At 43.5% G+C, this 72,089-nt stretch overlaps 3 pseudogenes; all 3 read right to left on the bottom strand.

Annotated features, from left to right (window-relative positions):
- Nucleotides 1-15,863: 15,863 nt before the first annotated feature.
- Nucleotides 15,864-16,886, bottom strand: LOC142840418 (Y-box-binding protein 1 pseudogene; annotated as a pseudogene).
- Nucleotides 16,887-34,179: 17,293 nt separating this feature from the next.
- Nucleotides 34,180-35,202, bottom strand: LOC142840417 (Y-box-binding protein 1 pseudogene; annotated as a pseudogene).
- Nucleotides 35,203-64,354: 29,152 nt separating this feature from the next.
- LOC142840416 (Y-box-binding protein 1 pseudogene) lies at nucleotides 64,355-65,377 on the bottom strand (annotated as a pseudogene).
- Nucleotides 65,378-72,089: the final 6,712 nt, after the last annotated feature.

The raw sequence follows: 72,089 nt of genomic DNA, 5'->3' as shown, positions 1-72,089 counted from the left end.
TGAAGGAAGGGAAAATACTTTGTATTTTGAATTTAGCTGGCCTCAAAGCAATGTATTTTCAAAAATTTCCAATTTTCAACAGCAATAAGGATTATAAAACATGAAAAGAAAGCAGAAAGATGCTTTCTGTCGACAAGAAAAATATAGCCGCCAGAACCTCTTCTGTACGGTGGACTTAAGAGATGTGCTTCTGGAGGCGGGAGAGATGGCTCAGAGCTGCTTGCTCTTCCATAGGACCAGGGTTCTATTCTCAGTACCCACAGAGCAGCTCACAACTGTCTATAACTTCAGTCTCAGAGAATCTGACATCCTCTTCCAACCTCAGAAGATGCTGCCTGCATACGACACACTCACATGCATGCAGACAAAACACTCATATACATAAAATAAAAATAAAGAAAAAATTAAATAGAAAGGCAATGTTTAAAACTTGTTGTAAATATATTGAAGAGAATAAGGAAAGTGCATCTGAAGAGGCAAGATAAAGCACAGAAATTATGTCTCTCAAAACAGACAATATGAAACATTGAGTTAGAAGTTTTCTAAACTTTAAGAAAGCACATAGGAACTCTGGAAGGGAAAGCACAGTGACTGAAATGAAAATTCACTGGCAGAACTCACCACCATTTGAGCTCTTGGGAGAAAGAATGAGTAAAATTGAAGATAGGTCAATAGACACTATACAGTCTAAGGAGCAGAACAATTAAAAAATGAAGGAAAATTAGCAGAGCCTCGACCTACCTACAAAGTGGCACACCTTCGAGTATGCAAATATGCATAATTGGAGGGCCAGAACTAAAGCCAACAGTGGAAATTGCCTCCCAACGTTCATGAAAAAGAAAAAAAGAAAGCATAAGCATGAACATTCAAGAAAATCATCCACCTCCATGGAAGATGAGCTCAGAGACACTTACATGATTATCACAGTGGCAAGAGTAGAAGATGAAGAAAACTACTTGGAAGAAGAGAGACGTCAACTCATATATACATAGCCACGTGATCCTAAACAGATGATTTGTAATCGGAAGCCATAAAAGGAGCAAGGAAAGTAAGAAGATATCTGAAAGTGCTAAAAGCAAATGTTTTTTTCTAATAATGTTCCCCCTCAAAGTCAATGGAAATTATGACACTCAGGTAAAGATTATCTGGGTCCTCTACAGAGCTCGTAACATGAAAGAGATTCTTTCTGGCTGATTTAATCATACAGTATACTGACTGAATGGAAACTAAAAAGCCCATAACCATTTTTAAGGGAAGGTGGACCATTAATATAAATGTATAGATAAATATGAAACACAGAATGTAAAGTATTATATAGCTTTCCATTTGCCCAAAAACATAGAAGGCGTTATGCACCAGACTAGAATAACAGAATTAGATATTCAAAGATGTAATTAGTCCATTAGAAATAAAACAAAAGCAAGGGGAAAGGATAATTGGATGTTGGAGCAAAAATTTTATGTATCATTGAATAAATTTAATGGATTACAACTGGGCTGTTTATATGACAATGCTCATTGTAATCTGAAAAATTTATAGTAGAAGAAATGAATAAGATAATTACCTTGCAACTATAAAAACTATTCATTACAAAAGCTAGGAGTATGAATGCCTAGAAACCAAATAGACATATGATATATCAGAAATAAATAACAAAAAGTCAAGTATAAATGTTATCTAAAAGAAGTTTAAGGGGGCTGGAGAGATGGCTCGGTGATTAAGAGCATTGCCTGCTCTTCCAAAGGTCCTGAGTTCAATTCCCAGCAACCACATGGTGGCTACAACCATCTGTAGTGAGGTCTGGTGCCCTCTTCTGGCATGCAGGAATACATGTAGACAAATATTGTATACATAATAAATAAATAAATATTTAAAAAAAAGAAGTTTAAGGCTAAGTATTGCAAAAAAGAAGCCCCAAGAAAGACGAGCGGTGGTGGCGCACACCTTTAATTCCAGCACTTGGGGGAGGCAGAGGCAGGCGATCTCTGTGAGTTCGAGGCCAGCCTGGTCTACAAGAGCTAGTTCCAGGACAGGCACCAAAGCTACAGAGAAACCCTGTCTCGAAAAAAGGCTAAGTAATGCTTTGTGGTAGAATGAATGTAACAAAGCATTATAGTAAACTCTGTATCTTGTGTGCTTTTACTGAAACAAAAGGAATTAAAATAGCTTACCATGTGCTGTCTATAAAATACATCTTTTAGCCGGGCGATGGTGGCGCACGCCTTTAATCCCAGCACTCGGGAGGCAGAGGCAGGCGGATCTCTGTGAGTTCGAGACCAGCCTGGTCTACAGAGCTAGTTCCAGGACAGGCTCCAAAGCCACAGTGAAACCCTGTCTCGAAAAAACCAAAAAAAAAAAAAAAAAAAAAAAAGAGTAAAATACATCTTTTAGAATCAAACGCACTAATAAATTGAGGTAAAACAGTGGAAAATTTATACCATACAAACAATAATGATAAGAAAGTTGAATCTGAGTAATAATATGGTTTGAAATGGAAACTAATCTTACTAGTGACAAGGAAGGATGTTCTGTGATGGCAAAAGCAAAAAGATCCAACCAGACATTGTGGCACACACATATGATGCTATGGATTAGGAGACTTCCATGGGACGATCACAAGTTTGAGGTTAGGTGTGATCACAATAAAGAGCTCTATAACATCCGTGTAACAGTAAATTTTCAATCAAAATTTAAAAGAGCAGGAAAATAAGCACAGTATGTGTTCTGACCAAAATGGAATCATATCACCAATGAATAGAAGAAGGGAAGTTTTGGAATTTACAATTGGAGAACGGAGGACACTTTAATAACCAAGGAGTCCAAGGCAAATTCATGTGGAAATGAAAACAGAATAACAAGAATGAAAACATTGTGCATGGTCAGGAATGTAACCGGACAAGGGCAACATATCAAACTGCAAAGAGGTAATTAGGAGGACATAAAAGGGTCCCCATGTGCACATTATATAAGGGGAAAAAGGAGGACTGGAAGTTAACAATATCTAATTTCTAACAGCAGCTGTGGTCGCCCATGCAAGGCTGCACGAGATGAAGGAATTGAAATCCACAGAATGGCGGTGAGAGGGCTCCTGAGGCCCTAGACCTAGCTGAAGAACTACTGACAGTGGGCGGCTGCTTCGGGAGGAGAATCACTTTTCTTTAGGAGTGTGGGCCTTTAAGGAGTACATCGAGAGGGGGGGCAGTGGAAGCCCGACACTGAGAGCAGGGGACCAGGTGACACAGACAGCAAGAACACACCAGTGAGCAAAGCATGCTTATGTCGGTTAGGTTTCAGCTGGCCAGCAGTATGACTCAACCAAACCTGTGTTAGCTTGGGGACCAAATACTCTGTGCCCTCCCTGAAGACACCAGCATTCCTTTCAGAAAGGAGGCAAGAGCTGGCATTTTTCCTCCACCTGCAAGCTCACCACTAGCGCACTAGCTTTATGGGTGTTGACAGAAGAGGATCGACTCTTGGGCCAGAGTTTGTCATGGTTCTTGTTCCTTTTTTTAATGGATTTTATTTTTTTTTATTGAGAAAAGGAGAAAAAAAAACAAGTTTCCACCTCCTCCCAGCCTCCCATTTCCCTCCCCCTCCTCCCACCCTTCTCCCCCTCCCCCCACCCTTCTCCCCCTCCCCCCACTCCTTTCCCCCTCCCTCTCCAGTCCAAAGAGCAGTCAGGGTTCCCTGCCCTGTGGTAAGTCCTAGGTCCTCCCCTCTCCGTCCATATCTAGGAAGGTGAACATCCAAACTGGCTAGGCTCCCACAAAGCCAGCACATTACGTAGGATCAAAACCCCGTGCCATTGTCCTTGGCTTCTCATCAGCCCTCATTGTTCACCATGTTCAGAGAGTCCAGTTTTATCCCATGCTTTTTCAGTCACAGTCCAGCTGGCCTTGGTGAGCTCCCAATAGATCAGCCCCACTGTCTCAGTTGGTGGGTGCACCCCTCGTGGTCCTGACTTCCTTGCTCATTTTCTCCCTCCTTCTGCTCCTCATTGGGACCTTGGGAGCTCAGTCCAGTGCTCCAGTGTGGGTCTCTCTCTCTATCTCTATCCATCACCAAATGAAGGTTCTATGATGATATGCAAGATATTCGTCAGTATTGCTCTAGGATAGGGTCATTTCAGGTTCCCTATCCTCAGCTGCCCAAGGAACTAACTGGGGACCTCGGCTTGGGCACCTGGGAGCCCCTCTAGGGTCAGGTCTCTTGCCAAACCTAAAGTGGCTCCCTTAACTAAGAATTGTGGTTCCGTGCTCCCCTGTCCAACCTTCCTTTATCCCAATCCTCCTGTTTCCCCAAGGCCCCACCTCCTTCCCTTCTAACTTTTCTCTCACCTTCTCCCCTTACCCCCATCCCACCCCACCCCCAAGATCCCAATTTTCTCCTCATGGTTCTTGTTTCTGTTAGTTGCTCCTTGCCACCAACCTCAATTTCCACATGAGAAGTGAGGGGCGCCCATTCACATATAGACAGGCAAATGTTATTCAGAATGCTTTGAAAGCAAGAGCTGCTCCACCACACGTAGAAAGGCCAGGATGGCTCATCCTTCCGCTATCCAGCTTCTTTCCTACTCCATCTTGGCCTCTGCACTTTTCTAATAATTCGGAGTGGTGATCTCAGGGACTTAAAGACAAGGAAAAAGACATGACCACAAGATGGCAGCAGCGTGGCAGCAGCTTGCACCAGAGCAGTTAGTACTGTGTGTTAACTGTTAGAGCATCTGTAACATTTGAGACAAAGGAGTGATGCTGTTCCTGAGACCAGGCACAGCAGACAGTGGTCCACTGCTTGGTGGGTTAACGGCAGGAATTGATGGCAGGGGTATTTTGTGAATTGAAACACAAGGCGTCTCCACACGGTTTGGAAGGGCATCTGCGACTCACAAGGCTTATTGTGGAGTGGTCTCAGCTGGAAGGGAGTTGCTTCCTAGTAGACAGAAGTACTACCCGGTGTTGATGTCTCTGGGTGTGTCAGTAACATGGACAGACACAATGGATGATTTCTCTTGTTTCAGTATGACCTGGATCGTGTCATCTTTGGATGTGCTTTCGTACATGCATTGACGCTTACAGGGTACTCACCACCAGAAATAAGGGTGATGGTCACCAGGTTCAGGCTAACCACAGATCAGGGTATAGTACTCACCACCAGAAATAAGGGTGATGGTCACCAGGGTCAGGCTAACCACGGATCGGGGTATAGCGGACTTTGTGACAATAGGAAGTTCTCATGTAAGGAAAGGGGACAGCTAAAGTGCACAGGCTTAAGAGTTGGAGCTCTTCTGTGTCCAGAAGACACAGGGGACAAGTGGGCTTGTCCCTTGGATGTCATCTCCAGGGTGTTACTGGGTCGAGAGGCAGCTGTTTCTGTTTTCTAGCTGTCCAGATGAGGACAAAGTCTGTTCATGGAGCCCTTGCATAGGGACATGCACAGGCAGAGTGTGAGGCTGCTCCTCTAGCCACATGCTGCTGACTCCTGTTCTTGGCTGGTGCTGCACGATGAGGAGACCAGACAGAGAGTGGAGGCTGACTCGGGAGTTCTCAGGGGGACTGGGAGAGAAGAGGCTAGGCTCTGGGTGTTCTGTGAGGGAGAAGGAAAAGCTGAAAGTGCCTGGGCCCTGGGTTCCCTGTGGGAGAGAAGGAAGCAGTGTCAGTACCAGGAAGGACTCCTTTGTTAATGGCTACACTCCCATGCTCATGAAAACTGGCGATTGTGTAGTGATTGGTGTCAGCACATTCTTCAGTGGTTTGTTTGTTGCAAATTAAAATGCAGTGGGTGCATTTCTGCGTTATGGGCATGGACCCGATATAACTATGATTGTGGTGTTTGGCTAACTGTTATTGTCCTTCAAATTTTCCCAATGGTCTTAATTTTTATATCATATTATACCCTTCTAGGATACCTAAAACTGAAGTACCATAAACTCCGTGGGGAAATTCCAAGCAAAGTTGTCCTGCAATGCCCTTGTTGCTAAATTCAATTCTTTGTGGCCCGCTAAAAAGAGAAACACACACTCCCCTTCCCCCCATCTCCAACATATCAGGGTCTCACCTAGGGTGCTGATGAATGTCAAGCCTTCAGCAGGTCAGAGAAACTGAAGATGAGATGCAGAGCATGTGAACCAATGGACAAAAGGTCATACGAGGACTTTTCTGAGGGCAAAAGCTTAGTTCTTCATTTTATTATTCTTGTTTGACTCTATTCCTTTTCTGTTCTGTTCATCTCCCCTGATGTTTCCATTCTGTGTCTTTATTTTTTTATGCTGTGGAATAATCCCTCTGTACATGGTGTGAATATGTCACCATGATTGGTTTAATAAACAAGCTGACTGGCCAACAGCTGAACAGGATAAAGTTAGGCAAGAAAATCAAACTGAGAATGATGGGCAGAAGAAGGACAGAGTCAGAGGGGTCACCAGCCAGAGGCAGAGGGAGCTGGAGATGAACGTGGCAAGCTAATAAAGGTACCACCCAATGGCAGAGTGTAGAAGGAATATGGGTTAACTTAAAATATAAGATCTACTTAGTAATAAGCCAGAATTAGTGGCCGAGCATTTACAATTAGTATAAGTCTCAGTGTGGTAATTAGGAAGCAGCTCCCAGGACAGGAAACCTCTGCACACATTTTCCTTACAGCTACAGCTTATAGACCCCAGAAAAATCTTTTGAGCAATATAAAAGTTATAATAAGGCTACATTCTATTTTTTTTAAAGATTTATTTATTATTATGTATACAACATTCTGCCTCCATGTATGCCCACGTGCCAGAAGAGGGCGCCAGATCTCATTATAGATGGTTGTGAGCCAACATGTGGTTGCTGGGAATTGAACTCAGGACGTCTGGAAGAGCAGCCAGCGCTCTTAACTACTGAGTCATCTCTCCAGCCCACTACATTCTATTTTTAAGTGAATTTATACAAGTCAAAAACAACATGTTACCCATTCCCTTACATGATTAAACATTTTGTGTGTTATAGGTGAAAAAATGATTTCCAAGAATCCACATAGAGTTAAACGTTTATCTCTTAGACTTCTCATAGGTCAGGAGCCTTCCAGCCATAACCATTTACAGAGGCAGTAGTTTTTATAATCGCCAGAAGCCAGGTAGCTAGTTTCAGTTTTCAGATTTTAGAGTCCTGCCCAATTATCTTAAGAAACCATCCAGCTCCTGGTTTTCTAGTTACAGAAGTCAATTGTGTAAAGCTTTGTTTTAGCTATGATGCACACTGAAACTCGTGAACACATTTCTCAACATCAGAAAGAACTTGAGCTAACTCATAGGACTCAGTTGTTTTCCTTAATCATTAACCTAAACCGTAGTCTATATGGCTTCTCAAGAGAAACTTGTAATCCTAGCTGTGTGACACTTTCTTGTTCTTATTGTCTATCTCCAGCAGCCTCTGCCTTCTAGGGCTGGGGACACACTATGACCCACCTTTACCTGTATTACTTTTCCCACCAGACTAGCTACCATTATAATCCCTTACTATATTTGTTAGAAAGCCTTAATCATAGAAAATTGTATTTGAACTAACACTATTATTGTATAAAAGTCATTACTTCAATTAAACAATACAGCTTAAAAGGAAATTATCTTTATAATAACCCACAGGTAAAAATGCCCAGTAGAATGGGATATTTCCATGAGATAATCACACCACATTAAAGACAGTGGAGATCTCCCAACCCCATTCCCATCATGCCGGATACCAGAGAAAAATGACAGTGGCAAAATAGGCACAGAGATATTCTGGAACTGAAGCCCTCAGGGCCTTGCCTGTCTGAGATTTCACCCATTGCCTTTCACTCTGGTGGGGCTAAATTCCCGAAGCTCAGCTGCCACCTGCTACTCCTCTGACACGCCATGGGCACTAACTAGTTAACTTTGGCAGTTCTAAAGGATTAAAAAGTATTTCATGGGACTGGAAATATTGCTCAGGGGTAAAGATCACTGACTGCTATTCCGGAGGGTGAAGTTGGTTCCCAGCATCTAAGTTGGGTAGCTAATGATGGCTGTAACTTCAGGGGCTCGGATTTCCCCCTTTAGCCTCCAGTAGCTATTTGCACACACGTGAGAGGCACTCACATGGACACACCCTCGTATTCATGTGATTACATAAAACCTTAAAGAGTGACCCGAGTTCTATTGCCAGCCCTCAGGGGCAGCTGGCAACCCTTTCTAACTCCAGTTCCAAAGGATCCGACACCCACTTCTGGTCTCCAACAGCACTACGCATGACCACGGCCCACAGACATACACGCAGTTAAAACACCCATACACATAATTTTTCTCTAAATGTAAGTTTGTTCACTCATCAATAGCATTAGTAGAGGGTGGTGTCTTAAGCAGAAGGAAGTCTGTGTAGGTGCTACTACACCATCAGGGCATATGCAGCAGCTCTGGCTTCCTCAGAGACAGCCTCAATGAAAGGGACTTGATTTACAGTTCTGCTGTGGGCCCTCTACGCCCTATTTTCTAGCATGCAGTATAAACCCACATGACTCTGTGTCAGTGTCTCTCGGCTGGGTTTGTTCCTCGATAAGTCTCAACTTGAAAGAGCTCACTAGCCCCAAAGCTCCCACCTCCTGTGAGATGGATGTACCCAAAATTCTAGGAAATGAGCATCCTCCAAGAGGCTTAGCTGCATTGGTGGATTGCTTACGTCATCAGCTTCAGTGTTGTTTTCCATACCCCACATTCCGAATTTTGCTATGAGGGAGCTAGTGTGCGATGTAAGGGAAGAACAGACCAGGATGAAATAGGTTGACTTCCCTACCTACCAACCACACTTGCTCATCCAAACATCTGAGCTTTGTGCTTACTAGATTTCATTTTGACTCTGTAAAGACTGGACAGTCAATCCGTTAACCACTGACAAGAAGTTGACATATATATATATACACATATGTATATATATGCACATATACACATGTATATGTATAATTTATGTATGCATATACTCATATATCATAGGCAAAAACTATTGGACAAAGGTACTCTATCTGCACAGAGCCTGACAAGCAATTTGTTATATTTTGCTCCTATAAATTGGAATGGCTCCCTCAATTCTTGTGCTAACACTATTGTGATTTTTTTGTGTGCTTTAAGAAATAAAGCTTGCCTAAAGATCATAGTGCAGAGCTTGCCACACTAGTTGGTCATAGAGGCCAGGCAGACACATTTATCCCAGCATTCAAGAGACAGAAGCAGATGGATCTCTGAGTTTAAGGGCCCTTGAGCTATAGGAGATTGAATAAATCTAAAAGAGAAACAGAGCCAAGTAGTGGTGGCTTACACCTTTAATCCAAGCACTTGGGAGGTGGATACAGGAGTAACATGACTGGGCAGAGAGAGGAGCTCAGGATTTAGCAGAGGCACAATGCACTCTGCATGTTCTTACAGTGTTTTTTGATTTGTTTTTCTTTCATTTCTTTCAAGACAGGATTTCTCTGTGTAACAGCCCTGGCTGTCCTGGAAGTCACTCTGTAGACTAGGCTGCTTTCAAACACATAGAGATCCACCTACCCTCTGTCTCCCTAGTGCTGGGATTAAAAGTGTTCACCACCACTGCCTGACCTCTATGGCTAACTAGCTCCATACTCTGATCTTCAGGCAAGCTTTATTTGTTAAAGCACAAACAAAATATCACCACACACCACTGGCAAAAATTCAACTACAATGTTACTTTTCTTGTTTTGAAAATGCTCCATCCCACATCAAATAAGAGCCTGTGTGGGGAGGAGGTGGCAGTTTGCCTGGTGACCTGGCTGATATGGTGAATAGCTCATTCCTGAGGCAGCAGTGACACCCAAGCAGGGCTCAGTTTAACTCAGTCATCTAGACACCGTGCTCGTTTTAATAAACAGGACTTTGTTGTCAATCCAATTTTGTGCTCGTTTCTGCCCCTGACAAAGCACGATAGAACTCTTGATGCAGGGAGTAATTGGGACTGTCCGGGTAAGGACTTGTGTTGTGGCAAGAGCACTGTCTGCTGTGAGGATGTTTCTCCAGCAGTGAGTCCTTCTGACTGAGTCTGGGAGCTACTTGAACTGACTTTCCCCATGTAGGCTTTACCTGTCCTTATGGCCCCGATGCTTCAGGAAGCATATTTCAGAGTGACAGAATGCTTTTGGAGAGCCACGGTAGCAAACCTGCTTTGCTCATCTAGTACCTGTTGCTCAGATCCAAGCAGAACAGTGAGCAGTTTGCCTGTATACAGGTGTTTTGTTATAGATGTCTCGATAACAGCAAATGCCGAGAGGACTGGGTTGTGCTGGAATCCAGTCATTACTACCAACCGTTGTAGCTGCTTTGTCTCTGTGGCTATAAGGGAGCCTTGTCTTTTGTTGGATTAGGAAGAGGTCTCTTGCCCGAGTTCCAAATGAACACACTGCCTACCAACAAACTTAACAGACTGGCACTCTCTATGGCTTGAATGCTGGCCCTCTGTAGACAGGTCATTTATTCACTGTGTCAATGAACAATGTGTAGATATTGATGTCCATGACCACAAGATGGCAGCGTCACACAAGAATTGTGTTTGGCTGTACTTTATTAGGTTGCTAGAGACTTTCCAGGGGTAGTGGCAGGAGTCCCCACCAGAAGGGTAAGTAACAGAGTGATTCTAGCAGAGCAAAGGAAATGGGGGAGGCCTGCTCTGTCCATCCTTGAGGAAACTTTTCTCCTCCAGGGCGCTGAACATCTGTTGGGAGGTGAGGATGGGGAGGTTAGCCTCACCAGCTGCACACGGGTGTGTGTGTATGTATGTGCGTGTGTGGGGGCGCACACACATGGGTATCCTTTCTCATACAGCAGCGTCCTCCAGTAGGGTAGAGCTCAGCTATTTATAATAAGATGCCAGTACTTATTTAAAAAACAAATTGCTGTTCTCAGTCTAGTTTTATGGGTACTTTTCCCCAGGGTATGAAAGGAATTCTCAGTCCACAGAGTAATTGGTAACACATCAACTCAGTTTTCCTTAGTTGTGAACTCGTATTTCTTCCTTCTGAAAAGTATGGAATTCTCTCCCATGCCCACAAGGCAAGTAAGGGCAGAACGGAGGCCTGACATCTCATCCTTCTCTACTTTGGCTGAAGGAACAGAGACGCCTTAATCTGTCCTTTTGAGTCACTTTGTGGAGTGGAGGCAGCAGGAACACTCGGGACAACCGCCCTCCCTGGAAGAAGGTACTTATCCAGGACATAAGGACCACACAATGGAGGAGAAGCAGTCCTCTCCTGAGAGTCAGGCTGATCTCTTTCAGTCAAGACAGATCAGGACTTCAGAACAGCTTGCAGGGCTCGCACTGATACAATGATTGGCAGAGCCGCGTCTTGACTAGTACTGCTTAGTTATGCATACTTGTACCCTAGGCCCCAGTTCTCCTCTATACTCAGCCCAAGCTCTTGTTCAGTAACTCCAAGCTAAACTGGTAGGGACTGTAATCCTGTATTTATTAATCTTCCCAATATGGCCACATTGAACAAATCTGCTCTCTGCTTGTCATCATGACTCATGTCCTTAATCCCTGCATTGCAGGCGGGTGCCAAAGCCTAGCTTGCTGAGGCTGCTAGATCCCAGGCTTTTGTATCCCACTCTAAGGTAGCACTGAGAGTTGTGCTGATGCACAGGACCCGTCCTTCCTTCTCCAGACTAAGTAGAAAAAGAAGGGCAAAGTGGGGAATTTCAGCTCCTACTGTTACTCTCTGACACTGCCCATAGCACACAGACAAGATTCTCATGTAATACATTTCTGCTATCCCCTGTAGTGTGTGTGTGACAGAGAGAGGGACACACACACACAGGTGTAAGGTGATGTTTACTTGTCTCTCTGTGTGCACTCATATGTGGATGTCAGAGAGTACATTTAGACACTGAATCGTCCACCATGACCATCTAGGCTTCATCCTAGAGATGTAGGGGTGATTCAGTATACAAAATCCAATCAATATAATCCACCATATAAACAAGTTGAAAGGAAAAAACATACAATATCATCTTAGATGCCTCAAAATCTTGACAAATATCCACCATCCGTGAATGATAAAAGTCCTGGAGAGAATAGGACTACAAGGAACATATCTCAATACAATGAAGGCAGTTTGCTGCAAGGCTATATCCAAAAGAAATTAACTGGAGAGAAACTCAAAGCAATTCCTCTAAACTCAGGAATAAGACAAGACTGTCCATTCTCTCCATATCTATTCAATATAATACTTGATGCTCTAGCTAGACCAATAGGCAAACTGAAGGAGATCAAGTGCATTCAGACTGGAAAGGAAGAAGTCAAAGTATTGCTATTCACAGATGATATGATAGCATACATAAGCAGCCCCAAAATACTACCAGAGAACTCCTACAACTGATAAACACCTTCAACAAAGTGGTTGAATACAGGATCAACCCCCACATCAGTAGCTTTCTTATATACAAATTATAAATGTGCTAAGAAAAACATCAGGGAAATAATATCCTTTACAACTGCGACGAATAATAGAAAATATCTTGGTGTAACTCTACTCATCTGGCAAATGAAAGACTTCTATGATTAAGACTTTATGTTTTTGAAGCAAGAAATTGAAGTAGATATTAAAAGATGTACATGGATCTGTAAGATCAACATAGATAAAATGGCTAGCTTACCAAAAGCAAACTACAGATTCAATGAAATCCCCATCAAAATTCCAACATAATGCTTTATAGAACTAGAAAGGACAATATTCAACTACATTTGGGACAAACAAATAAAAAAAATAGAATAGCTAAAACAATCCTGAACAATAAAAGAACTTCCAAAGGTATCACCATCCCTGATTTTAAGATGTGCTACTGAACTACGGTGATAAAAAGCCCATAAACACAGACAGGTTGATATATGGAATCAAAGAGAAAACTCAGCCTGAAACACAAACACCTATAGACACCTGATTTTTTAATTTAAAAAGCCCAGAAATACACAGAGTACAAAAGACAGCATTTTCAGTAGGTGGTGCTGGTGTAACTGGATGTTGACAACAAGATCCATATTTATCACCCAACACAAAACTCATGCCCAAGTGGATCAAAACCTCAACATAAACCCAGATAGATACACTAAATCCGACAGAAGAGAAAGTTGGATATAATCTCAAACGAATTGGCACAGGGGATAATTTCCTGAACAGAGCACCAATAGCAAAGGTACTAAGATCCTCAATTAGTAAATGGGACCTCATAAAACTGAAAAGATTCTGTAGGGCAAAATGGTGGCATACAGATTGGGAAAAATCTTTACCATCCTACATCTGACAGAGGGATGCTTTCCAAAATATATAAAGAACTCAAGAAACAAAATATAAACAAAACAAACAGTCTGATTAAAATTGGGGTACAGATCTAAATAGAGGATTTTCAACAGAAGAATCTCAAACAGCCAAGAAACTTTAAAGATGTTTCAGGGAGGGCTTCCAGCAAATACTGTAACAAAAGTCCCAAGTTTATTGTTCACTGTCTTGATATACCACAATCAAAAGGGGAGGGCAAAACACTTCCCTCCCATGACACAAGGACCAAACAAGCATAATTACCTCCATATATCTCAATACACGCTGTAATTTTGCCCTAAATCAAATATTCTGTTGCCTGGTCCTTGAGAAGCAAGAATAGGTTGTAACTCTTTGGCCTTTGAAGATCAACTGATTCAAAACTGTGGGTTCCAACAGCAATCTTCAGGTCAATGGCTGGATGTAGAAAATAGTGTACTGAATAAGGGTATTGGACTCAGAGCAGCAAATGTCAAAGTTGCCTCTCCTCTGTGTTGCCTTAATCAACATCTTTAGGTGTTATTATATGACCTGTAGTTACTGTAGACACCAGGAAAGTAAATGAGACCTTGGTGGGAAGCAGGAGAAGGCGCTGTAGAAAAGGGACATAGGTGCCAGGAAGAGTGAAATTAGAAAATAGGGGTTTGCTTTTTCAGAACAACAAAGTTGCCGATGATGGAAAAAGCCAGAGGAGAGATAAAGAACTCCTGGGATGATTGAAAAAGCTTTAGGGAAATTCTACTTTATATATGCTTAAAATATATGTATTTATATACAAGAGGGTCTATATCCATCTTCACATATTTGAAATGAATTCATGTCACCTGTGAAGTAATGCCCTTCACCCTTAAGAGCCATGTATGGTCTAGGTATCGAAAGATAGTATGCTACACATGGGAACTCTGACTTGAGTTATTGGTAGGGGTTTCAACAGACTCCCCAATCTGTAAAGGCTATTTTATTGGTTGCCTCTTGTAACTAGAAAGTAAATCCACATTGCAGAAGATTCCACAATCTTCAAACACACTACTCCAGCAGGCCAATTCCCACCTCAGCATTCAGGTTTCTTTGTACTTGAGCACAAACCCTGCTTCAGAGAGCATGTCATCATTCCTTATCCATAACCTGTAAAGTTTTCCTCTTTACATTTTTTTAGCACAGCTTCTCCATCCTCAATCTCTGGGATGGAGAACTCTCAGGATTACTTATTCAGGTAAACCTGTTCTTTCATTTATTTAGTTTGACTTGATCTGTCTCATTTTACTGATGGAGAAACATGTTATGGGGGTAGAACTGTTACTATCATGGACCACCTTCAATCTTAGGGTTTTTTATTGCTGTGAGGAGACACTATGACCATGACAGCTCATATAAAGGAAAACTTTTAATTGAGGGGTATAGCACATAATTTCATAAACACAAATGCTTATCATCTTGGTGGGAAGCATGGTGGGATGCAGGGAGACATGTGCTGGAGGAGTAGCTGAGACTCCTACATCTTGCCCATAACAGTAATTTGGCGGAGAAAGTGGGTGGTATCCTGAGCATAGAAAACCTCAAAGCCCACCCCACAGTAACAACCTTTACTTCCTCCAAAAAGGCCATAGTCACTCCACCAAATCCACCCCTTCTAGTAATGCCACTCCCTGTTGTAATTGGAGCGGCGGGGCAGCATCCCCAGCACCCCAGCCGCCTGCTAGCTTATGCCCTGAAATAATTACACGGACACTGTATTCTTTTAAACACTGATTGGCCCATTTCTATCTAGCCTCTTCTAGGCTAATTCTCACATATAAATTTATCCCATTTCTAATCATCTGTGTATCACCTCCAGGTGTGCTTACCGGGAAGATTCTAGCCTACGTCCATCTTGGGTTGGAGCTTCATCGCGTGTGCCCCAGAAAGCAGAGCTATCGCATCTCACATCTGCCCAGGAGAGGGGAACATGGCGTCTCTGAGCTCACTTACTCTTCCTCCCAGCATTCTGTTCTGTTTACTCCGCCCACCTATGTTTTAACCTATCAGGGCCAAGCAGTTTCTTTACTGCTTAACCAATGAAATCAAGAGATTGATATATGACACTCCCACATCAACTCCCCAAGAGATTATGGGGGCCAATTACTTTCAAACACTTATACCCACAGATTAGGACCACTCCTTCAAAACCAGGTAGAAACACCCTACCCCACCCGAAGCCCAGGGCACTATGTCACCACCAGAGCCCAGCCATTCCAGTACAGCATGTCCTGATATTCCAACACAGCCTAAGCACAAGAAATGATCTTTTGGAATTAGTATTTAAGACCTTTATTTAGAGGTGTTTGCAGTTGGTTGGCATAATTTAAAGAACGTTGAAGGTGTATTGAGAAAAACCAAATTAAAAATACACAACATATTTGTTAGGTAAGACATACTGCATAGTTAATGCTGATATTTCTATTGTATCCGGTCAACTGTCCAAAGAAAACACTTGATGTTCATTACTTATTGTTGGTATTTCATCTCTATTTCATCTTGGATTTGCAGACCACGTGATGGTATCGATGGTAACCCGGCATTTACTCAGTCACGCCTTGCTTGGTCTTGGCTGCAGACACATTCTTATATGGTAGATCACAAGCCTTTGGTATCTCTTTCCCACTCTGTGGCTTGGAATTCTTTGGGCGTCTTTGTTGGTGATTGACGTTGCAGTGATTATGACATTGAGGTGGCTGCTGACCTTGGGTCTCCTCCCCGTGATTTTCCTCATGGTGCTCATTGTTGTCCTGTCTTTGTTGTCTTTGGCGAGGAGGGCCCCTGTGAAACTGTGGTCTGTAATTGCGATACATATGCCGTCTCACTGGTACACCTCGCCCTTTTGTACCTTGTTGGCCAGCATCTTCCATCACTTGTCTTTGCTGGTCTTGTTGAGCTTGGCCTTCATGAGTGCATTCTGATTGCTCCTTCCTTCCCCCACTCTTCCTATTCCGGTAATATTGCTGGGAATTACGTGGAGGACCCCTACGACCTCGATAGCATCTATACTCGTTATGCTCTGATGCATATTTACCACCTCGAATTTCTATTCCACCGGGGCCTGTAACATTTAACGCCATTGCACCCTTTTCTCCTTCAACAATATCAAACTCCACAGACTCTCCGTCTCTTACCTTGCGAAGGTACTTCTTGGGGTTATTTATCTTTATGGCAGACTGGTGGACGAATATGTCTTCTTTGGTGTCATTTACCTTGATGAAGCCGTAACCCTTCTTGACATTGAACCATTTAACTATGCCCAAAACCTTCCTTGCGATTTGCTTCTTCTCCCTGATGGCCGGCACTGCTGGTGTGAGACCATCTGGGATGTCACTGCCTGCGCTGCTGCTCGTAGAGCCAGGCTTGGTATCTCCAGCCCTGAGGATGGCATCAGCGGCATCAGCTGGCTGCTGGGTCTTTGCCTCACTGGTAGTGGCTGCTGTAGTGGTGACTCCAGTCTGCAGGGACTGCTGTGTCTCCTCCAGTGGTGGATTGGTGACTAGATCAGCAGCCTCAGTGGTGCTCTCGGGGCTCTCTGGGGCCAGCTGTCCACTCTCGGTGTCCATCGACCTCTAGAAAACAATCGTAAAACCAACTTTGTGATGAGGATTGAGGCCCTTAAAGAGAGAAGAAAGACATTCTTAAATAAACCTAGGAAAAGACAACTACAAAATTAGAGGTTAACAGCACCTCACTTAACCTTCTCCAAAACTGATCACAAACTTGGTCACAAAGAAAGTCTCAACAAATAAAGGAAATCTCAAGGTATCCTTGTCACCTTACAGACCGTCATGGATTAAAATTGGGTTTCAACAACAACAGAAACATCAGAAAACCTACAAACTAAAAGAAACTGATCAGCTCTCTACTTAATCACCACCCAGTCAATGAAGAAGTAAGAGAGAAATGAAAGACTTCCTAGAATTCAATGTAAATGAATGTACAACTTACCCAAATTCATGGGACACAGTGAACGTGGTGCTGAGAGGAAAGTTCTCAGCACTAAGTGCCTGCATAAAGAAATGAGAGAATTCTCATACCAGTGACTTCATAGTACACATGAAAATTCCAGAACAAAAAGAAGCAGCCACACCCAAGAGGAGTAGACAGCAGGAAATATTCAAAGTCAGGGCTGAAAAAAAAAACAAAATAGAAACAAAGAAGGCAATGTAAAGAGTCAATTAAACAAAAGTTGGTTCTTTGAGAAAATCAACAAGAAAGACAAACCCTTATCTGTACTAACTAAAAGACAGAGATTATCCACATTAACAAAATCCAAAATCAAAACGGAGTCATAATGACAGAAACTGAGGAAATCCAAAGAATCATTAGGTCATTATTCAAAAATTTTACTATACAAAATTCGAAAATTTGAAAGAAATAGACATTTTCTCTATGTAAACCATGTACCAACTTTCCATCAACATCAGCTAAGTAATGCAAACAGACCTATAACCCTCAAGGAATAGAAGCATCATTTAAACATCTACCAACCCAAAAGTGCCCAGGGCCAGATTGTTTCAGCACAAAATTCTATCAGATTTTTAAAGGAAAGCTAAAACCAATACCCTTCAAATGAGTGGTTCAGCCTTAGACCCATGCCAGGAGAGTGAGTCCACTCCTGACTTTTCCTACAGCACCAGGACCCAGACACTGGATGGAGACCTAGGATGGACCCAAACACGCCTGGAGGAAAGAAATGTCAGTGTGATGATTGCTAGGGATTTTCTGCCCAGCTCACAGATTGGTGCCTAGCTCAGTAGTCATCAGAGAGGCTCATCCAGCAGCTGTGGAAACAGAAGCAGAGATTCTCAGTCAAACGTTAGACTGAGGTCAGGAAATCCTGCTGAAGAGAGGGTAGAAGGACTGTAGAGACAGAGGGGTCAAGGACATCCCAAGAAAACCCACAGGATCAAGTAACCTGGCCTCATAGGGTTCCCAGAGACCAAACTGACAGTCAGGGAGCCTGCATGGGACTGACTTAGGCACTCTGCATATATGTGGCAGTTGTGTAGCTTGGTCCTCTTGTGGGACTCCTTACAGTAGCAGCAGGGACTGTCTCTGACTCTTTTGATGGCTTTTCTGACCCTGTTCCTCCTACTGATTTGCTTTGCCAATTCTTAATGCAAGGTGCGGTGCTTAGTTTTACTGTAACTTGATATGCTATATTTGTTGATATCCATGGGAGGCCTGAACTTTTCTGAATAGAAAGGGGAAGAGTGGATAGGACCTGGGCAGAAGAGAGGTGGGGGATGTGTTGGGAGAAGAGAGGGATATGAAGTTATCATCTGGATGTAATGTAAATATTTCTAAAATGTGATAAATAAATAAAATAAATGAAGAAATAAAATAAATTTAAAATGCTGTGGCCATAAAACATCTATTAAAACCTGGAGGGTAGTGTATCACAGGCAGCTACCTGAGAAAGCACAATTTTTCGCTTAGAGGAAGCATATAGACTGTGTTTGGTTTTATTTTTGTAGTGTAGGAATCGCCAGGTTTTCAAAAAAAAATGCAGGTAGTTCTTAGAAAGAAAGATGGAAGTACCTCTCCCACTTACCTGTATCCGTCACAGGACTTTGGAGACCCTGACACATGAGGCAGCCTGGCCTATGCCCTAGCTATGAGTCCTCTGCTAGAGTCACCTAGATGATTAGGGTGGGCGATACAAAACAGCAAGGGGTTGTTTCTGGATCCTTGGTGTGCAAGTTCAGGAAGGAGACATGACACACTCAGGTCATGTGTGTAAATAAGCCATGACAGATTTTTTTCCGGTCCCTGACTCATGGCCAACTTGTGAATTCATTGCCCCACAGATGGGCCTACTTCATTTAACAAATGCAGGGTGGGGGCATAAGGGTCACAAAATCCTGATTCTGTATCTGTTTGGCTCTGTCTAGGGAGAATGGCTGATTGAATACCCTATAGTGACTGAGACCCTGGAACTGGGCTAAAGACTTGCTCTTGATTGAATTTCAGATTTCATATATCCAAATTGCCACAGCCCGAGTAATCCACTGCCCAAGTCACAGCTGTACCAGGCAGCACTGGGAAGCAGCATTTAAAGGATAAACCCCTTCCTATGGTGCAGTCTGTCATGAGGTTCCTGTCATCTAAAGAATGTGGAACAACATTAATTCAAACTGAGAGAACAGGCAGAGGGATGGCATCAGCCTCTTCATTTCTTCAACCTCTCCCTGTCATTGTAACTTGAAAGCAAAACAAAACCAGGAGTATCCAAGGGTCAGTCGTGCAGAAATATTAAAAAGAGTGGATGAAGAAAACCCAAAAAGAAAAAAATTTTGTAACAGAAATGAAGGATCCCAAGCAGGTAAATAATTCTCTTTCTCCTTCAGTAATAAATAGGCTTGGAGATACAATGGAGAAAGAGAGGCTTGAAGAGGCAGCAGAGCCTCCATCCAGCATCCACCCCAAGTAAGATGGCTCTGGGCCTCCAGCTGTTACAGATGCTCCCTGCTACATCTTTTCTAGCCCTGGCTTTTTATCCCTTGGGTCCTATGTGGGGTGTCCTTCCCACGTTTTCCATGGGCTCCTGAAAAATCACAGGAACTTTCCTAGTCTAGCTGTCCAAAGGACCAGTTGCATTTGTTACCTGGCTACTGTTTGAGGTAAATGTCTGGGAAAACTGTTTTCAAACCTGCAACTCTAGCATGTGCAGCAATGTATCAAAATGAAAACAAAACAAAGCTGAAAAACTAAAAGCAAACAGGAAACCAGAGTTCATCTTCCTCTTCCTTAGTTTGACAGAAATGGATGAGGTGATCTCCTGATGGATCAGTGGCACTGGGAAGTTTTGTGGGTGCCACCATTATGGTTCATTGCATGTGTTTGCATTAATCTTGGCGGCAGTGGAGTACCTGACATTAGCTATGTTCATGGTGTCACCAACCTATATGGTGCCCTTGCATGTGGTTGTCTCCATTGTGATGTTGTGGCCAACGAAAACCCAGCCAAATAGCACAGTGGACTCCATTTTGATGATCTCTCCATCACGATGGAGAGACTGCATGGCTGTTGTGATCTTAGTGAGCTCTGCTCAATGATAAAATGAGCCCATTTCCCCATAAGGACACATGGTCCTGTGGGAGTCACACCTCTGACAGAATAAATGTGGACAGTCATTCCCTTTCCTTAGCATGGATAGAGGAGGGGATGTTACTAGGTACTAGGTAGCCTAGCCATTTGGATCAAAATAAGACAGTCAAGAAACTTCAAAGACAGTTTCACCTATATTGACAGTTTGTCAGTCACTCTCTTCTGTGTCCTTCAGAATGTCTAGAAGACTCTTTCGTGAAGCAGGAACCCCAAAGGACTGTCTCACCTTCTCTTGGGAAGTTCATCAGTCATTTCTCTGTGGGTCCTGCATGTCCAGTACAGCATAACATCAAGAAGACCAGGCGATAGCATTTTCTTGTCCAAATGGACAGCCTCTTCAATTGAAAGCAAATCCATAATGGTTTCTTCAATGACCATCAACCTCTCTGAAGCAATTGGTGCTGCCAGAAGCAGACGTCTCACTGATGAGAAAAGTCTAAGTTTTAAAACGTTTTCAAAGCCATATGCTGTAGCTCTTTGAAGTTTTGAAGATTGTGTATGTAACTGAAATATAATCTCTGCATATCCAAAAAATCTAACATGCCTACAAGTTTGACGATTATAAATGACTATCTATTAATCTGCGACTTTTAATTATACATTACATTTTTAAATGAGCTGCACAAACAAAATACCTTAAAGAAGTGAAGAAATACATATATAGAGTATCAAATTTGACCTTATATTTGTATCAATATACTTAAATCCATACCAATGCAAATTATTGATCTCTGTATCATAATTCCCTTATTTTTGTATTTTATAAATGTACTGTGACCATTAACCGTTCATAAGCAACACAAACATTTACAAAAGTCATTTGGGATTATAAGAAATGTCCTACTTGTTCATTATACAACCAAACACTGCTACCTGCAGGACACAGAAGAAAGTGACTGACAAACTGCCAATACAGGCGAAACAGTCTTTCAAATTTCCTGCTTCATGGAAAAGTTGCCAGATACTATGGACCTGTAGGCTGAAGATGGATTTTTCCAATGGTACAGAATAACTGTGTGTATATTTCCATGCTGGCCTCGAACTCATGACTTTCCTGCCTCTGCCTTCTTCGGCAAATCCTACTGACATGCGCCACCACAGCTGGCTTGTTATCTACTTTATTCTTGTGCTAAGAGAATTGTGGTGATATTTAGTGTGTAATCTAATGAATAAGGCTTTCCTGAAGATCAGAGTATGGAGGTAGTCACAGTAGTTAGCCATAGATACCAGGCAGTGGTGGCACACACCTCTAATCCCAGCACTTGGGAGGCAGAGGGAGAGAGATCTCTATGAGTTCAAGGCCACCCTGGGCTAGAGGAGATGGATCCAGTCTAAAAGAGAAACAGAGCCAAACAGTGGTGGCTCACACCTTTAATGCAAGCACTTGGGAGGTGGATACAGGAATGACATGACTCGGCAGAGAGAGGAGCTCAGGATTCAGCAGAGGCACAATGCACTCTGCATGTTCTTACAGTGTTTTGTTTTGCTTTTCTTTCATTTCTTTCAAGACAGCGTTTCTCTCTTTAACAGCCCTGGCTGTCCTGGAAGTCACTCTGTAGACTAGGCTGCTTTCAAACTCATAGAGATCCACCTACCCTCTGTCTCCCTAGTGCTGGGATTAAAGGTGTGCAACACCACTGCCTGACCTCTATGGCTAACTAGCTCTGTACTCTGATCTTCAGGCAAGCTTTAATTGTTAAAGCATCAACAAAATATCACCACACACCATTGGCAAAAAGTCAACCACAACCGTACTTGCTTGTTTTGAAAATGCTGGTCATTCCCTGCTCCATCACACATCAAATAAGAGCCGGTGTGGGGAGGAGGTGGCAGTTTGCCTGGTGACCTGGCTGATATGGTCAGTAGCTTGTTCCTCAGGCTGCAGTGACTCCCAAGGTGGGCTCAGTTTAACTCAGTCATCTAGACACCGTGCTCGTCTTAATAAACAGGACTTTGTTGTCAATCCAATTTTGTGCTCGTTTCTGCCCCTGACAAAGGCACGATAGAACTCTTGATGCAGGGAGTAATTGGGTCTGTCCGGGTAAGGACTTGTGTTGTGGCAAGAGCACTGTCTGCTGTGAGGATGTTTCTCCAGCAGTGAGTCCTTCTGACTGAGTCTGGGAGCTACTTGAACTGACTTTCCCCATGTAGGCTTTACCTGTCCTTATGGCCCCGATGCTTCAGGAAGCATATTTCAGAGTGACAGAATGCTTTTGGAGAGCCACGGTAGCAAACCTGCTTTGCTCATCTAGTACCTGTTGCTCAGATCCAAGCAGAACAGTGAGCAGTTTGCCTGTATACAGGTGTTTTGTTATAGATGTCTCGATAACAGCAAACACCGAGAGGACTGGGTTTTGCTGGAATCCAGTCATTACTACTAACCGTTGTAGCTGCTTTGTCTCTGTGGGTGTAAGGGAGCCTTGTCTTTTGTTGAATTAGGAAGAGGTCTCTCGCCCGAGTTCCAAATGAACGCACTGCCTACCAACATATTTAACAGACTCATACTCTCTATGGCTTGAATGCCGTGTGAATGAACAATTTGTTTGATACTGATGTCCTTCTCTAGAAGTCATAAAATGGTGACATTTGTGTGGTAGAGTAACAGAGCAAAGACAAGACGCACAGATGCCTACAGAGTTCTATCCTCAACTTCACATGGAGATGAGCTGTGACACCATGTCTCTTCTTGGGGAAGCTTTTATTGCCTAGTACTCTCCAGGGACAGGAAAGGGTCACGTCCCAGAGTTTTCCAAATGCTCATCTCATCCAGAGTTTCAGGGGTTTTTGACAGTCTATGTTGGCTTTGGATTCAGAGGCAGTCCATGCCCTGTTCTGGAGGCTTGTTCTACCCCCTCCCTTCTCTGCTCAGGTGCACACATCTCTCAAAGACGGATGGCCGCTTGACTGAGGACCCATGTGGACAGCTTATCCCCCTCACTGGGGATCTCAGTGCCTCTGTTCCCAAAAGTCTGCTCTAATGATACCTGTTCACATGGATTTGGATGCTATTCCTCTGCCATGCCAATGAGGAACAGAGGGAAAATGAAAAAAAAAAACCTGTGAAGCAGCACAGCAATGGATGTCCATCTGACTCGGGGCCATGCAAAACATGGATTCCTGGCATCTGTGGTCACCCAGCGTTGTTTTGTCAGCAGACTTTTTTTTTTTTTTTGGCCAATTAACTAGGTTAATCTCTTGTTCCTCCTCACTACTGGAGAACCAAGATTTGAGAACTGAGCTAACAAAATGACATGACCACCAGATGGCAGCATCACAGAATGAATTGTGTTTGGCTTTATTTTCCTAGGTTGCTAGAGAGGTTCCAGTGGCAGTGGCAGGAGTCCCCACCAGAAGGGTAAGGGATCAGAGTGATTCTAGCAGAGCAAAGGAAATGGGGGAGGCCTGCTCTGTCCATCCTTGAGGAAAGTTTTCTCCTCCAGGGCGCTGAACATCTGTTGGGAGGTGAGTATGGGGAGGTCAGCTGCACACGGGTGTTTGTGTATGTATGTGCGTGTGTTGGGCACGCACACACACATGGGTGTCCTTTCTCACACAGCAGTGTCCTCCAGTAGGGTAGAGCTCAGCTCCATCCTCCAGATGCCAGTTCTCATTTAGGAAACAAATTGCTGTCTCCAGTCTAGTTTTATGGGCTCCATCCCAGATTGGTACATCTACAATACAATCCTAACATTAGATTCATAAAACATCTTGGGGTAGACTTTAGTGGGTTCATGGGGAAAGGCAATGTGAGGGAGTATCTCAAAGTAGCCTCAGGGAATCCCAGAACCTGACTGGATTGCCTAAAGTCCTCTCTGCCAGGGTAATCAATAAAAGCTGAGAATGGCTTCCAGACCAGCCAAGCAGCAAAGAAACTCAGAGTCCAGACCAATGGCCGGAGGAACAGGAACTAGCTGAATTGCCTGGAAGAGATTAGACCAATGAGTCAGATTGAAGTGCCATTCTCCAGACCGATGAGCTGCCTGCAGGCTGTGCAGTGTGCTCCAGGTTCCCAGCTTTGTGACTGTCACTGAAGCTGAGGTAGGCCTTGGTGATGCAACTGTCTTTGAGTCATTTCTGCTGCTGTAAGTAACCTCTTACCCACATTCCTGTAAGTAAGCACAAGAACACTCATTGGTTCACCAGGCTGGACGTTGTTGGAAGCTGTAATTTGCTCTGTCATGGGCTTCTTAAGGACGGGAGAACAGACATGAATGTCGGGCCTTCCCAGCCAAAGTTTTGTTACACACAACGGGCATGGGATAGTTTGGGGGATGATTAGAAGGCCCGAGGACCAGGAAGACTTCTAGAAGATTGTGTCCTCTCTGTGTGAGAAGAGTGGCAGCCATGTAATGTTAACAATATGATTGCCTAAACGTGGCCTGTACATTGCTAACTCCAGTCAACATCCACCATGACTGAGGGAACTCTCATAAGGCTCACCCCAGAAGAAGAGTCAAGGGCAATTCATAGTGGAGAGAAGGAGAATCAGTCTTCCCAGAGACAAGATTTAACCCCAAACAAACAAAAATACATGAGCATAACAACATAGACTCTGTAGGATGGCTATCTCTAAGTCTGTCTGTTTCTCTGTCTCTGTCTCTCTGCCCTCTCTCTCTCTCTCTCTCTCTCTCTCTCTCTCTCTCTCTCTCTCTCTCTCTCTCTCATTACAAAAGAAGTTACGAACTTGTGAGGGAGTGAAGAGTGGAAGAGAGGGGAGTTGTTGGAAGAGGAAAATGTGGACGCAATATACATTTCAAAGAAATTCTCGAAGTAGTAACACAATAAATGTTTGTAAAAAGAAAGAAACTTTGTGCAAATTTAATACTAGAAAACTAGTAGATGCTTGGGCTAAGCCAAGCTGTCTGTCACACCAGGCTTTTGATAAAGTTGTTTGTCAGTTTCTGCTTTCTTTATTGTTGTTTTTTTTTTCAAAATATACCTAAGAAACAGTAGAAAATACGTTCATCTACACTGGATATCAAATAAGACAGAAAGAAAGAATTGAAATCACAAACACTAGATAACATTACTGCATTCATAGACTTCATAAACTTAAAAGAGCGATGAATGTCAGTGGTGAGCTAATAATTTCTTTGGTCAACAGAGCCTAATGGAAAGGCAAATGTAACAGTGAAGTCATGTCAAAGGTGATTACCTCATAGTCCTTGAGCAGTGATGAGCTCCATTCAAACTAGCAAGTCCTGTCAGTCTGTTTTGTGCCATTACCAACTCATGGCTCTACTTCCTTTCCCCTTCTCCCTTTCCATTGCCAACTAGACCCTGGCATACTTTGCTGTCAAACACACACATCATGACATATACATACATAGATACACATAGATAGATACAGAGATAGAGGGGAGACCTGGAGCAGGGAGAGAATGAGAGATTGTAAATGATCAAAATTACAGGATTCTTCTTTTCCTGAGTATTGTTCTATCTCTTGTCCTCGAAATCACAAAGTTTATTTCCTCACGGCTGAACAGACTTCCATTGTATAATGGTGTCCCCTTTACATCATCCGCTCATCTGTAGATGGATAAGAGCGTGGAGTCAATGGCCTGGCTACTGTAAACGATACTGCTGGAGATACACATACACTTGCATGTCTGTAGTACACGGATCCTTTTGGTACATTCCAGGGAGAGTTACAGCTGGATTTTATGGTAGTGCTATTATTAGTGGAATTTGATAGTAATGCTCAGAGAGGCTGGACTAATTTAAATTCCCACTGGCAGCCCATAAGCGTTCTTTCCCCAGGATCTTTGCCCGCATTGCTGTTGTTTTCTTAATGATTATTCCATTCTGACCAGGGTGAGATGGAACTGCAGTGTGGTTTTGAGCCATGTATCCCTGATGACTAAACATGTTCAATGTTTTCATGAACTTATTGGCCATTTGTACTTAACTTCTGGAGAAGTGTTTGCTCATTTCATTTGTGCATTTATTGATTGCCTTATTGGGTTTTGGTGTTGAAGTCATTCAGTTCTTTACTATCTGTGAACACTAAACTCCTCTCAGATGCATAGTGACAAAATTTTTCCCTTCTTATAGGCTGTCGCTTCACCCTGTTAAGCGAAGTGCTTTCCTGTACAGGAGCTGTATCATTTCATGGGGTCCCATTTGTCCACACTTGCTACCATTTCCTGAAATGTTGTGGTCTTTTTTTGGAAGTTTTGTCTTTGCCTAAACCTTGAAACGTTTCCTTTGGCGGGTCCAGAATTTGGGTACTACTTTAAGGTCTGTGATTAAGGTCTCTAAACCCACACCCTGCTAGGTTCCATCTTCAGTGTGCTGGCTGTTCACATTTTCCACACACATATTTCAGTGTTCAAAATTCTGAGGGACTGCATGCTTCCATTGAGCTTTGCAACTGGATATTCTCATCCTAGCAGGATCAAGCTGCTTTTCAAAACCTATTAAACTCCTGTATCATCAGAGTGGAAGGGCTGGTCCTGCCCCACATGGGCTGCAACACTAAGGGATCAGGCCCTACACCTCTCCATGGCATCAGAGTAGTGCTATCCAGTGGGTGGGGACATGGGTAGCCTTATCTGAAGGGGCGTAAACGACCAACAATTAAAATTAACCAGACTAGCTTTAATATAAAATATTCAGCTTTAATAAGGGGAAGAAGGGGAGCTTACAAAGCCAGGGTTCCAATGGAGCACAGGAAACAAAGAGTAAGCGGGAAGCACACCCACAAGATTTATAAATAAATCTTGGCCTTAGGGGAACACACCCCACAAACAAGGTGATTGGCTGAGCTTCCTCTTCACTTATCAGAGGATATGGGATTGGGAGAGCTGGCCCTGCCCCCTCATCTGACAAGGGTAAGCAAGGGTGAGAAAAAGATGCCCTTCTCTGTAGTGTGAATTCAAATTGGTCTTAATAATAAAAACCTGGTGTCAGATATTGGGGTAAATGCTGGAAAGTCAGAGAGACAAAGAGCATTTTACAGCCTCTTCTTACCTTGCCAACCCTTCAGCCTGAAAAGGGGTGAGCTTCTGTTTGCTCCTGCCTTATATTACTGTCTCCACTTTTCTAGTTCTGCGATTAAACGTGTAAGCTTCCACCATCTGGCTCTGTTTTTCTTTTACTTAGACTGGATCAACCTCTTGTAGTCCAGGGTGGTCTTGAACTGTTCATCTTCCTGCTTCCTATTCAAAGGTGCTGGAATTAAAGGTGTGTGCAACCACTGCCTGGCCTCTATAGATAACCAGTGCCTAATGCCGCCCTCTGTTCCTCAAGGAAGCCAAACTTGTTAGAGCACAAAAAATATTACCATAATTCTCCCTTATGCCTTCCACCTGCAACAAACCAGAGCTGACCTGGACCCTCAACAGATGCAGCCCTAGGGAGAGTAGGCCCTGCCCCTTTCCAGGGCACAACAGTAGAGCTGGCCATGTTCTTGTCGGGGAGGGGAACTGGTGAGAAAACTCTATGAATGTAATTGTGAGTGATCTGGTCCGGGCCCTTCATCTAACATACAGTGGCATGGGCAAGGGACAGAACCCCCTCCACACACCTCGAGGACTATTTAAGGTGAGGGAGCTGGCTATGGGGTCAGAAGCCCAAGAGAGCTGGAGTTAGCCCTGCCTCTCATCAGCTGCAGTACCCTGCAGAGTGGAACTTACATGTCACCTGAGCAACACAGTAGAGCTGGCCCTGGTGCTCTAGGTTTGGGTGTGCTGGCCCTGGTAGTATAGGTTTGGGCAAGCTACCCTGGAGCACAGAAGAGCAGGAGAAACAAGCTTAAACCTTGCTGCTTACTAAGTAAGGTGAGCTAGCCCGGGCGTTGCTAGAAAGAGCACCCTTGTTTTGAGGATGAGGGAGAGCTGACATGCTGACCAACCCAGCAACAATCCAGACCCCCAACATGGCTAAGTGTTGGCCCATCCCATCATCCACCCCTTCTGTGATCTGCTCCAGCACGTGAAGGGCCAGCCCTGCAAAACAAAAATTACAGGATCTTCATGACAACAACAGGATATTCAAGAGGAGGCCTGGGGAGAGCTGATGTCTATGGTGTAGCAAAAACCAGAGGCCTGGGTCCAGACTAATGACTCATTGTCCTGAACACTCACAAGTGCATATGGACTAAAGGTTTACTGTGTGACTCCCTAGTCACTACATCAGCTGCAAAGAGATTTTCAATTCCTTTCTTCCTCATAACTTTTCTTGTAAATTTCTTTTATTTTTTTATGTTTGGTGGAGGTAGCAAGGGTAGCAGGGAGATTGGAAGGGACAGGGACATGAGTGGAACTGGGATCCACGAAGCAAAACCTACAAAACTAAAATAAAAATTTTAAGTTTGGAAAATCATATGAAATTGGACCTAGAATTGTGAAATAAACCCATTTCATAACTACAATACCCCTGGAAATGAGCACATCCATCAGAACAGAGAAGATTATGTAGCCATCTCTGTGGGAAGACACATTCCTTTCCACTGGGCCAAATACAAAATACCTGTATGTGTTCATGCTATTTAATCTCCTAAACTCTTTTTATTCAATTTCTCAATTTTGTCAGTTAACTCAGAGTGAAACAAAGTTTCTCCTAGCCCCTCAAACATACTATATTTACTTATCTATTTAAATATTTGTTACCATATGTGTCTATGTGTCTGTGTGTGTGCCTATATTCATGCCTGTGGCTTCTCATGGTGAACATGGACAAGTCAGAATAAAACATCTGGTAGTTGTTTCCCTTCTTAATACCATGTGGGTCTCTACCATCAAGCTGAGCTTGTCATTGGTGGCAAAAGGCCTTGAGACCAACAGCTTCACTTGTGTGTCATCTTGGAGAATCTCAGGGTTCCAACCAATCCTCAGTGTTTGTCTAAGTACACTTGCATCCATAGTCATATTTACATTGCTCTCAGGTCAGCCATTCACATAGGCACTGGATGGGGCCTGTTTGCAACCTGGAGAATTAATAGTTCTGAATGTAGTCAGTCAGCAGTAGACCACACATTTAACACGAGCACTCTGGTGTCAGAAGCAGATGGATCTCTGTTAGTATGAGGCTAGCCTGATCTAAAGATGTAGTTTCAGGAGAGGCTCAAAAGGTACACAGAGAACCCCTGTCTTAAACAATCAAAAAAATATATCTGAATATTGTGGTCTCCCAGCAGCAAGAGTGGAGTGTAGAGATTCTCAGAATCAGTTCCCTTCAAAGAACAAATGTTCTTGGAAGAACAGCAGCTTACTCTGAACCTTCTGCAAGTCTACCCACTGATTAGAATTTCTGTAATAGTGGAGATCTTGGGACACTGCAGCTCAAGGCTCAACCACACTTTGTCTTGGGATATCTTTATCCTCCATGGTAGACATTCACAGACCAGCCCTGTGCCTGACCTCACATCCTTTGACTGGCTTGTGACTTGGAAATGTGCTCACAAACCAATAGATGGCACCAAGTTAGGGCCTTCCAGTGTCACTAGATGGCAGCTCAGGCCCATAGCACAGATTTCCCCAATGTGTTGCAATCACTAGACATATTTCTTCCAATGCATTTCAAAATGGCTTTGCTCTTCACTATTCTTTCTTCTGGTATTATAAAAACATAATGAGCAAGTGGCCACATTGGAACATGGAATTCAGGGTTACCCAAATTTGAGATCAAAGGCTAAGGTCACTCAAATGTGGGTGCAGAATAAACTAGAGCCTGTCTCCTGGGTGGTGAGAGTTGTTTCTCTATGGAGTCTCTTCTGTACCAGCCTCAGTGGTAGTGTTAGGGAGTAGCCTCTTTTCTTTATCTTCTTACTGAATTTTCCTTTTTTTTAAATGAACATAAATTTTATTTTTTTTATTCAAATAAGTAACACTTTGCATGCACATCTAGGCCTGTGAAAGACCAGAGACTTAGAAAGGCCTGAAGATATACCTCAGGGGTAGAATGCTGGCTCCAGGCCCCAAGTTTGCACACCAACATACAAACAAAATCAGAAACCCATGTAATACACCTAACTGTGTGCCTGCTAAACGTCTATTGGAACCTCATAATGTCGCTGACAGTTTTTTTTTTGGATTGTCAGTAGATTTTTTTGTCTTAACTAATCTGAGAGTGTTGCGTGATGTTTTGTTCTTTTTTTCTGTTTTTTTTATTGTTCGGTTTCCTTTTTTTTTAAATTTATTTATTTATTAAGGATTTCTGCCTCTTCCCCACCACCGCCTCCCATTTCCCTCTCCCTCCCCTACCAAGTCCCCCTCCCTCATCTGCTCAAAGAGCAATCAGGGTTCCCTGCCCTGTGGGAAGTCCAAGGACCGCCCACCTCCATCCAGGTCTAGTTTGGTGAGCATCCAAACTGCCTAGGCTCCCCCAAAGGCAGTACGTGCAGTAGGATCAATTTTCCTTTAAAAATTAATTAGGCATCAGAATCCTGATGGCTTCAGTTGTACATATCTGTTCATTGTAATGTGTATTTTCTACATTCTGAGTCTTATTTCCTGCATATTTGTTCACTTTCTGTGAATATGATTTTCCTTTACTGTTAGCAGGGATCAGGTCAGACTTATGGCCCTGCTTTCCACTGTGAGGATTAGGAGTAGCTTCCCTCAGCTATGAACTCCAAGTGCGTCCACGTCTGATCTTGACAGCAAACTCTGGAGTAGCCCAGTCCCTGGGACAGTGACAGAGTCATGAGCAGATAATGCAAATAACCCTGGGTGAGACCATACTTGAAGGAACTAACTGGTCACATTTCTTGTTAAAAAGCTCGCACCAAATCAGTTGACAGTTTCCCTCTTTTTCAAAGGTGTCTTCTTCACTTGGTCTCCTGTCTTGTGAGATCTTGGGTAAGGAATTTGCTTTTGCCGCGTTCAGACTAGGGCACAATATTCTGAGTTGAGAGGTAGAGGTGAGAAGCAAATTTCTCACCCTGATCTGCCCCGTTCTAGAGAATGTGGAGAAGCTGGGGAAAGATGTTCACTGAAGTCGACCTGTTTAGACAGGAAGACCTTGTGCCTGAATGCCTGTGACAGATGGGTGGAACACCAGGGGCTCCAGGTGCAATCTAGGCAGCTGCAGGACAGAGCTTCTTACTGACAAAGGTGACTCTCTGGCTTATCAAACTTGTTGCCCCAGGCCCTGACTTTTGATTTGACCAAGAGCACACACATCACCTCTCAGAGGACAGGGAACTGAACTGAGCAAATGAGGTCCAAGAACAAATGAGGATGCCTGACTATTGCTTGCAGCCTAGGAGGGGTGAGGTTATTATTAAAGACAACAGTCAACTGCCAAGAAGGGGTGAGGTTATTATTAAAGACAACAGTCAACTGCCTAGAAGGTGGATACAGTAATAAAGATGCCGTGATTACCCAGTTGTGCCCCCCATCCCGTCTCAAAAAAGAAAACCTAGTTTGATAACTTCCTTTGCACCATTCTGATAAAAGAAATTAGTAAATGGGAGGGAACTGAATGGTGAACAAACCAAGAAGTCTTTTTTCATTAAGAAGGATTGAGGAGACCATATCGTGGCCTGTACCTCTGGCACAAGCCTTCCACCCCATTAGATTTCAGACCAGCTCCCTGAAAACCAACCCCACATCTCTGGAGGGAATTTTCCATTCCACAGAGTCCAAGCCAGCACTCTGAACACCTGGTTAAATCTTCCTAACTCTTCCGGTGTCTTCCCAATTTAATCCCAACCCTTGGCACCATATCCTAGCCCAGAACTCTGAAACAAAAAGCCCTCTTCCACCAGAGGCCAGCCCAGCACCCTGAACCCCAGGTAAGACTGCCCCTACCATGTCCATTCTTGAGAACCGTATTCCAATTGCCCTTTTTCTCCTTGTCACCATATCTAGGCCCACTCCTCTGGTGCAAGGCTTCCTCCCCATCAAAGACCAGGCCAGCTTTTTGTAATCCTTGTCACCCACCCCCATTTCCCTCGATGAGTGCCCAACATAACTGCTCCCCTCATCCTAGTCACCACAACTTGGCCCACACCTCTGGTGGAAGCCCCTCATTCTCCAGAGGCCAGGCCAGCATCCTCAACAAGACTGCTCCTGACATTGTTTACTCTGGCCCTGCCTAGCACTTATTGTCCCTTCTCGATCATCAACATCCTTGTCCGCAACTCGGGAGGAAGCCTTTCTCTACATCAGAGGACAGGCCAGAGTTCTGATACCCAGAGATCAATTCAGAATCCTGAATCTCAGTGTCTTAGGGTTTATGCTGTTCTGAAGAGACACCAAGACCACAGCTACTTGTATAAATAAAAACATCTAATGGAGAGGATCACTTATACTTTCAGAGGTTCAGTGCACTATCATCATGACAAGCAGCCTGACAGCTTGCAGACAGAGCTGGTGCTGTGGTGTAGCTTAGAATTTTACATCATGTAGGCTACAGGAAGGCATCTGAGACATTGGGCCATATCTTGAGCATAAGAAACCTCAAGCCCACCCCCATAATGACTTGTTTCCTTACACAAGGCCATGCCTACTACAACAAAGGCACACTTACTAATAGTGTTACTCCCTGTGCGATTACGGAGAACAATTATATTTAGACCACATTCCATTGCCTGACCACATAAACTTAACAATATCATAACGCTAAATTCATATAGTTCAAACTGAAAAATCTGCAGAGTCGATCACAGTCTCAACAGTGTTTTAAAGACCTAAGTTTCCTCTGAGATTCATGTAATCTCTTAATTGTAATACCTTAAATTCAGAATAATCTGGTCACATCCTTCCAACAGGTAATGGCACATGACATACATTGCAATTCCAAAACGTAGGGAAGGGAGTATAGTGAGGAAATTCTAGACTACTGAAAGACTGACAGCCAGCTGGGCAAACTCCAAACTCTGCATCTCCATCCCTGATGTCAATTCACTCTCAGATCTCCTACTCTGTTCAGCTTTGCTGACTTCAATAGACTGCTTTCTCTTGGGCTGGTTCCACTCCCTGTTAGCAGGTCTCCTTGGCAGGTATCCCATGACTCTGACATCTCTAAAACATTGTGTCTTCAAGGCAACCCAGGCTTCAATTCCCCAACTTTACACAATGGTCTCTAGGCTTCTATTTAGGGACATGCCTGACACATGCCTGACCTCAGCAACATGGTGGGATGCAGGCAGACATGGAGCGGGAGGAGTGTCTGAGACTCCCACATCTTGCAGATAACAGTAAGTTGACGGAGAAAGTGGGTGGTATCCTGAGCATAGAAAACCTCAAACCCCACCCCACAGTGACAACCTTCACTTCCTCCAAAACGGCCATAGACACTCCAACAAATCTACTTCTTCTATTAATGCTACTCCCCATTAGATTATAGGGGCCAATTACATTCAAACTCTTATACCCACAGATCAGGCCCACTCCTTCAAAACCAGGTAGAAACACCCTACACCACCAGAAGCACAGGGCACTATGTCACCACCAGAGCCCAGCCATTCTAGTACAGCATGCCCTGATATTCCAACACAGCCTAAGCACAAGAAATGATCTTCTGGAATTAGTATTTAAGACCTTTATTTAGAGGTGTTTGCAGTTGGTTGGCATAATTTAAAGAACATTGAAGGTGTATTGAGAAACACCAAATTAAAAATACACAACACATTTGTTAGGTAAGACATGCTGCATAGTTAATGCTGATATTTCTATTGTATCCAGTCAACTGTCCAAAGAAAACACTTGATGTTCATTACTTATTCTTGGTATTTCATCTCCATTTCTTCTTGGATTTGCAGACCACGTGATGGTATCGATGGTAACCCGGCATTTACTCAGTCACGCCTTGCTTGGTCTTGGCTGAACACAGATTCTGATATGGTGGATCACATGCCTTTGGTGTTTCTTTCCGACACTGTGGGTTGGAATTCTTTGGGCATCTTTGTTGGTGATTGAGGTTACAGTGATTATGACGTCGAGGTGGCTGTTGACCTTGGGTCTCCTCTCCTTGATTTTCCTCATAGAGCTCATTGCTGTGCTCTCTGGGCTGTCTTTGGCAAGGAGAGCCCCTGCGGAACTGTGGTCTGTAATTGCGATACTTATCCAGTCTCACAGGTACACCTCGCCCTTTTGTACCTTGTTGGCCAGCACCCTCCATCACTTGTCTTTGCTGGTCTTGTTGAGCTTGGCCTTCATGAGTGCATTCTGATTGCTCCTTCCTTCCCCCACTCTTCCTATTCCAGTAATATTGCTGGGAATTACGTGGAAGACCCCTACGACCTCGATAGCATCTATACTGGTTATGCTCTGATGCATATTTACCACCTCGAATTTCTATTCCACCGGGGCCTGTAACATTTAACGCCATTGCACCCTTTTCTCCTTCAACAATATCAAACTCCACAGACTCTCCGTCTCTTACCTTGCGAAGGTACTTCTTGGGGTTATTTATCTTTATGGCAGACTGGTGGACGAATATGTCTTCTTTGGTGTCATTTACCTTGATGAAGCCGTAACCCTTCTTGACATTGAACCATTTAACTATGCCCAAAACCTTCCTTGCGATTTGCTTCTTCTCCCTGATGGCCGGCACTGCTGGTGTGAGACAGCCTGGGATGTCACTGCCTGCGCTGCTGCTCATAGAGCCAGGCTTGGTATCTCCAGCCCTGAGGATGGCATCAGCAGCATCAGCTGGCTGCTGGGTCTTTGCCTCACTGGTAGTGGCTACTGTAGCGGTGACTCCAGTCTGCAGGGACTGCTGTGTCTTCTCCACTGGTGGATTGGTGACTAGATCAGCAGCCTCAGTGGTGCTCTCGGGGCTCTCTGGGGCCAGCTGTCCACTCTCGGTGTCCATCAACCTCTAGAAAACAATCGTAAAACCAACTTTGTGATGAGGATTGAGGCCCTTAAGGAGAGAAGAAAGACATTCTTAAATAAACCTAGGAAAAGACAACTACAAAATTAGAGGTTAACAGCACCTCACTGAACCTTCTCCAAAACTGATCACAAACTTGGTCACAAAGAAAGTCTCAACAAATAAAGGAAATCTCAAGGTATCCTTGTCACCTAACAGACCATCATGGATTAAAGTTGAGTTACAACAACAACAGAAACATCAGAAAACCTACAAACTCAGAGAAACTCAGCAGCTCTCTACTTAATCACCACCCAGTCAATGAAGAAGTAAGAGAGAAATGAAAGACTTCCTAGAATTCAATGTAAATGAATGTACAACTTACCCAAATTCATGGGACACAGTGAACGTGGTGCTGAGAGGAAAGTTCACAGCACTAAGTGCCTGCATAAAGAAATGAGAGAATTCTCATACCAGTGACTTCATAGTACACATGAAAATTCCAGAACAGAAAGAAGTAGACACACCCAAGAGGAGTAGACAGCAGGAAATATTCAAAGTGAGGGCTGAAAAAAACAGAATAGAAACAAAGAAGGCAATGTAAAGAATCAATTAAACAGAAGTTGGTTCTTTGAGAAAATCAACAAGAAAGACAAACCCTTATCTGTACTAACTAAAAGACAGAGATTATCCACATTAACAAAATCCAAAATCAAAACGGAGTCTTAATGACAGAAACTGAGGAAATCCAAAGAATCATTAGGTCGTTATTTAAAAATTTTACTATACAAAATTCGAAAATCTGAAAGAAATAGACATTTTCTCTATGTAAACGATGTACCAACTTTCCATCAACATCAGCTAAGTAATGTAAATAGACCTATAACCCTCAAGGAATAGAAGCAGCATTTAAACATCTACCAACCCAAAAGTGCCCAGGGCCAGATTGTTTCAGCACAAAATTCTATCAGATTTTTAAAGGAAAGCTAAAACCAATACCCTTCAAATGAGTGGTTCAGCCTTAGACCCATGCCAGGAGAGTGAGTCCACTCCTGACTTTTCCTACAGCACCAGGACCCAGAAAATGGAAGGTGACCTTGGATGGACCCAAACACAGCTGGAGGAAAGAAATGTCAGTGTGATGATAGCTAGGGATTTTCTGCCCAGCTCACAGATTGGTGCCTAGCTCAGTAGTCATCAGAGAGGCTCATCCAGCAGCTGTGGAAACAGAAGCAGAGATTCTCAGTCAAACGTTAGACTGAGGTCAGGGAATCCTGCTGAAGAGAGGGTAGAAGGACTGTAGAGACAGAGGGGTCAAGGACATCCCAAGAAAACCCACAGGATCAAGTAACCTGAGCTCATAGGGTTCCCAGAGACCAAACTGACAGTCAGGGAGCCTGCATGGGACTGACTTAGGCACTCTGCATATATGTGGCAGTTGTGTAGCTTGGTCCTCTTGTGGGACTCCTTACAGTAGCAGCAGGGACTGTCTCTGACTCTTTTGATGGCTTTTCTGACCCTGTTCCTCCTACTGATTTGCTTTGCCCATTCTTAAATCAAGGTGCGGTGCTTAGTTTTACTGTAACTTGATATGCCATATTTGTTGATATCCATGGGAGGCCTGAACTTTTCTGAATAGAAATGGGAAGAGTGGACAGGACCTGGGCAGAAGAGAGGTGGGGAATGTGTTGGGAGAAGAGAGGGATATGAAGTTATCATCTGGATGTAATGTAAATATTTCTAAAATGTGATAAATAAATAAAATAAATGAAGAAATAAAATAAATTTAAAATGCTGTGGCCATAAAACATTTATGGAAACCTGGAGGGTAGTGTATCATAGGCAGCCACCAGAGAAAGCACAATTTTTCGCTTAGAGGAAGCATATAGACTGTGTTTGGTTTGATTTTTGTAGTGTAGGAATCGCCAGGTTTTCAAAAAAAAAATGCAGGTAGTTCTTAGAAAGAAAGATGGAAGTACCTCTCCCACTTACCTGTATCCCTCACAGGACTTTGGAGACCCTGACACATGAGGCAGCCTGGCCTATGCCCTAGCTATGAGTCCTCTGCTAATGTCACGTAGATGATTAGGGTGGGCGATACAAAACAGCAAGGGGTTGTTTCTGGATCCTTGGTGTGCAAGTTCAGGAAGGAGACATGACACACTCAGGTCATGTGTGTAAATAAGCCATGACAGATTTTTTTCCGGTCCCTGACTCATGGCCAACTTGTGAATTCATTGCCCCACAGATGGGCCTACTTCATTTAACAAATGCAGGGTGGGGGCATAAGGGTCACAAAATCCTGATTCTGTATCTGTTTGGCTCTGTCTAGGGAGAATGGCTGATTGAATATCCTGTAGTGACTGAGACCCTGGAACTGGGCTAAAGACTTGCTCCTGATTGAATTTCAGATTTCATATATCCAAATTGCCACAGCCCGAGTGACCCACTGCCCGAGTCACAGCTGTACCAGGCAGCACTGGGAAGCAGCATTTAAAGGATAAATCCCTTCCTATGGTGCAGTCTGTCATTATGTTCCTGTCATCTAAAGAATGGGGAACAACATTAATTCAAACTGAGAGAACAGGCAGAGGGATGGCATCAGCCTCTTCATTTCTTCAACCTCTCCCTGTCATTGTAACTTGAAAGCAAAACAAAACCAGGAGTATCCAAGGGTCAGTCGTGCAGAAATATTAAAAAGAGAGAACGAAGAAGACCCAAAAAGAAAAAAAAATTTGTAACAGAAATGAAGGATCCCAAGCAGGTAAATAATTCTCTTTCTCCTTCAGTAATAAATAGGCTTGGAGATACAATGGAGAAAGAGAGGCTTGAAGAGGCAGCAGAGCCTCCATCCAGCATCCACCCCAAGTAAGATGGCTCTGGGCCTCCAGCTGTTGCAGATGCTCCCTGCTACATCTTTTCTAGCCCTGGCTTTCTATCCCTTGGGTCCTATGTGGGGTGTCCTTCCCACGTTTTCCATGGGCTCCTGAAAAATCACAGGAACTTTCCTAGTCTAGCTGTCCAAATGGCCAGGTGCATTTGTTACCTGGCTACTGTTTGAGGTAAATGTCTGGGAAAACTGTTTTCAAACCTGCAACTCTAGCATGTGCAGCAATGTATCAAAATGAAAACAAAACAAAGCTGAAAAACTAAAAGCAAACAGGAAACCAGAGTTCATCTTCCTCTTCCTTAGTTTGACAGAAATGGATGAGGTAATCTCCTGAGGGATCAGTGGCACTGGGAAGTTTTGTGGGTGCCACCATTATGGTTCATTGCATGTGCTTACATTAATCTTGGCGGCAGTGGAGTACCTGACATTAGCTATGTTCATGGTGTCACTAACCTATATGGTGCCCTTGCATGTGGTTGTCTCCATTGTGATGTTGTGGTCAACGAAAACCCAGCCAAATAGCACAGTGGACTCCATTTTGATGATCTCTCCATCACGATGGTGAGACTACATGGCTATTGTGATCTTAGTGAGCTCTGCTCAATGATAAATGAGCCATTTCCCCATAAGGACACATGGTCCTGTGGGAGTCACACCTCTGACAGAATAAATGTGGACAGTCATTCCCTTTCCTTAGCATGGATAGAGGAGGGGATGTTACTAGGTACTAGGTAGCCTAGCCATTTGGATCAAAATAAGACAGTCAAGAAACTTCAAAGACAGTTTCACCTATATTGACAGTTTGTCAGTCACTCTCTTCTGTGTCCTTCAGAATGTCTAGAAGACTCTTTCGTGAAGCAGGAACCCCAAAGGACTGTCTCACCTTCTCTTGGGAAGTTCAGCAGTCATTTCTCTGTGGGTCCTGCACGTCCAGTACAGCATAACATCAAGAAGTCCAGGCGATAGCATTTTCTTGTCCAAATGGACAGCCTCTTCAATTGAAAGCAAATCCATAATGGTTTCTTCAATGACCATCAACCTCTCTGAAGCAATTGGTGCTGCCAGAAGCAGACGTCTCACTGATGAGAAAAGTCTAAGTTTTAAAACGTTTTCAAAGCCATATGCTGTAGCTCTTTGAAGTTTTGAAGATTGTGTATGTAACTGAAATATAATCTCTGCATATCCAAAAAATCTAACATGCCTACAAGTTTGACGATTATAAATGACTATCTATTAATCTGCGACTTTTAATTATACATTACATTTTTAAATGAGCTGCACAAACAAAATACCTTAAAGAAGTGAAGAAATACATATATAGAGTATCAAATTTGACCTTATATTTGTATCAATATACTTAAATCCATACCAATGCAAATTATTGATCTCTGTATCATAATTCCCTTATTTTTGTATTTTATAAATGTACTGTGACCATTAACCGTTCATAAGCAACACAAACATTTACAAAAGTCATTTGGGATTATAAGAAATGTCCTACTTGTTCATTATACAACCAAACACTGCTACCTGCAGGACACAGAAGAAAGTGACTGACAAACTGCCAATACAGGCGAAACAGTCTTTCAAATTTCCTGCTTCATGGAAAAGTTGCCAGATACTATGGACCTGTAGGCTGAAGATGGATTTTTCCAATGGTACAGAATAACTGTGTGTATATTTCCATGCTGGCCTCGAACTCATGACTTTCCTGCCTCTGCCTTCTTCGGCAAATCCTACTGACATGCGCCACCACAGCTGGCTTGTTATCTACTTTATTCTTGTGCTAAGAGAATTGTGGTGATATTTAGTGTGTAATCTAATGAATAAGGCTTTCCTGAAGATCAGAGTATGGAGGTAGTCACAGTAGTTAGCCATAGATACCAGGCAGTGGTGGCACACACCTCTAATCCCAGCACTTGGGAGGCAGAGGGAGAGAGATCTCTATGAGTTCAAGGCCACCCTGGGCTAGAGAAGATGGATCCAGTCTAAAAGAGAAACAGAGCCAAACAGTGGTGGCTCACACCTTTAATGCAAGCACTTGGGAGGTGGATACAGGAATGACATGACTCGGCAGAGAGAGGAGCTCAGGATTCAGCAGAGGCACAATGCACTCTGCATGTTCTTACAGTGTTTTGTTTTGCTTTTCTTTCATTTCTTTCAAGACAGCGTTTCTCTCTTTAACAGCCCTGGCTGTCCTGGAAGTCACTCTGTAGACTAGGCTGCTTTCAAACTCATAGAGATCCACCTACCCTCTGTCTCCCTAGTGCTGGGATTAAAGGTGTGCAACACCACTGCCTGACCTCTATGGCTAACTAGCTCTGTACTCTGATCTTCAGGCAAGCTTTAATTGTTAAAGCATCAACAAAATATCACCACACACCATTGGCAAAAAGTCAACCACAACCGTACTTGCTTGTTTTGAAAATGCTGGTCATTCCCTGCTCCATCACACATCAAATAAGAGCCGGTGTGGGGAGGAGGTGGCAGTTTGCCTGGTGACCTGGCTGATATGGTCAGTAGCTTGTTCCTCAGGCTGCAGTGACTCCCAAGGTGGGCTCAGTTTAACTCAGTCATCTAGACACCGTGCTCGTCTTAATAAACAGGACTTTGTTGTCAATCCAATTTTGTGCTCGTTTCTGCCCCTGACAAAGGCACGATAGAACTCTTGATGCAGGGAGTAATTGGGTCTGTCCGGGTAAGGACTTGTGTTGTGGCAAGAGCACTGTCTGCTGTGAGGATGTTTCTCCAGCAGTGAGTCCTTCTGACTGAGTCTGGGAGCTACTTGAACTGACTTTCCCCATGTAGGCTTTACCTGTCCTTATGGCCCCGATGCTTCAGGAAGCATATTTCAGAGTGACAGAATGCTTTTGGAGAGCCACGGTAGCAAACCTGCTTTGCTCATCTAGTACCTGTTGCTCAGATCCAAGCAGAACAGTGAGCAGTTTGCCTGTATACAGGTGTTTTGTTATAGATGTCTCGATAACAGCAAACACCGAGAGGACTGGGTTGTGCTGGAATCCAGTCATTACTACTAACCATTGTAGCTGCTTTGTCTCTGTGGGTGTAAGGGAGCCTTGTCTTTTGTTGAATTAGGAAGAGGTCTCTCGCCCGAGTTCCAAATGAACGCACTGCCTACCAACATATTTAACAGACTCATACTCTCTATGGCTTGAATGCCGTGTGAATGAACAATTTGTTTGATACTGATGTCCTTCTCTAGAAGTCATAAAATGGTGACATTTGTGTGGTAGAGTAACAGAGCAGAGACAAGACGCACAGATGCCTACAGAGTTCTATCCTCAACTTCACATGGAGATGAGCTGTGACACCATGTCTCTTCTTGGGGAAGCTTTTATTGCCTAGTACTCTCCAGGGACAGGAAAGGGTCACGTCCCAGAGTTTTCCAAATGCTCATCTCATCCAGAGTTTCAGGGGTTTTTGACAGTCTATGTTGGCTTTGGATTCAGAGGCAGTCCATGCCCTGTTCTGGAGGCTTGTTCTACCCCCTCCCTTCTCTGCTCAGGTGCACACATCTCTCAAAGACGGATGGCCGCTTGACTGAGGACCCATGTGGACAGCTTATCCCCCTCACTGGGGATCTCAGTGCCTCTGTTCCCAAAAGTCTGCTCTAATGATACCTGTTCACATGGATTTGGATGCTATTCCTCTGCCATGCCAATGAGGAACAGAGGGAAAATGAAAAAAAAAAACCTGTGAAGCAGCACAGCAATGGATGTCCATCTGACTCAGGGCCATGCAAAACATGGATTCCTGGCATCTGTGGTCACCCAGCGTTGTTTTGTCAGCAGACTTTTTTTTTTTTTGGCCAATTAACTAGGTTAATCTCTTGTTCCTCCTCACTACTGGAGAACCAAGATTTGAGAACTGAGCTAACAAAATGACATGACCACCAGATGGCAGCATCACAGAATGAATTGTGTTTGGCTTTATTTTCCTAGGTTGCTAGAGAGGTTCCAGTGGCAGTGGCAGGAGTCCCCACCAGAAGGGTAAGGGATCAGAGTGATTCTAGCAGAGCAAAGGAAATGGGGGAGGCCTGCTCTGTCCATCCTTGAGGAAAGTTTTCTCCTCCAGGGCGCTGAACATCTGTTGGGAGGTGAGTATGGGGAGGTCAGCTGCACACGGGTGTTTGTGTATGTATGTGCGTGTGTTGGGCACGCACACACACATGGGTGTCCTTTCTCACACAGCAGTGTCCTCCAGTAGGGTAGAGCTCAGCTCCATCCTCCAGATGCCAGTTCTCATTTAGGAAACAAATTTCTGTCTCCTGTCTAGTTTTATGGGCTCCATCCCAGATTGGTACATCTACAATACAATCCTAACATTAGATTCATAAAACATCTTGGGGTAGACTTTAGTGGGTTCATGGGGAAAGGCAATGTGAGGGAGTATCTCAAAGTAGCCTCAGGGAATCCCAGAACCCGACTGGATTGCCTAAAGTCCTCTCTGCCAGGGTAATCAATAAAAGCTGAGAATGGCTTCCAGACCAGCCAAGCAGCAAAGAAACTCAGAGTCCAGACCAATGGCCGGAGGAACAGGAACTAGCTGAATTGCCTGGAAGAGATTAGACCAATGAGTCAGTTTGAAGTGCCATTCTCCAGACCGATGAGCTGCCTGCAGGCTGTGCAGTGTGCTCCAGGTTCCCAGCTTTGTGACTGTCACTGAAGCTGAGGTAGGCCTTGGTGATGCAACTGTCTTTGAGTCATTTCTGCTGCTGTAAGTAACCTCTTACCCACATTCCTGTAAGTAAGCACAAGAACACTCATTGGTTCACCAGGCTGGACGTTGTTGGAAGCTGTAATTTGCTCTGTCATGGGCTTCTTAAGGACGGGAGAACAGACATGAATGTTGGGCCTTCCCAGCCAAAGTTTTGTTACACACAACGGGCATGGGATAGTTTGGGGGATGATTAGAAGGCCCGAGGACCAGGAAGACTTCTAGAAGATTGTGTCCTCTCTGTGTGAGAAGAGTGGCAGCCATGTAATGTTAACAATATGATTGCCTAAACGTGGCCTGTACATTGCTAACTCCAGTCAACATCCACCATGACTGAGGGAACTCTCATAAGGCTCACCCCTAGAAGAAGAGTCAAGGGCAATTCATAGTGGAGAGAAGGAGAATCAGTCTTCCCAGAGACAAGATTTAACCCCAAACAAACAAAAATACATGAGCATAACAACATAGACTCTGTAGGATGGCTATCTCTAAGTCTGTCTGTTTCTCTGTCTCTGTCTCTCTCTCTCTGTCTCTGTCTCTCTGTAATTACAAAAGAAGTTACGAACTTGTGAGGGAGTGAAGAGTGGAAGAGAGGGGAGTTGTTGGAGGAGGAAAATGTGGACACAATATACATTTCAAAGAAATTCTCGAAGTAGTAACACAATAAATGTTTGTAAAAAGAAAGAAACTTTGGGCAAATTTAATACTAGAAAACTAGTAGATGCTTGGGCTAAGCCAAGCTGTTCAGTCTGTCACACTAGGCTTTTGATAAAGTTGTTTGTCAGTTTCTGCTTTCTTTATTGTTGTTTTTTTTCAAAATATACCTAAGAAACAGTAGAAAATACGTTCATCTACACTGGATATCAAATAAGACAGAAAGAAAGACTAGATAACATTACTGCATTCATAGACTTCATAAACTTAAAAGAGCGATGAATGTCAGTGGTGAGCTAATAATTTCTTTGGTCAACAGAGCCTAATGGAAAGGCAAATGTAACAGTGAAGTCATGTTAAAGGTGATTACCTCATAGTCCTTGAGCAGTGATGAGCTCCATTCAAACTAGCAAGTCCTGTCAGTCTGTTTTGTGCCATTACCAACTCATGGCTCTACTTCCTTTCCCCTTCTCCCTTTCCATTGCCAACTAGACCCTGGCATACTTTGCTGTCAAACACACACATCATGATAGATAGATAGATAGATAGATAGATAGATAGATAGATAGACACATAGATACACATAGATAGATACAGAGATAGAGGGGAGAGCTGGAGCAGGGAGAGAATGAGAGATTGTAAATGATCAAAATTACAGGATTCTTCTTTTCCTGAGTATTGTTCTATCTCTTGTCCTCGAAATCACAAAGTTTATTTCCTCACGGCTGAACAGACTTCCATTGTATAATGGTGTCCCCTTTACATCATCCGCTCATCTGTAGATGGATAAGAGCGTGGAGTCAATGGCCTGGCTACTGTAAACGATACTGCTGGAGATACACATACACTTGCATGTCTGTAGTACACGGATCCTTTTGGTACATTCCAGGGAGAGTTACAGCTGGATTTTATGGTAGTGCTATTATTAGTGGAATTTGATAGTAATGCTCAGAGAGGCTGGACTAATTTAAATTTTCACTGGCAGCCCATAAGCGTTCTTTCCCCAGGATCTTTGCCCGCATTGCTGTTGTTTTCTTAATGATTATTCCATTCTGACCAGGGTGAGATGGAACTGCAGTGTGGTTTTGAGCCATGTATCCCTGATGACTAAACATGTTCAATGTTTTCATGAACTTATTGGCCATTTGTACTTAACTTCTGGAGAAGTGTTTGCTCATTTCATTTGTGCATTTATTGATTGCCTTATTGGGTTTTGGTGTTGAAGTCATTCAGTTCTTTACTATCTGTGAACACTAAACTCCTCTCAGATGCATAGTGACAAAATTTTTCCCTTCTTATAGGCTGTCGCTTCACCCTGTTAAGCGAAGTGCTTTCCTGTACAGGAGCTGTATCATTTCATGGGGTCCCATTTGTCCACACTTGCTACCATTTCCTGAAATGTTGTGGTCTTTTTTTGGAAGTTTTGTCTTTGCCTAAACCTTGAAACGATTCCTTTGGCGGGTCCAGAGTTTGGGTAGTACTTTAAGGTCTGTGATTAAGGTCTCTAAACCCACACCCTGCTAGGTTCCATCTTCAGTGTGCTGGCTGTTCACATTTTCCACACACATATTTCAGTGTTCAAAATTCTGAGGGACTGCATGCTTCCATTGAGCTTTGCAACTGGATATTCTCATCCTAGCAGGATCAAGCTGCTTTTCAAAACCTATTAAACTCCTGTATCATCAGAGTGGAAGGGCTGGTCCTGCCCCACATGGGCTGCAACACTATGGGATCAGGCCCTACACCTCTCCATGGCATCAGAGTAGTGCTATCCAGTGGGTGGGGACATTTGTGAGCCTTATGAGAAGGGGCGTAAACGACCAACAATTAAAATTAACCAGACTAGCTTTAATATAAAATATTCAGCTTTAATAAGGGGAATAAGGGGTGCTTACAAAGCTAGGGTTCCAATGGAGCGCAGGAAAACAAAGAGGAAGCGTGAAGCACACCCACAAGATTTATAAGTAAATCTTGGCCTTAGGGGAACACACCCCACATACAAGGTGATTGGCTGAGCTTCCTCTTCACTTATAAGAGGATATGGGATTGGGAGAGCTGGCCCTGCCCCCTCATCTGACAAGGGTAAGCAAGGGTGAGAAAAAGATGCCCTTCTCTGTAGTGTGAATTCAAATTGGTCTTAATAATAAAAACCTGGTGTCAGATATTGGGGTAAATGCTGGAAAGTCAGAGAGACAAAGAGCATTTTACAGCCTCTTCTTACCTTGCCAACCCTTCAGCCTGAAAAGGGGTGAGCTTCTGTTTGCTCCTGCCTTATATTACTGTCTCCTCCTTTATTTTATTTATTTATTTATTTATTTATTTATTTATTTATTTATTTATTTAGGATTTCTGCCTCCCCTTCTCATCCACCTCCCATTCCCCCCCATTCCCCCCCCGCGTCCACCGATGAAGTCACCCTCCCTCATCTGCTCGAAGAGCAATCAGGGTTCCCTGACCTGTGGGAAGCCCAAGGACTGCCCACCTCTATCCAGGTCTCCAAAGGTGAGCATTCAAACTGCCTAGGCTCCCCCAAAGCAGGTACGTGCAGTAGGATCAAAAACCCACTGCGATTGTTCCTGAGTTCTCAGTATTCCTCATTGTCCTCTATGTTCAGCTAGTCCGGATTTATCCCATGCTTTTTCAGACCCAGGCCAGCTGGCCTTGGTGAGTTCCCGATAGATCATCGCCATTGTCTCAGTGTGTGGGTGCACCCCTCGCGGTCCTGAGGTCCTTGCTCGTGCTCCGTCTCCTTCTGCTCCTGATTTGGACCTTGAGATTTCTGTCCCGTGCTCCTCTGTCTCTGTCTCCTTTCATCACCTGATGAAGGATAATATTCATGAGGATGACTATGTGTTTGTCTCTGGGTTCACCTTCTTACTTAGCTTCTCTAGGAACATGCATTATAAGCTCATTGTCCTTTATTTATGGCTAGAAACCAAATATGAGTGAGTACATCCCATGTTCCTCTTTTTGGGTCTGGCTTACCTCACTCAGGATAGTGTTTTCTATTTCCATCCATTTGTATGCAAAATTCAAGAAGTCCTTGTTTTTTACTGCTGAGTAATACTCTAATATGTATATATTCCATACTTTCTTCATCCATTCTTCCGTTGAAGGGCATCTAGGTTGTTTCCAGGTTCTGGCTATTACAAACAGTGCTGCCATGAACATAGTTGAACATATACTTTTGTTGTATGATAGGGCCTCTCTTGGGTATATTCCCAAGAGTGGTATTGCTGGATCCAGGGGTAGGTTGATTCCGAATTTCCTGAGAAACCGAAACACTGCTTTCCAGAGTGGTTGCACAAGTTTGCATTCCCACCAGCAATGGGTGAGTGTCCCCCTTTCTCCACAACCTCTCCGGCAAAGGCTATCATTGGTGTTTTTTATTTTAGCCATTCTGACAGGTGTAAGATGGTATCTTAGAGTTGTCTTGATTTGCATTTCCCTGATCGCTAGGGAAGTTGAGCATGACCTTAAGTGTCTTTTGGCCATTTGAAGTTCTTCTGTTGAGAATTCTCTGTTCAGCTCAGTGCCCCATTTTATAATTGGATTGATTAGCCTTTTACGGTCTAGTTTCTTGATTTCTTTATATATTTTGGAGATCAGACCTTTGTCAGTTGCGGGGTTGGTGAAAATCTTCTCCCAGTAAGTGGGTTGCCTTTTTGTCTTAGTGACAGTGTCCTTTGCTTTACAGAAGCTTCTCAGCCTCAGGAGGTCCCATTTATTCAATGATGCCCTTAGCGTCTGTGCTGCTGGGGTTATACGTAGGAAGTGGTCTCCTGTGCCCATGTGCTGTAGAGTACTTCCCACTTCCTCTTCTATCCGGTTCAGTGTGTTCGGACTGATATTGAGGTCTTTAATCCATTTGGACTTGAGTTTTGTGCATGGTGATAGATATGGATCTATTTTCATTCTTTTACAGAGTGACATCCAGTTTTGCCAGCACAATTTGTTGAAAATGCTGTCTTTTTTCCATTGTATACTTTTAGCTCCTTTATCGAAAATCAGGTGCTCATAGGTTTGTGGGTTAAAGTCAGGGTCTTCTATTCGATTCCATTGGTCGACTTCTCTGTTTTTATGCCAATACCAGGCTGTTTTCAATACTGTAGCTCTATAATAGAGTTTGAAGTCAGGGATGGTAATGCCTCCAGACAATCCTTTATTGTATAAGATTGTTCTGGCTATCCTGGGTTTTTTGTTCCTCCATATAAAGTTGATTATTGTCTTCTCCAGATCTGTGCAGAATTTTGATGGGATTTTGATGGGGATTGCATTGAATCTATAGATTGCTTTTGGTAGAATTGCCATTTTTACTATGTTGATCCTCCCAATCCAAGAGCAAGGGAGGTCCTTCCATTTTCTGGTGTCTTCTTCAATTTCTTTCTTTAAAGACTTATAGTTCTTGTCGAATAGGTCTTTCACTTCCTTGGTCAGGGTTACCCCAAGATATTTTACGCTATTTGTGGCTATCGTGAAAGGTGATGCTTCTCTGATTTCCCTCTCTGCTTCCTTATCCTTAGTGTAAAGGAAGGCAACTGATTTTTTGGAGTTGATCTTGTATCCTGCCACATTACTAAAGGTGTTTATCAGCTGTAGGAGTTCTTTGGTAGAATTTTTGGGGTCACTTATGTATACTATCATATCATCTGCAAATAACGAAAGCTTAACTTCTTCCTTTCCAATACAAATCCCCTTGATCTCCTTATGTTGTCTTATTGCTATTGCTAGAACTTCAAGCACTATATTGAAGAGGTATGGAGAGAGTGGACATCCTTGTCGTGTTCCTGATTTTAGTGGGATGGCTTTGAGTTTTTCTCCGTTCAATTTAATGTTAGCTGTTGGCTTGCTGTAAATAGCTTTTATTATATTTAGGTAGGATCCTTGTATCCCTATTCTCTCCAAGACCTTTATCATAAAGGGGTGTTGAATTTTGTCGAATGCTTTTTCAGCATCTAATGAAATGATCATATGATTTTTTTCTATCAGTTTATTTATATGGTGGATTACATTGATAGATTTTCGTATGTTGAACCAGCCCTGCATCTCTGGGATGAAGCCTACTTGATCATAATGGATAATTTTTCTAATGTGTTCTTGGATTCGGTTTGCCAGTATTTTGTTGAGGATTTTTGCGTCGTTGTTCATGAGTGAGATTGGCCTGTAATTCTCTTTCCTGGTTGAGTCTTTGTGTGGTTTTGGTATCAAAGTAACTGTAGCTTCATAGAAGGAGTTTGGTAATGACCCTTCTGTTTCTATATTGTGGAATACATTAAGGACTATAGGTATTAGCTCTTCTTGGAAGTTCTGGTAGAATTCCGCATTGAAACCATCTGGTCCTGGGCTTTTTTTGGTAGGGAGGTTTTTGATAACCTCTTCTAATTCTTTGTGACTAACAGGTCTGTTTAGATTGTTCACCTGGTCCTGGTTCAACTTTGGTATATGGTATTTATCTAAAAAAGTGTCCATTTCTTTTATATTTTTCAATTTTGTGTTATACAGGCTTTTGTAGTAAGATCTAATGATTCTCTGAATTTCCTCTGTGTCTGTGGTTATGTCCCCCTTTTCATTTCTGATCTTATTTATTTGTGTGTTCTCTCTCTGTCGTTTAATTAGTTTGGATAGGGGTTTGTCGATCTTGTTGACTTTCTCCAAGAACCAGCTTTTTGTTTCATTGATTCTTTGGACTGTTTTCTGTTTCTATTTTGTTGATTTCGGCCCTCAGTTTTATTATTTCCAGTCTTCTACTTCTCCTGGGTGCGTCTGCTTCTTTTTTTCCTAGAGCTTTCAGGTGTGTTGTTAAGTCCCCAGTGTATGCATTCTCCGTTTTCTTTAAGTGGGCACTTAGTGCTATGAACTTTCCTCTTAGCACTGCTTTCATTGTGTCCCATAGGTTTGAGTATGTTGTCTCTTTATTTTCATTAAATTCAAGGAAGACTTTAATTTCTTTCTTAATTTCTTCCTTGACCCAGGTGTGGTTCAGTAGTTGACTGTTTAGTTTCCATGAGTTTGTTGGCTTTCTGTGGGTCGCATTGTTGTTGCCTTCTAACTTTAATCCGTGGTGATCAGATAGGACACAGGTGGACACTGATATTTTTTTGTATCTGTGGAGGTTTCCTTTGTTTCCAAGTATGTGGTCAATTTTTGAGAAGGTTCCATGAGCTGCAGAGAAGAAGGTATATTCTTTCCTATTTGGGTGGAATGTTCTATAGATGTCTGTTAAGTCCATTTGCTTCATTACCTCCAATAATTCTCTTAATTCTCTCTTAGGTTTCTGTCTGATTGACCTGTCCCTTGGAGAGAGAGGTGTGTTGAAGTCTCCTACTACTAGTGTGTGTGGTTTGATGTCTGCTTTGAGTTCTAGTAATATTTCTTTTACATAAGTAGGTGCTTTTATATTGGGGGCGTAGATATTCAGAATTGAGACGTCATCCTGATGAATTGTTCCTGTTATGAGTATAAAGTGACCATCTCGGTCTCTTCTGATTGATTTTAGTTTGAAGTCAGTTTTGTTAGAAATTAATATGGCCACACCTGCTTTTTTCTTAGGACCATTTGCTTGAAACACCTTTTCCCAACCCTTTACTCTGAGTAGGTGCCTGTCTTTGTGGTTGAGATGTGTTTCTTGCAAACAGCAGAATGTTGGATCCTGTTTTCGTATCCAATCTTTTAGCCTGTGCCTTTTTATAGGTGAATTGAGCCCATTAATATTAAGTGATATTAATGACCAGTGGTTGTTTATTCCGGTTATTCTTATTGCTTTTGGTAGTAGAGATTGTGTGTCTCCCTTCTTTGAGATGTGCTGGTGAAGGGTCACTAGATGCCTGGGTTATTGTAGGCAGTGTTGGCAGTGTTGGATTCCTTGGGTTGTGATTTTCCTTCTATTAATTTCTGTAGGGCTGGATTTGTGGCTACGTATTGTTTAAATTTATTCTTATCCTGGAATGTCTTGTTTTCTCCATTGATAATGAATGATAGCTTGGCTGGGTATAGTAGTTTGGGTTTGCATCCATGGTCTCTTAGCTTCTGCAGTACATCTATCCAGGACCTTCTGGCTTTCATAGTTTCCATAGAGAAGTCAGGTGTAAGTCTGATCGGTTTACCTTTATAAGTTACTTGCCCTTTTTCCTTTGCAGCTCTTAATATTCTTTCTTTAACCTGTATATTTTGTGTTTTGATTATTATATGGCGAGGAGATGTTTTTCTTTGATCCAGTCTGTTTGGTGTTCTGTATGCTTCTTGAATATTTAAATGAATATCTTTCTTTAAGTTGGGAAAGTTTTCTTCCATAATTTTGTTGAATATATTTTCTGGGCCTTTGAGCTGTGACTCTTCTCCTTCTTCTATTCCTATTATTCTTAAGTTTGGTCTTTTTATTGTGTCCCATATTTCCTGAATGTTTTGTGTTGAGAATTTGTTGGCTTTGCTGTTTTCTTTGATCTGTTCGTTTATTTTCTCTATGGTGTCCTCAGCATCTGAGATTCTTTCTTCTATCTCTTGTATTCTATTGATTATGCTTGTTTCTGTAGACTCTGCTCGTTGACCTAGATTTTCCATATCCGGCTGGTCCTCAGTTTGTATTTTCTTCCTTGCCTTTATTTCAGTTTTCAATTCTTGAACTGTTTCCATTAGCTGTTTGATCGTTTTATCTTGGTTTCCCAGGGTATCATGTACATATTTACTCATTTCTTCAAACTTTTTGTTATACTTCTCCTCCATTTCTATAAGGGCATTTTTTACATGTTGTTTAAGGGACTCTATTGCGTTCATAAAGTCAATTTTTTCCACTTCTTCTGTGTTAGGTTGTTCAAATACTTCTGTTGTAAGATCTTTGGGTTCTGGTGTTTTCATGTTGTTTTTCAGATTATTGGGTGAGTTCTTGCCTTGGTGTCTGCCCATCTCCTCCTATTAATCCTATCTAATGGGTCTTATAAAAACCGGATCAGGTTTCCCTGCTGGCCCAGGGCTCCGCTTACAAAATGCCCTTGCTCTGTTTCCTGGTTCCTGCCGCCGGCCAAGAACCCTCTCACCCCTCCGAAGGTTCTTCAGGACAGGACCAGGGTCCCCGTTTGCCAGTGACCTGGCCAACCAAAGGCCTACTTCTTTGATTTGATTGTAGTAGGGCGATCTGCTCTCCTTATTGCATGTTTGACCCTGCCGCTTGCGTCTGCTGCCGCGCTGGTCTCCCAAAGCCTCTTCCTGAATGTGGTGTCGCTCCACCGCTTTGCCTCTGTGCGTCTGGTGCAGCTGCTCCGCCTCTGTGCGTCTGGCGCAGCTGCTCCGCCTCTGTGCATCTGGCGCCGCAGCTCCGCCGCTCCGCCTCTGTCTCCTCCTTTCTAGTTCTGCGATTAAACGTGTAAGCTTCCACCATCTGGCTCTGTTTTTCTTTTACTTATATTGTATCAACCTCTTGTAGTCCAGGGTGGTCTTGAACTGTTCATCTTCCTGCTTCCTATTCAGAGGTGCTGGAATTAAAGGTGTGTGCAACCACTGCCTGGCCTCTATAGATAACCAGTGCCTAATGCCGCCCTCTGTTCCTCAAGGAAGCCAAACTTGTTAGAGCACAAAAAATATTACCATAATTCTCCCTCATGCCTTCCACCTGCAACAAACCAGAGCTGACCTGGACCCTCAACAGATGCAGCCCTAGGGAGAGTAGGCCCTGCCCCTTTCCAGGGCACAACAGTAGAGCTGGCCATGTTCTTGTCGGGGAGGGGAACTGGTGAGAAAACTCTATGAATGTAATTGTGAGTGATCTGGTCCGGGCCCTTCATCTAACATACAGTGGCATGGGCAAGGGACAGAACCCCCTCCACACACCTCGAGGACTATTTAAGGTGAGGGAGCTGGCTATGGGGTCAGAAGCCCAAGAGAGCTGGAGTTAGCCCTGCCTCTCACCAGCTGCAGTACCCTGCAGAGTGGAACTTACATGTCACCTGAGCAACACAGTAGAGCTGGCCCTGGTGCTCTAGGTTTGGGTGTGTTGGCCCTGGTGGTATAGGTTTGGGCAAGCTACCCTGGAGCACAGAAGAGCAGGAGAAACAAGCTTAAACCTTGCTGCTTACTAAGTAAGGTGAGCTAGCCGGGGCGTTGCTAGAAAGAGCACCCTTGTTTTGAGGATGAGGGAGAGCTGACATGCTGACCAACCCAGCAACAATCCAGACCCCCAACATGGCTAAGTGTTGGCCCATCCCATCATCCACGACTTCTGTGATCTGCTCCAGCACGTGAAGGGGCCAGCCCTGCAGACCCAAAGTTACAGAATCTTGTGACAACAACAGGAGCCCTGGGGAGAGCTGATGTCTATGGTGTTGCAAAACCCAGAGGCCTGGGACCAGACCAATGACTCATTGTCCTGAACACTAGCAAGTGCATATGGACTAAAGGTTTACTGTGTGACTCCTTGAGTCACTGCAGCTTCTGTGATGAGATTTATTCTTGTTTTTCTCGTTTCTTTTCTTTTAATTTTTTTCTTTTTTATGTTTGGGGGAGGTAGCAAGGGTACCAGGGAGATTGGAAAGGCAGGGACATGAGTGGAATTGGGATCCATGAAGCAAAACCTACAAAGCAAACATAAATTTTATGTTGGGAACGTAATATGAAATTGGACCTAGAATTGTGAAACAAACCCATTTCATAACTACAATACCTTTGGAAATGAGCACATCCATCAGAACAGAGACGATTATGTAGCCATCTCTGTGGGAAGACAGATGCTTTTCCATTGGGACTAATACAAAATACCTGTATGCGTTCATGCTATTTAATGTCCTAAACTCTTTTTATTCAATTTCCCAATTTTGTCAGTTACCTCAGAGTGAAATAAAGTTTCTCCTAGCCCCTCAAACATACTATATTTACTAATCTATTTAAATATTTGTCACCATATGTGTCTATGTGTCTGTGTGTGTGCCTATATTCATGCCTGTGGCTTCTCATGGTGAACATGGACAAGTCAGAATAAAACATCTGGTAGTTGTTTCCCTTCTTAATACCATGTGGGTCTCTACCATCAAGCTGAGCTTGTCATTGGTGGCAAAAGGCCTTGAGACCAACAGCTTCACTTGTGTGTCATCTTGGAGAATCTCAGGGTTCCAACCAATCCTCAGTGTTTGTCTAAGTACACTTGCATCCATAGTCATATTTACATTGCTCTCAGGTCAGCCATTCACATAGGCACTGGATGGGGCCTGTTTGCAACCTGGAGAATTAATAGTTCTGAATGTAGTCAGTCAGCAGTAGACCACACATTTAACACGAGCACTCTGGTGTCAGAAGCAGATGGATCTCTGTTAGTATGAGGCTAGCCTGATCTAAAGATGTAGTTTCAGGAGAGGCTCAAAAGGTACACAGAGAACCCCTGTCTTAAACAATCAAAAAATATATCTGAATATTGTGGTCTCCCAGCAGCAAGAGTGGAGTGTAGAGATTCTCAGAATCAGTTCCCTTCAAAGAACAAATGTTCTTGGAAGAACAGCAGCTTACTCTGAACCTTCTGCAAGTCTACCCACTGATTAGAATTTCTGTAATAGTGGAGATCTTGGGACACTGCAGCTCAAGGCTCAACCACACTTTGTCTTGGGATATCTTTATCCTCCATGGTAGACATTCACAGACCAGCCCTCTCCCTGACCTCACATCCTGTGACTGGCTTGTGACTTGGAAATGTACTCAGAAACCAATGGATGGCACCAAGTTAGGGCCTTCCAGTGTCACTAGATGGCAGCTCAGGCCCATAGCACAGATTTCCCCACTGTGTTGCAATCACTAGACATATTTCTTCCAATTCATTTCAAAATGGCTTTGCTCTTCACTATTCTTTCTTCTGGTATTATAAAAACATAATGAGCAAGTGGCCACATTGGAACATGGAATTCAGGGTTACCCAAATTTGAGATCAAAGGCTAAGGTCACTCAAATGTGGGTGCAGAATAAACTAGAGCCTGTCTCCTGGGTGGTGAGAGTTGTTTCTCTATGGAGTCTCTTCTGTACCAGCCTCAGTGGTAGTGTTAGGGAGTAGCCTCTTTTCTTTATCTTCTTACTGAATTTTCCTTTTTTTTAAATGAACATAAATTTTATTTTTTTTATTCAAATAAGTAACACTTTGCATGCACATCTAGGCCTGTGAAAGACCAGAGACTTAGAAAGGCCTGAAGATATACCTCAGGGGTAGAATGCTGGCTCCAGGCCCCAAGTTTGCACACCAACATACAAACAAAATCAGAAACCCATGTAATACACCTAACTGTGTGCCTGCTAAACGTCTATTGGAACCTCATAATGTCGCTGACAGTTTTTTTTTTGGATTGTCAGTAGATTTTTTTGTCTTAACTAATCTGAGAGTGTTGCGTGATGTTTTGTTCTTTTTTTCTGTTTTTTTTATTGTTCGGTTTCCTTTTTTTTTAAATTTATTTATTTATTAAGGATTTCTGCCTCTTCCCCACCACCGCCTCCCATTTCCCTCCCCCTCCCCTACCAAGTCCCCCTCCCTCATCTGCTCAAAGAGCAATCAGGGTTCCCTGCCCTGTGGGAAGTCCAAGGACCGCCCACCTCCATCCAGGTCTAGTTTGGTGAGCATCCAAACTGCCTAGGCTCCCCCAAAGGCAGTACGTGCAGTAGGATCAATTTTCCTTTAAAAATTAATTAGGCATCAGAATCCTGATGGCTTCAGTTGTACATATCTGTTCATTGTAATGTGTATTTTCTACATTCTGAGTCTTATTTCCTGCATATTTGTTCACTTTCTATGAATATGATTTTCCTTTACTGTTAGCAGTGAACAGCTTAGACTTTTGGCCCTGCTTTCCACTGTGAGGATTAGGAGTAGCTTCCCTCAGCTATGAACTCCAAGTGCGTCCACGTCTGATCTTGTCAGCAAACTCTGGAGTAGCCCTGTCCCTGGGACAGTAACAGAGTCATGAAAAGATAATGCAAATAACCCTGGGTGAGACCATACTTGAAGGAACTAACGGGTCAGATTTCCTGTTAAAAGCTCCCACCAACTCAGTTGACAGCTTGTCACCTTCTCAAAAGTGTCTTCTTCACTTGGTCGCCTGTCTTGTAGACCTTGGGTAAGGAATTTGTTTTGCCGTGTTCAATTCAGACCAAGGTACAACATTCTGAGTTGAGAGGTGGAGGTGAGAAGCAAATTTCTCAACCTCAACTGCCCTGTCCTAGAGAATGTGGAGAAGCTGGGGAAAGATGTTCACTGAAGTCGACCTGTTTAGACAGGAAGACCTTGTGCCTGAATGCCTGTGACAGATGGGTGGAACACCAGGGGCTCCAGGTGCAATCTAGGCAGCTGCAGGACAGAGCTTCTCTACTGACAAAGGTGACTCTCTGGCTTATCAAACTTGTTGCCTCGGGCCCTGATTTTTGATTTGACCAACAGCAGCCACATCACCTCTCAGAGGACAGGGAACTGAACTGAACAAATGAGGTCCAAGAACAATTGAGGATGCTTGACCATTGCTTGCAGTCTAGGAAGGGTGAGGATGTTATTAAAGACAGCAGTCAACTTCCTGGAAGGTGGATTGGGAAGTAGAGAAACCATGATTAACGAGTTGTGGTCCCGCCCCATCTCATGAATGGAAACCTAGTTTGCTAACTTCCCCAACTCTGCTGGTATCTTCCCAACATAATCTCAACTTCCTTTCTCCTTCTTGGCACCATATCCTGGCCTAGAACTCTGGCAGTGACCTCCTTTTCCAACAGAGACCAGGCCAGCATCCTGAATTCCAGGTAAGACTGCGCCCCACCATGTCCTCCCACTCTTGAGAACGGCATTCTAATTGCCTTTCCCTTCCTTCTCTCCATATCCAAGCCCACACTTCTGGTGGAAGGCTTCCACCCCATCAAAGACCAGGCCAACTTTTTGTAAACCATGTCACCCACCCCCATTTCCCTATCGATGAGTGCCCAACATAACTGCTCCCCTCATCCTAGTGAGCACAACCTGTCCCACAACTCCGCTGGAATCCCCTCTTTCACCAGAGGCCAGGCCAGCATCCTCAATAAGACTGCTCCTGACATTGTCTACTCTGGCCCCGCCTAGCACTTATTTATTTAATGGAGAGGATCCCTTATACTTTCAGAGCTCCCGTCCACTATCAACATGACAAGCAGCCTGACAGCGTGAAGGCAGAGCTGGTGTAGGAGGAGTAGTTGAGAATCCCATGTCCTGTGGGCTACAGCAAGTCATCTGAGACTATGGGCTATATCCTGAGCATAGGAAACTTCAACACCCACCTCCATATTGACATGTTTCCTTCAACAAGGTCTTGCCTTCTCCAACTAAGCCACACTTCCCAATACTGCTACTAACTGTGAGATTACGGGTAACAGTTATAGTTAGACCACCACACTCCATTGCTTGACCCCATAAACTTAACAATATCATTATTCTCTGTGTTGAGGTGGGACCAAACAGTGACAGAAAACATACTGGGCCAACCTGAGCTACATGGTGAGATCCTGTCTCTGATAACAACACCCCCTCCCACATGACAACAGTTTTGTTTGTCACTGTTTGTAATGCTGGCACTGTGCACAGTCACAGAACAGACAGGGATTCTGTTTTTGGAGGGCTTTCCATGATGAAGATGCGAAAATGCTCATGATAATAGCAAAACCACTGGAAAGACCCTCTCTGTCCATTTACTGTAGAATGGTGGGACACGGTCACCGTGCCCTAAGCCCATGGCTGAGTGCAAGTTAATGATGGTGAGGATTTACAGTATATGGCCTTGAGAGGGTACGTGGATGGGCCTGGCACATAAAATACAATGCAGAAGAAGGGAAGTGATCCACAAATAGAAACATGTGGATGGTTTCTAATCTATAGCTCCATATAAACTGCATTGTTTATGGAATTGCACCCTACAGCATTCCAAGCAGGGAGACCTGAGGAGCTGGCTGGACTTTCTAGATTTCATTATCAATTGCTTCAACCTCCAGGTCTCCCACCTGTACGTGGAAGGGTGCCAGTCAGTTTGGGCCCCATTTCTTCTCCTGACTCCTGCACCAGGACGGCAAAAGACCAAGTATGTGAAAAACTTAGGCCCAGGAGCTGGCCCAGAAGTACCAGTCCTGAGGAGTATTTGTGTGTGTGTGTGTGCTGTGTGTCAACAGGCATAGAACCGGATTCCTTACACAAGTTTGTTGATATCTTGATCACTCAGCTATGGTTCCTTGTCGTGTTGTACTATTTGTTTTGAGACAAGAAATCTAACTTTGTTTCAAAACTGCCCTTGAACTTGGGATCATCTTCTCTCAGCATAAACAGTGAGAGAGATGCAGGTCTGTCTCAACAATCAAGGCTCCTCTTTATTTTAAGAATTTTTAAAGATTTGATTGTGGAAGTGTTTTCCTCTGTTAAGGTTACTCCAAGCTGTCAGTTTGTGGAGAGCACCTATATTCTTGACAACTGCATGGGATCTTTAGGGATTCCCACTGGGCCACTATGGACAACATCTCTATTAGATGTAACCTAACCCCAATACTGGAACTTCCTTTGGTGATAAGAGATGGGCAGTTGGGATTCTGTCTCTCCCATTATTTGGTAATGTCATTTCAATCTCCACCACATATGTATATATTTGAGTAGGTTTCTACTGTTTTAGTTTTCTATAATACCTCTCAAATAGTCCTTAATATCACTGTCTCTCCCAATGTAACCCCGTGGAAGGGGGCAGAAAGAGTACAAGATTCAGCCTGGCAGGAGGCCCTAAGAGAAAATGTCCCTCTAAGTCAACTTGAGCAAAGATCCTATGAACTCACAGAGACTGAAGCAGAATGCAGGTCTGCACCAGGTACTTTGTGCATATATCATGGCTTACTGTTTAGAGTTTTCATGGAATTCCTAAATGAGCAAACACGCCAATCCCTGATTCATGTGCTTTTTGTTTCCTCCTGTGGGTTTGTCTTCTCCCACTTTTATGTGATATTTTTTGTTTAGTCTTGTTATACTTTATTTTGTTATATTGTTTTAAAAATAAAAGAAAAAAAGTAAGAAAGAATGAATGTAAAGTGAGCCAATTTGATAAACAGTAACAACAGAACTGGCACACCTGCATTGGAGTGACCCCGGGTATATGAACCACTCCAAGGCAGGTCTCATGCTCAGGATTAGTTGACACCATAAAGTGCCCTCTCCTGGGCAAAACAGTAGAGCTGACCATGTTGCTGTGGGGGACAGGTGAGCAAACTCTGGGAATGTAAGCGTGAGTGATCCATCCGGTCCCGGCCCTTCATCTAACAAACAGTGTCATGGGCAAGGGACAGAAGCCCCCTCAGCACACCTCAAGGCCTGTGGAACGTGGAGGAGCTGTCCATGTGGTCAGAAGACCAAGAGAGCTGGAGTTATCCCTGCCTCTCACCAGCTGCAGCAGTCTGCAGAGCAGACCTTACACATTGCATGAGCAACACAGTAGAGCTGGTCCTGGGGTATAGTTATGGGCAAGCTACCCTGGAGCACAGAGAGCAGAAGAAAAATCTGAAACCTTGCTGCTCACTGCATAATGTGAGCAAGCCAGGGTGTTGCAGGAAAAATCACGCTTGTTTTGAGGTTGAGGGAGAGCTGGTAGGCTGACGAACCCAGCAACTACCCACACCCCAAAACATGGCTAAGTGTAGGCCCATCCCATCATCCACAACTTCTGTGATCTGCTGGAGCACTTGAAGGGGTCAGCCCTGTAGACCCAAAGGTACAGGATCTTCACGACAAGGACAACAGCAGGATATTCAAGAGGAGCCCTAGGGAGAGCTGCTGGGACCAGACCAATGACTCATTGTCCTGAACACTCACAAGTGCATATTGACTAAAGGTTTACTGTGTGACTCCCTGAGTCACTACAGCTTCTGCGATGAGTTTTTCAATTCCTTTCTTCCTCATAACTTTTTTTGCAATTTTTGGTTTCCTTTTTTCTGGTGGGGGGAGTTAGTAAGGACAGCGGGGTGATTAGAAGGAATGAGGATATGAGTGGGATTTGGATCCAAGAAGCAAACCTAAAAGGCAAAATTAAAAATGTTAATTTGGGAAAATAATATGAAATTGGACGTAGAATTGTGAAACATACCCATTTCATAACTACAATACGCCTGGAAATGAGCACATCCATCAGAACAGATATGATTATGAAGTCATCTCTGTGGGAAGACACATTCCTTTCCACTGGGACTAATACAAAATACCTGTATGTATTCATGCTATTTAATCTCCTAAACTCTTTTTATTATATTTCCCAACTTTGTCAGATGCCTCAAAATGAAATCAAGTTTCTCCTAGACCCCCCCAAACTTACTATATTTACTTATCTATTTAAATATTTGTCACCATATGTGTCTATGTGTCTGTGTGTATGCCTATATTCATGCCTGTGTGCTTCTCATGGTGAATGGACAAGTCAGAGTAAAACACCTGGTAGTTGTTTCTCTTCTTAATACCTTCTTCTCTATCATCAACCTGAGCTTGTCACTGGATGCAAAATACCTTGTGACCAACAGCTTCACTTGTGTGTCATCTTGGAGACACCCAGGGTTCTTTTCCCAGCATCCCTCAGTGTTTGCCTAAGTACACTTGCATCCATACCACCACCAGTCAATCCACATTGCTCTCAGGTCAGCCATTCACATAGGCACTGGATAGGGGCCTGTCTGCAACCTGGAGAATTAATAGTTCTGAGTGTAGTCAGTCCGTGGTGGGCCAGGCATTTAATCCTGCACTTGGGTGGCAGAGGCAGATGTATCTCTGTGAGTATGAGGCTAACCTGATCTACAGAGAGAGTTTCCGGATACGCTACGAAGGTATGCTGAGAAATCCTATCTCAAAAAAAATATTTCTGAATATCCAGCAAAAGTGGAGTGTAGTGTTTCTCAGAATCAGTTCCCTCCTGAGAACAAAAGTTCCTGGAAGGACAACAGCTTACTCTGAACCTTCTACAAGTCTTCCCATTGTTTAGAATTTCTGTAACTGTGGAAAGCTTGGGACACTGCAGCTCAGGGCTCAACCATACTTTGTCTTGGGATATCTTTATTCCCATTCACAGACCAGCCGTCTGCGTGACCTCACATCCTGTGACTGGCCAGTGACTTGGAAATGTACTAACAAACCAGTGGGTGGCATCAAGTTAGGGGCTTCCAGTGTCACTAGATGGCATCCCAGGCCCATAGCACAGATTTCCACACTTTGTTGCAATCTGCTGACATATTTCTTCCAAAGTATTTCAAAATGGGTTGGCTTGTGACTATTCTTTATTCTAGTAACACAAAAACATGACAAGATAGTGGCCACGTTGAAACATGGAATTCAGGGTTAGCCGAATTTGAGATCAAAGGCTAAGGTCACTCAAATGTAGGTGCAGAATAAACTAGAGCCTGTAGCCTGGGAGGTGAGAGTTGTGTTCCTGTATGGAGTGGTTTTGCTTTTAACCTCAGTGGTAGAGATTGTGATCATCCTCTTTTCTTGGTCTTCCTATTCATCTTTCCTTTAAAAATTAATTAGACGTCAGAATCCTGATGGCTTCAGTTGTACATATCTGTTTTTTGTAATGTGTATTTTCTACATTCTGAGTCTTATTTCCCGCATATTTGTTCACTTTCTGTGAATATGATTTTCCTTTACTGTTAGCAGGGATCAGCTCAGACTTATGGCCCTGCTTTCCACTGTGAGGATTAGGAGTAGCTTCCCTCAGCTATGAACTCCAAGTGCGTCCACGTCTGATCTTGACAGCAAACTCTGGAGTAGCCCTGTCCCTGGGACAGTAACAGAGTCATGAGCAGATAATGCAAATAACCCTGGGTGAGACCATACTTGAAGGAACTAACTGGTCACATTTCCTGTTAAAAAGCTCCCACCAAATCAGTTGACAGTTTCCCTCTTTTTCAAAGGTGTCTTCTTCACTTGGTCTCCTGTCTTGTGAGATCTTGGGTAAGGAATCTGCTTTTGCCGTGTTCAGACCAGGGCACAATATTCTGAGTTGAGAGGTGGAGGAGAGAAGCAAATTTCTCACCCTCATCTGCCTTGTCCTAGAGAATGTGGAGAAGCTGGGGAAAGATGTTCACTGAAGTCGACTTGTTTAGACAGGAAGACCTTGTGCCTGAATGCCTGTGACAGATGGGTGGAACACCAGGGGCTCCAGGTGCAATCTAGGAAGCTGCAGGACAGAGCTTCTTACTGACAAAGGTGACTCTCTGGCTTATCAAACTTGTTGCCCCAGGCCCTGACTTTTGATTTGACCAACAGCAGCCACATCACCTCTCAGAGGACAGGGAACTGAACTGAGCAAATGAGGTCAAGAACAAATGAAGATGTCTGACTATTGCTTGCAGCCTAGGAGGGGTGAGGTTATTATTAAAGACAACAGTCAACTGCCAAGAAGGGGTAAGGTTATTATTAAAGACAACAGTCAACTGCCTAGAAGGTGGATACAGTAATAAAGATGCCGTGATTACCCAGTTGTGCCCCCCATCCCGTCTCAAAAAAGAAAACCTAGTTTGATAACTTCCTTTGCACCATTCTGATAAAAGAAATTAGTAAATGGGAGGGAACTGAATGCTGAACAAACCAAGAAGTCTTTTTTCATTAAGAAGGATTGAGGAGACCATATCGAGGCCTGTACCTCTGGCACAAGCCTTCCACCCCATTAGATTCCAGACCGGCTCCCTGAAAACCAGCCCCACATCTCTGGAGGGAATTTTCCATTCCACAGAGTCCAAGCCAGCACTCTGAACACCTGGTTAAATCTTCCTAACTCTTCCGGTGTCTTCCCAATTTAATCCCAACCCTTAGCACCATATCCTAGCCCAGAACTCTGAAACAAAAAGCCCTCTTCCACCAGAGGCCAGCCCAGCATCCTGAACCCCAGGTAAGACTGCCCCACCATGTTCATTCTTGAGAACCGTGTTCCAATTGCCCTTCTTCTCCTTGTCACCATATCCAGGTCCACTCCTCTGATGGAAGGTTTCCATCCCATCAAAAGCCATGCCAGCTTCTTGTAATCCATGTCACCCACCCCCATTTCACTAATGTTGAGTGCCCAACATAACTGCTCCCCTCATCCTAGTCACCAAAACCCGGCTCACATCTCCGGTGGAAGCCCCTCTTTCTCCAGAGGCCAGGCCAGCATCCTCAACAAGACTGCTCCTGACATTGTCTACTCTGGCCCTGCCTAGCACTTATTGTCCCTTCTCTGATCATCAACATCCTTGTCCGCAACTCGGGAGGAAGCCTTTCTCTACATCAGAGGACAGGCCAGAGTTCTGATACCCAGAGATCAATTCAGAATCCTGAATCTCGGTGTCTTGGGGTTTCTGTTGTTCTGAAGAGACACCAAGACCACAGCTACTTGTATAAATAAAAACATCTAATGGAGAGGATCACTTATACTTTCAGAGGTTCAGTGCACTATCATCATGACAAGCAGCCTGACAGCTTGCAGACAGAGCTGGTGCTGTGGTGTAGCTTAGAATTTGACATCATGTAGGCTACAGGAAGGCATCTGAGACATTGGGTCATATCTTGAGCATAAGAAACCTCAAGCCCACCCCCATAATGACTTGTTTCCTTACACAAGGCCATGCCTACTACAACAAAGCCACACTTACTAATAGTATTACTCCCTGTGAGATTACGGAGAACAATTATATTTAGACCACCACATTCCATTGCCTGACCACATAAACTTAACAATATCATAACGCTAAATTCATATAGTTCAAACTGAAAAATCTGCAGAGTCGATCAAAATCTCAACAGTGTTTTAAAGACCTAAGTTTCCTCTGAGATTCATGTAATCTCTTAATTGTAATCCCTTAAATTCAGAATAATCAGGTCACATCCTTCCAACAGGTAATGGCACATGGCATACATTGCAATTCCAAAACGTAGGGAAGGGAGTATAGTGAGGAAATTCTAGACTACTGAAAGACTGACATCCAGCTGGGCAAACTCCAAACTCTGCATCTCCATCCCTGATGTCAATTCACTCTCAGATCTCCTACTCTGTTCAGCTTTGCTGACTTCAATAGACTGCTTTCTCTTGGGCTGGTTCCACTCCCTGTTAGCAGGTCTCCTTGGCAGGTATCCCATGACTCTGACATCTCTAAACATTGTGTCTTCAAGGCAACCCAGGCTTCAATTCCCCAACTTTACACAATGGTCTCTAGGCTTCTATTTAGGGACATGCCTGACACATGCCTGACCTCAGCAACATGGTGGGATGCAGGCAGACATGGAGCGGGAGGAGTGTCTGAGACTCTCACATCTTGCAGATAACAGTAAGTTGACGGAGAAAGTGGTTGGTATCCTGAGCATAGAAAACCTCAAACCCCACCCCACAGTGACAACCTTCACTTCCTCCAAAACGGCCATAGACACTCCAACAAATCTACTTCTTCTATTAATGCTACTCCCCATTAGATTATAGGGGCCAATTACATTCAAACTCTTATACCCACAGATCAGGCCCGCTCCTTCAAAACCAGGTAGAAACACCCTACCCCACCAGAAGCCCATGGTACTATGTCACCACCAGAGCCCAGCCATTCCAGTACAGCACGCCATAAATATTGCAGCACAGTCTAAGCACAAGAAATGATCTTTTGGAATTACTATTTAAGACCTTTATTCAGAGGTGTTTGCAGTTGGTTGGCATAATTTAAAGAACGTTGAAGGTGTATTGAGAAAAACCAAATTAAAAATACACAACATATTTGTTAGGTAAGACATACTGCATAGTTAATGCTGATATTTCTATTGTATCCGGTCTACTGTCCAAAGAAAACACTTGATGTTCATTACTTATTGTTGGTATTTCATCTCTATTTCATCTTGGATTTGCAGACCACGTGATGGTATCGATGGTAACCCGGCATTTACTCAGTCAGGCCTTGCTTGGTCTTGGCTGCAGACACATTCTTATATGGTAGATCACAAGCCTTTGGTATCTCTTTTCCACTCTGTGGCTTGGAATTCTTTGGTCGTCTTTGTTGGTGATTGAGGTTACAGTGATTATGACGTCGAGGTGGCTGTTGACCTTGGGTCTCCTCTCCTTGATTTTCCTCATAGTGCTCATTGCTGTGCTCTCTGGGCTGTCTTTGGCAAGGAGAGCCCCTGCGGAACTGTGGTCTGTAATTGCGATACATATCCAGTCTCACAGGTACACCTCGCCCTTTTGTACCTTGTTGGCCAGCATCTTCTATCACTTGTCTTTGCTGGTCTTGTTGAGCTTGGCCTTCATGACTGCATTCTGATTGCTCCTTCCTTCCCCCACTCTTCCCATTCCGGTAATATTGCTGTGAATTACGTGGAGGACCCCTACGACCTCGATAGCATCTATATTGGTTATGCTCTGATGCATATTTACCACCTCGAATTTCTATTCCACCGGGGCCTGTAACATTTAACGCCATTGCACCCTTTTCTCCTTCAACAATATCAAACTCCACAGACTCTCCGTCTCTTACCTTGCGAAGGTACTTCCTGGGGTTATTTATCTTTATGGCAGACTGGTGGACGAATATGTCTTCTTTGGTGTCATTTACCTTGATGAATCCGTAACCCTTCTTGACATTGAACCATTTAACTATGCCCAAAACCTTCCTTGCGATTTGCTTCTTCTCCCTGATGGCCGGCACTGCTGGTGTGAGACCATCTGGGATGTCACTGCCTGTGCTGCTGCTCGTAGAGCCAGGCTTGGTATCTCCAGCCCTGAGGATGGCATCAGCGGCATCAGCTGGCTGCTGGGTCTTTGCCTCACTGGTAGTGGCTGCTGTAGTGGTGACTCCAGTCTGCAGGGACTGCTGTGTCTCCTCCAGTGGTGGATTGGTGACTAGATCAGCAGCCTCAGTGGTGCTCTCGGGGCTCTCTGGGGCCAGCTGTCCACTCTCGGTGTCCATCGACCTCTAGAAAACAATCGTAAAACCAACTTTGTGATGAGGATTGAGGCCCTTAAAGAGAGAAGAAAGACATTCTTAAATAAACCTAGGAAAAGACAACTACAAAATTAGAGGTTAACAGCACCTCACTTAACCTTCTCCAAAACTGATCACAAACTTGGTCACAAAGAAAGTCTCAACAAATAAAGGAAATCTCAAGGTATCCTTGTCACCTTACAGACCGTCATGGATTAAAATTGGGTTTCAACAACAACAGAAACATCAGAAAACCTACAAACTAAAAGAAACTGATCAGCTCTCTACTTAATCACCACCCAGTCAATGAAGAAGTAAGAGAGAAATGAAAGACTTCCTAGAATTCAATGTAAATGAATGTACAACTTACCCAAATTCATGGGACACAGTGAACGTGGTGCTGAGAGGAAAGTTCTCAGCACTAAGTGCCTGCATAAAGAAATGAGAGAATTCTCATACCAGTGACTTCATAGTACACATGAAAATTCCAGAACAAAAAGAAGCAGCCACACCCAAGAGGAGTAGACAGCAGGAAATATTCAAAGTCAGGGCTGAAAAAAAAAACAAAATAGAAACAAAGAAGGCAATGTAAAGAGTCAATTAAACAAAAGTTGGTTCTTTGAGAAAATCAACAAGAAAGACAAACCCTTATCTGTACTAACTAAAAGACAGAGATTATCCACATTAACAAAATCCAAAATCAAAACGGAGTCATAATGACAGAAACTGAGGAAATCCAAAGAATCATTAGGTCATTATTCAAAAATTTTACTATACAAAATTCGAAAATTTGAAAGAAATAGACATTTTCTCTATGTAAACCATGTACCAACTTTCCATCAACATCAGCTAAGTAATGCAAACAGACCTATAACCCTCAAGGAATAGAAGCATCATTTAAACATCTACCAACCCAAAAGTGCCCAGGGCCAGATTGTTTCAGCACAAAATTCTATCAGATTTTTAAAGGAAAGCTAAAACCAATACCCTTCAAATGAGTGGTTCAGCCTTAGACCCATGCCAGGAGAGTGAGTCCACTCCTGACTTTTCCTACAGCACCAGGACCCAGACACTGGATGGAGACCTAGGATGGACCCAAACACGCCTGGAGGAAAGAAATGTCAGTGTGATGATTGCTAGGGATTTTCTGCCCAGCTCACAGATTGGTGCCTAGCTCAGTAGTCATCAGAGAGGCTCATCCAGCAGCTGTGGAAACAGAAGCAGAGATTCTCAGTCAAACGTTAGACTGAGGTCAGGAAATCCTGCTGAAGAGAGGGTAGAAGGACTGTAGAGACAGAGGGGTCAAGGACATCCCAAGAAAATCCACAGAATCAAGTAACCTGGGCTCATAGGGTTCCCAGAGACCAAACTGACAGTCAGGGAGCCTGCATGGGACTGACTTAGGCACTCTGCATATATGTGGCAGTTGTGTAGCTTGGTCCTCTTGTGGGACTCCTTACAGTAGCAGCAGGGACTGTCTCTGACTCTTTTGATGGCTTTTCTGACCCTGTTCCTCCTACTGATTTGCTTTGCCCATTCTTAAATCAAGGTGCGGTGCTTAGTTTTACTGTAACTTGATATGCTATATTTGTTGATATCCATGGGAGGCCTGAACTTTTCTGAATAGAAAGGGGAAGAGTGGATAGGACCTGGGCAGAAGAGAGGTGGGGAATGTGTTGGGAGAAGAGAGGGATATGAAATTATGATCTGGATGTAATGTAAATATTTCTAAAATGTGATAAATAAATAAAATAAATGAAGAAATAAAATAAATTTAAAATGCTGTGGCCATAAAACATCTATTAAAACCTGGAGGGTAGTGTATCACAGGCAGCCACCTGAGAAAGCACAATTTTTCGCTTAGAGGAAGCATATAGACTGTGTTTGGTTTGATTTTTGTAGTGTAGGAATCGCCAGGTTTTCAAAAAAAATGCAGGTAGTTCTTAGAAAGAAAGATGGAAGTACCTCTCCCACTTACCTGTATCCCTCACAGGACTTTGGAGACCCTGACACATGAGGCAGCCTGGCCTATGCCCTAGCTATGAGTCCTCTGCTAGAGTCACCTAGATGATTAGGGTGGGCGATACAAAACAGCAAGGGGTTGTTTCTGGATCCTTGGTGTGCAAGTTCAGGAAGGAGACATGACACACTCAGGTCATGTGTGTAAATAAGCCATGACAGATTTTTTTCCGGTCCCTGACTCATGGCCAACTTGTGAATTCATTGCCCCACAGATGGGCCTACTTCATTTAACAAATGCAGGGTGGGGGCATAAGGGTCACAAAATCCTGATTCTGTATCTGTTTGGCTCTGTCTAGGGAGAATGGCTGATTGAATATCCTGTAGTGACTGAGACCCTGGAACTGGGCTAAAGACTTGCTCCTGATTGAATTTCAGATTTCATATATCCAAATTGCCACAGCCCGAGTAATCCACTGCCCAAGTCACAGCTGTACCAGGTAGCACCGGGAAGCAGCATTTAAAGGATAAACCCCTTCCTATGGTGCAGTCTGTCATGAGGTTCCTGTCATCTAAAGAATGGGGAACAACATTAATTCAAACTGAGAGAACAGGCAGAGGGATGGCATCAGCCTCTTCATTTCTTCAACCTCTCCCTGTCATTGTAACTTGAAAACAAAACAAAACCAGGAGTATCCAAGGGTCAGTCGTGCAGAAATATTAAAAGAGAGAACGAAGAAGACCCAAAAAGAAAAAAAATTTTGTAACAGAAATGAAGGATCCCAAGCAGGTAAATAATTCTCTTTCTCCTTCAGTAATAAATAGGCTTGGAGATACAATGGAGAAAGAGAGGCTTGAAGAGGCAGCAGAGCCTCCATCCAGCATCCACCCCAAGTAAGATGGCTCTGGGCCTCCAGCTGTTGCAGATGCTCCCTGCTACATCTTTTCTAGCCCTGGCTTTCTATCCCTTGGGTCCTATGTGGGTTATCCTTTCCACGTTTTCCATGGGCTCCTGAAAAATCACAGGAACTTTCCTAGTCTAGCTCTCCAAAGGACCAGTTGCATTTGTTACCTGGCTACTGTTTGAGGTAAATGTCTGGGAAAACTGTTTTCAAACCTGCAACTCTAGCATGTGCAGCAATGTATCAAAATGAAAACAAAACAAAGCTGAAAAACTAAAAGCAAACAGGAAACCAGAGTTCATCTTCCTCTTCCTTAGTTTGACAGAAATGGATGAGGTAATCTCCTGAGGGATCAGAGGCACTGGGAAGTTTTGTGGGTGCCATCATTATGGTTCATTGCATGTGTTTGCATTAATCTTGGCGGCAGTGGAGGACCTGACATTAGCTATGTTCATGGTGTCACCAACCTATATGGTGCCCTTGCATGTGGTTGTCTCCACTGTGATGTTGTGGCCAACGAAAACCCAGCCAAATAGCACAGTGGACTCCATTTTGATGATCTCTCCATCACGATGGTGAGACTACATGGCTATTGTGATCTTAGTGAGCTCTGCTCAATGATAAATGAGCCATTTCCCCATAAGGACACATGGTCCTGTGGGAGTCACACCTCTGACAGAATAAATGTGGACAGTCATTCCCTTTCCTTAGCATGGATAGAGGAGGGGATGTTACTAGGTACTAGGTAGCCTAGCCATTTGGATCAAAATAAGACAGTCAAGAAACTTCAAAGACAGTTTCACCTATATTGACAGTTTGTCAGTCACTCTCTTCTGTGTCCTTCAGAATGTCTAGAAGACTCTTTCGTGAAGCAGGAACCCCAAAGGACTGTCTCACCTTCTCTTGGGAAGTTCAGCAGTCATTTCTCTGTGGGTCCTGCATGTCCAGTACAGCATAACATCAAGAAGACCAGGCGATAGCATTTTCTTGTCCAAATGGACAGCCTTGTCAATTGAAAGCAAATTTCATGATGAGTTTCTTCAATGCCCATCAACGTGTGCCAGAAGCACACGTCTCACTGATGAGAAACGTCTAAGTTTTAAAACCTTTTAAAAGCCATATTCTGTAGATCTTTGAAGTTTTGAAGATTGTCTATGTAACTGAAATATAATCTCTGTATATCCAAAATATCTAACTAACATGACAACAAGTTTTACGATTATAAATGACTGTCTGTTAACCTGCGATTTTTAATTATACATTACATTTTTTTTTGGTTTTTAGGGACAGGGTTTCTCTGTGGCTTTGGAGCCTGTACTGGAACTAGCTCTGTAGACCAGGCTGGTCTTGAACTCACAGAGATCCGCCTGCCTCTGCCTCCCGAGTGCTGGGATTAAAGGCGTGCGCCACCACCGCCCAGCTACATTTTTTAATTATTTATTTTATTATGTATACAGTATTCTGTCTGTGTGTATGCCTGCAGGCCAGAAGAGGGCACCAGACCTCATGACAGATGGTTGTGAGCGACCATGTGGTTGCTAGGAATTGAACTCAGGACCTTTAGAAGAGAAGGCAATGCTCTTAACTGCTGAGCCATCTCTCCAGCCCAACATTACATTTTTTAAATGAGCTGCACAAACAAAATAACTTAAAGAAGTGAAGAAATACATATACATAGTGTATCAACATTGACCTTATATTTGTATGAATATACTTAAATCCATACCAATGGAAAGTATTAATTTCTATATCATAATTCCCTTATTTTTGTATTTTATAAATTGACTGTGACCATTAACCGTTCATAAGCAACACAAACATTTACAAAAATCTTTTGGGATTATAAGAAATGTCCTACTTGTTCATTATACAACCAAACACTGCTACCTGCAGGACACAGAAGAAAGTGACTGACAAACTGCCAATACAGGCGAAACAGTCTTTCAAATTTCCTGCTTCATGGAAAAGTTGCCAGATACTATGGACCTGTAGGCTGAAGATGGATTTTTCCAATGGTACAGAATAACTGTGTGTATATTTCCATGCTGGCCTCGAACTCATGACTTTCCTGCCTCTGCCTTCTTCGGCAAATCCTACTGACATGCGCCACCACAGCTGGCTTGTTATCTACTTTATTCTTGTGCTAAGAGAATTGTGGTGATATTTAGTGTGTAATCTAATGAATAAGGCTTTCCTGAAGATCAGAGTATGGAGGTAGTCACAGTAGTTAGCCATAGATACCAGGCAGTGGTGGCACACACCTTTAATTCCAGCACTTGGGAGGCAGAGGGAGAGAGATCTCTATGAGTTCAAGGCCACCCTGGGCTAGAGGAGATGGATCCAGTCTAAAAGAGAAACAGAGCCAAGCAGTGGTGGCTCACACCTTTAATCCCAGCACTTGGGAGGTGGATACAGGAGTGACATGCCTGGGCAGAGAGAGGAGCTCAGGATTCAGCAGAGGCACAATGCACTCTGCATGTTCTTACAGTGTTTTGTTTTGCTTTACTTTTATTTCTTTTAAGACAGGATTTCTCTGTATAACAGCCCTGGCTGTCCTGGAAGTCACTCTGTAGACTAGGCTGTTTTCAAACTCATAGAGATCCACCTACCCTCTGTCTCCCTACTGCTGGGATTAAAGGTGTGCAACACCACTGCCTGACCTCTATGGCTAACTAGCTCCATACTCTGATCTTCAGACAAGCTTTATTTGTTAAAGCATCAACAAAATATCACCACACACCATTTGCAAAAATTCAACCACAACGTTACATTGCTTGTTTTGAAATTGCTGTTCGTCCCCTGCTCCATCCCACATCAAATAAGAGCCGGTGTGGGGAGGAGGTGGCAGTTTGCCTGGTGACCTGGCTGATATGGTCAGTAGCTTGTTCCTCAGGCTGCAGTGACTCCCAAGGTGGGCTCAGTTTAACTCAGTCATCTAGACACCGTGCTCGTCTTAATAAACAGGACTTTGTTGTCAATCCAATTTTGTGCTCGTTTCTGCCCCTGACAAAGGCACGATAGAACTCTTGATGCAGGGAGTAATTGGGTCTGTCCGGGTAAGGACTTGTGTTGTGGCAAGAGCACTGTCTGCTGTGAGGATGTTTCTCCAGCAGTGAGTCCTTCTGACTGAGTCTGGGAGCTACTTGAACTGACTTTCCCCATGTAGGCTTTACCTGTCCTTATGGCCCCGATGCTTCAGGAAGCATATTTCAGAGTGACAGAATGCTTTTGGAGAGCCACGGTAGCAAACCTGCTTTGCTCATCTAGTACCTGTTGCTCAGATCCAAGCAGAACAGTGAGCAGTTTGCCTGTATACAGGTGTTTTGTTATAGATGTCTCGATAACAGCAAACACCGAGAGGACTGGGTTGTGCTGGAATCCAGTCATTACTGCCAACCGTTGTAGCTGCTTTGTCTCTGTGGGTGTAAGGGAGCCTTGTCTTTTGTTGAATTAGGAAGAGGTCTCTCGCCCGAGTTCCAAATGAACGCACTGCCTACCAACAAACTTAACAGACTCATACTCTCTATGGCTTGAATGCCGTGTGAATGAACAATTTGTTTGATATTGATGTTCTCCTCTAGAAGTCATAAAATGGTGACATTTGTGTGGTAGAGTAACAGAGCAGGGACAAGAAGCACAGATGCCTACAGAGTTCTATCCTCAACTTCATATAGGAGATGAGCTGTGACACCATGTCCCTTCTTGGGGAAGCTTTTATTGCCTAGTACTCTCCAGGGACAGGAAAGGGTCACGTCCCAGAGTTTTCCAAATGCTCATTCCATCCAGAGTTTCAGGGGTTTTTGACAGTCTATGTTGGCTTTGGATTCAGAGGCGGT

The sequence above is a fragment of the Microtus pennsylvanicus genome, chromosome X (genome assembly GCF_037038515.1).
Source record: "Microtus pennsylvanicus isolate mMicPen1 chromosome X, mMicPen1.hap1, whole genome shotgun sequence".
Classification (NCBI taxonomy): Eukaryota; Metazoa; Chordata; class Mammalia; order Rodentia; family Cricetidae; genus Microtus; species Microtus pennsylvanicus.
This window is presented reverse-complemented; position numbering and strand designations above follow the sequence as displayed.